The following is a 72,089-nucleotide window of genomic DNA, read 5'->3' on the forward strand; positions in this document are numbered from 1 at the left end:
AAATACAATATGTAAATTCTGCTGCATCACGAGAGTAAAATTTCATGTAAGATGTTACAAAAAGTCAAACTCTACAGTGAAACTTTGAGAAAGCGTATGTATCTAAATTATGAAGTACCCTCCAATTTTTCGTTTTCGAGTTATAGAAATTTATTCTTAGAAAAGTTGGTTGTTTTCGCACAATAACTAAAAGACTCTTTCACCAATTAACATGAAACTTTGGGATAGTTTTTTTTTCAATTATCCGTTTTTGAGTTACGGAAATTTATTCATAACATAGGGTTAAAAATTTTGGCAAAGTAACCCCAAAACGCACTAATTAGAATGAAACTTTGGGAAAGCGCATATATCTAAAGTGGAAAACTAATTTTCGTTAATTTAATTTTTCAGTTGAAAACACTTGAAGCAACGTAATTGTGTGATACTTCAGAATTTTAGCGATGGTACCTGATCAAATCAGCAAGGTAAAACTAATTTTTCAGACTTACTATTAATCTTCTTTAAGATATTTTCATCTGTAAGTGTTCTTCTTTATACATATGTTTATGGATGATTAATAGAAAGTCTTAGTTGCCCGTCTTAGTTGCCCATTGAAAGGTTGTTTATCTGTTGTGTTAATGTGCTGCCAAAGTGTCAAAAACAGATAATTCTTGTGCGGGGGCTTCCTCGATGTCTTCCTGACACCAAGATATATCTACGGTAGTCCTTCTTTGGATAACTAATTGTGTACGAGGGCATCACCTTATCTAGTTTATTTATAGTTCAATTCAACTGTAAGACGAGCACGGAGGTTGTGATAATTTGTTGTTATATCACCCTATATAATCCTACTGTTCAATAAACTTCTTTGCACTGAATAAACCTGCTGCTATTCTTTTTCTTATTTTACATTGTATCTAAGCAGAACAATGCGTCCATATCAAATAGTGTCTAAATATTAAACAAAAAATCATTATTGAAACAGATAAATGTTGACTTTCGCACTATCGACAAGAGGAATTTTTGTAAACAAATTTAATATTCTTGTGCAGTTTTCGTCATTTGAATTTACCTTCTAAAAAGTAAAATATATGTAAAAAACGGAAAAAATAATAATAACATAGCCACGCCGAGCTAACGTGGACACCAGGTGAAAGATTCCGAGTACATGGCATAAATGTGAAAGAAGAATAAAGACAACTATGTAAAACTATACAAATTACGGACGAATTAAATACAATTTCAAATAAAACTGAAGATAAAGGAAAACAAGACATATAATTTTCTATTGGACTAACCGCTTTAAATAACAAAAATTGTAACGCATGCAACGCAATTTAATCCCCGAATTTAATTTAAAAACTTTGTCCAATGAAAGACAAATATAAAACATGGATAACGTGTGTTTGGTTGCTTTGATAACTCATTGTATCGAAAATACCAAATTAATTACGGGCAGAAATTTCTATTAATATTGGTGAATAAAACGAATAAGGTTAGAAACCATAAAAAACTATTTTTTTTTATTAGAAAAATGAATCGAACAGGGCTTGGCAAAAAAGGGTGTTGGTGACAGTTTATATCTTATCTAATTTAAATAAAATTGGGCAGATCTTTGAGTTTTTTAACCCTTAGGATCACGACTTTGTCGTTGACCTATGGGTAAAATCAATGTATACAAAGCAAGGTAGGGAACTCCGAAAAGGACTGGATTTCTATTTACGCCACATGTATAAAGTTAGGAGGGGTAGATTAATTATATTCATCAAAAGAATAGTGTACTGGATAAAGACCACTGTATCTTCAATCTTCTTTGCAGCTTTTCGATCTTTATTTATGCCAATCATTAGTTTGTTCACGAATTAATTCAAAGAGGTTGAAAAAAAAACAGTGCAAAACAAAAACACCGATATATTTAAGAGCTGCGAGGAAAAAGTTTTGTTAATAGAATCGGTAATTTAAAAATGTTACTTAAAATAAAGAGGAGATAAAAACAAGACGAATGAACAAGAAACAGCAATTCAAGTCTGTTTGCAATTATATGTAAAACTCTTCAACTGTATGTTAGATACCGTGATATTCCCAGTATATCCGTCGGTATTGGTAACCCAAAATGATAAAAAAAAAAAAATATCCGTCGGTATTGGTAACCCAAAATGATAAAAAAAATATCCGTCGGTATTGGTAACCCAAAATGATCCAAAAAATTCCGACTCATACAGAGAATTACTCTGATATCCTGTCTAGGCAAAATATACACAGCTAACTAGAACGAGGGACTACACACTTCTGCTATTACAATAGAACTTATATCGAAATAGGAAACAGGTTTCCAAAAAAAGATATTCAGATTTACTATTTCCATGTAATCAATTTATACTGTTATCATACCTGTGAATATATTCAATGTCAGTCGTAAATAGTTTTGTACATTTGTTGATACCCAGGGGCGGATCAAGAATTTGAGTTTAGGGGGTGGGGGGCGTTAATTGAATTAAACGCCATGCAAAACAAGGCGAAAAATATTATGGGGTGAAACTTTAGGCGATTTTTTTTCTTACCAATTTAGGGGGAGGTGTATGCCCGGCACGCCAGTCATTGGATCCGCGCCTGATTCTCGTAAAGATTTGATACTATCTGGCGTGTAGACTCATGGCAAAAAATTATAAAATTATTTGTTTATTGAACCACGTTTTTTTGTTGGGCCATAAACTTCAAATTGAATAGGAGCCTTCCTTTAGTAGCTATAATATAAATTAAAAAAAAATCATAACAGTTGTTCAACCATAACTAAAGTCATCGCACGAAAAGCAAGTGAATATGAAAGACGACGACACGGACACCGCTGTCAGCACCATACTAATATACAGGTAAGATCGCAATTTTTTTTTATGGTAACACTATTATATTGAATATAAACATATATATATAGTCAGATGCGAGGTTTGAACATGCTCCGTTTTCAATTCTGTATACTAGTCCTTGTTTTGCAGCTGTATAAAATATATCCAGAGACACTGCCAGTATTATTTGGTTTCAAAACCAACATAATCTGTATTTACATTCACCACTTCACAACACTGTCACTAACTTTTCTTCAGAATGTACATGTACAAACTTTTCTTTATTGGCACGAAGTCATAAACAGAAAATGGTTAAATTAAAAATTATATAAAGAGTTGTCAGTACATGCAGTCTGACATATACATATATAGCAAAACTAAAAATCGTTGGAGCTCCTTGGGAATGTACTTACATATACACTGTTCTTTTTCGAGTACATAACCTCTGTATGTATAATGTAGGGTCCCCGAAACTTCACGTTACAGTAATGGTCAGATAATTGGACTACCCCAACTTACCAGATTCCTCAATGCCATGTGTTTCGCAACAAAACGTAAAAAAGTTCATATGTATGATATACGCTTACGTGGATGGAACATAAAAGATACGTAAAAGGAGGGTCCTATTCAACCTTGGTCCCCAAGTTTTTCCTCCAGCAAAATGTGAAGAAATATGAACCATATTCAACTTGTGTTCTTAATAAAAATGAAATTTGAAAAATCTACCTACCTCCTGGACTGCTTTCTGATTTTAAAAATAAAATAATAAGTCTGCTGACTGTCTTTCAGAAAAAAAGAAGAAAATAAAGCCTAAGATGGTTTTTTTTTCTATCCTAGATGGAAAAACAAAGAGTTAGAAATACTAATTGTTTATAATTATAATCGATTAATAACATGCCGGAAGTGTGCTCTTGGCCGTGGATAATTCCTTTTTAAAATTCGGCGCTTGAGATATTTTTTTGCTTTGACCAACACCGTCAAAACACAAAAAAAATCTCCAGCGCCGAATCCCAAAAGGGATTAGGCCGTGGACTAAGTCTATTACATGTTTTGTCTTTGCAGATTTGGTTTTCATTGTATTCTGATTTGGTGTCACTATGACTTATTTCATTTCAAAATTTAAATAAAAATAAAAATAAATCCCTACCTTCCGACTCTACAAATATTAGAACTGTGATCGGAAACACATTAACATTATTTTTTGCAATGGAAAGTGTTGAATTTATCCCAAAAAGTATTTTGCTGGGTCAAAGATTCAGCAAATGCTGTCGGCTGTACAGCGTGCAGATCACAAATTATTGGATCGCTAGGTCACGGATCGACATTAAATCATGTGTGATGCTTTTATTGAATTTAATAAATGAACGTGGTCACATGCCAACTAATATCCCCAATACACCATGACCCACATTCACGGGTGTGACTACCCCGGGGACTGTGTAAACGCTTTGATGCTTTACGTGGTCCGTGAGGGACCCTAAATGATAGCCAAGGCCTTTGAGAAACACCTCAGTCCGTTATGTATTACAAATACCACATATAAGTGCAAACCGGGTCTAACAGTATTGAGTATAGGGTTTGTAAGTCTCGTTCTAGTTTCAGTTTTCCTTCCAGAATTTTAGATGTAGAACGTATTGAAATCCGAAGACCAGCCTGCATTTTATTGTTCACTTCCGAGAAATTAAAACGCTGTATCATTATACAAAATCTTCTATTTTTATGCTTTTCTTAACATTTCTATCCAGGAAAATTAGATATTTGTCATTTTTTATCGGTATTTTTTTCGCAAAAAGATATTTTGCTTTCAACATTGAACTCAATGCTATGTTAATGACGAATCTCTATGCACTTAAAATGGGAGATGAGGACCCATTATCATAAAATCACGGAGTCACGTGACGAGACTTATATACCCTATACATTGTATATGTTAGCACGAAAACGACAATTAAACCAAGTATAGGAACAGTCAGCTGATTATCAACGTCACTCATATCGTGCGATTGATTAGCTAACACTATGTTACGAAAGATTTTGGGGGATTTTAGTGGTTTATATCTATAAAAAGACATATACAATAGAGGTACATTGTCGAAAATTATTGAAGATATGTGATGAGGCGACGGAACGGGTAGGAAATGCGAGGCTTCGCAGAGCTATTTCCCCCGTTCCAAGCCGAATACACTTCAAAAGGGACGCTTACCCTACCGGTTCACCTGGTCCATGCTCCCAGTTTTTAGTGGAGTCCGAGTTGCTCATTTACTTTTGTTACTTTGTATGTATGCTTTTAGTTACTTTATGTTCTTTGTTGCGTATGTCTGTTTTCCATCTCTGGTCTTTGTCCCGGGATTACATTCTTTTGATTACCGCTATAACCTTGGTTCCCTTGATTACTCTTTCAATACTTTTCGACAATGTACCTATATTGTTTTTATCCTGTTATATTAATAGTTTTGTGCGTGTGTACATTTTTAAAATAAAATTTTAAAATGCATATCCCCTGAGGAGCCCCGATCGTTAAACTGGAAAAAAAAAATAATACGCACGGCGCATGACTCATTAAACATTGAAATTCAATCCGCACCATATAATCCGCCAAAGCTGTTTGAAGAAAATAAGCAATGTATCAAAATTTATTTAATTCCAAGAGACAAATGAGTAAAATGAACAATAAATACAAATATTTGGAATGTTGTAAAGTCGATTTTAAGAACATTAAAGTTTTGAATTTCGCGAGGAAGGTGAAACTGGAAGCTGACTTGTTTCTGTTTGGTATATGGCAGTAGATTTCAGGGGTGAAATTTGTGCACTAGTTTCTTTGGGATTTGAAATATTTGTTTGAGATTTTTGAAGAAGAGGAGGCAGTTATATGGGCAGATCTATAATGTACTGTTCTTCTGAATCATTATCTTGGGGTATAGGCAGTAATAAATCTAAGACCATAACAGTTTCCTGTTCATTTGTCTCTTCAAGAGTTTTATCATATTGTAATGCTTCAATTTCTTTAAGTGGGGACCAGTTTATGTTAAATTGTGACGGACACTCTGGCTCCGAGTCAGACATGACTGAAATGGCAGGGGAAGTCGTCTGCAAACTGATAATGAACCAAATCTGAACGAGATATGGGATTTGCCATATATATGATGGTGAAAAAAATACAAACAAAATCATTATTTGGTTTACATAAAATCTTTTATTTCATTCAGCTAAAAAAGTGAAAACGAAACAAAACAGCGAAAAAAGATTAACCGGATACGCAATCGCAATTTGTTTATATTGTATCTATGGTGTCGGCCATGATTAATTCATGCATACCAGAAAAAAGTAGTTCCGCCGATCACGTGAGTGGGAGAAGCCAGAAAGTCGATAACCTGCTAATGTACGGATACAGCAAAAAAATAACCGTATACCTTTATTCGTTTAATAAACTCATTGCAGGATAAAGTCAAATTATCTGCATGAAGCCACGATATCCTAGCTTTATAATGCACGAAATGAAGGGTGTAACGGATATACGGAAAGTGCTATCGTTTTCAACTTTATTGTTAATGTGTTATTTAATCATATGTTTGTATTATTATTGTGCTCATCATGAGCCCTTGATTTGGATCTAATAAAACTTTGGACTTTATAAACTCTATATGTAGAATAACTCGTAAAAAAATATTTCAATTTTCAAGATGTCTTCTGTAAGACAATATCCATGTTTCGAAAAAAAAAAAACAATGATTATGCATAATGGCATACAAGTAGTATTTAAATCTATTTTATTACTATATGATGATATTATCCTGTTTACGGCATGCAAAGTATGTGTCAACAGTAACAAATTGGATTACTACTGCGTCATGTGGAAACTTGATAATTTTTACGATTGAAAAAAAAATCCTGGTAAAAATAAATATACCTACCTGATACCCGCATGGATTTATTGAAAGGGACCACCTTCCCCGTGATTTATTTTTGTTTAAACCTATAAATGCGTATGGTTTATTATTGCATAGCTAAGTAACAAATAGGACTCGGTATGTAAAATTGAATAAAAGCGTTACATAAATAGGGTTCCATACTTTAGCCTTTTCTGTTTAATAATTTCATCATTGATATTGTTTTCTTGTTTAATGTGTATACTGTTTAATTCTACTGTAAATAATACACTATCAAAGTCCCGTAAATCTACAGAAAAGATAGTTTCGGCATTAGAGGAAGCACCAACTCTTTAATAAAGGTAACAACAAAATTACCGAACACTAATCCGATCCATGATCAAGTAAAGTCAAAAATAAATCTGACAAAATAGATATTACATCACCGGAGTAGGTGGTACCGCACTGGTTCTGACTTGGTACGGGTATTTAAAACGAAATGGTGGGTTAAATCTAAGTGTTATAGCGCGCCAAACCCCTCTCTTCCATTGCCGTGAATAAACCGATGGTGATTCAATAGCATTTGCATACTATAGTGTCATCGATAAATCAGTAAAGAATAATTTACAAAAGTCATCATTACTTATTGTTTTAGAAGAAACCGTGTGTTTTTCAACCAAGGACTGATATCTGAAGAAGAATTTGGTAAGAGACCTTTTGAGACGCATTTCATCAAATCCGCGATTCAGGGGTCTGTTATGTCGATATTTATGGCGTTCAAGGAAATCAGAATAGTTAGTACTTGCTCTAGCGTTGTGAAATATAGACACTATATGCAGGAGGTGAAGGTATATTAATGCATAGGTAAAAACAATTTATAATTTTAAAACTAAGTCGTCTCTTTTACTATAAAGGTTACAGACCACCAATTCAACCAATGAGCATTTGGAACGTACGCAAAAATAGTCCTACGCAGAAATTACCCCTGTTCCTCATAGTGCTGTGAAAAAAGTTCTCATCTCATTTAAAAAATTTAAACAGTTTCTGAAAGTAAAAACATTTCTGTACATTTTATAGGTGCATTTTGCTTCTTGTGATGTGAAGCCTAATCTCCATAATGGTTTCTAAATATACCCCTATCTTGTGAAAACACTGGGATTTCCCATGCTATTTATAGACACTTCACTTCCGGTGACCAGTACTGCACTGCAAGTCTGCTAACCCCACATGCCATTCTGAGGATTGTGAGCTGACATATGTAGAATCATGCTGATATATAGTCCTCTGCAGGTTAAAGTTAAGGTAAATTTCAGAGAAGCCATTGAATATTGTGAAATTAGCATAGAAGCCTATGGGAAGTGGAATTAGTGGTTTTTAGCCTAAATCTTATAAGTGAGATGACCAGTGTTGTCGAATTCGAAATGTAGGTCCAAAATTTATGCTGAACAAGCTGTTTCTGTTTTCTCCCTTATCTCAAGCTCTTGTGGATATAAAGGTAACCATTTACCAAAGGAAGAATTGTTTACGGTCAATACATCACCAATATATCTGTATGTGAAATTAAAGGGTTTTGCATCTTTTTTTCTTTACGAGATTCTGATGAAACTGTCTCGTATAAATACAAAACCAAGTCGGCTAGCAGATCACAATTAGTACCCATTAGAATGCCAACTTGTTGCTGAAAAATAACTCCTCCAAATGTGACAAATATGTTATCAATGAGAAAATCAAGCATGCTACAAACCTGCCGTTCTGTGTAGCACACTTGACCATTCTTATATTTTAAAAAATATGTGTATTTGTAACCTAGAACAATATTATTTCTCGAATCAGCAACAGATTTACGTATAAGCCTTTTTGAACGAGATTTCAATTTCTCTCGTTGCAGCGTTGTGTGAAGTGTTACACAACAAAATGTAGTTTTCGATTTTTATGGTATTCCTAGTTCATGTGAAGTTCAATTTAAGCTTTTATGTTTTGCCAATGACTTCAAATTGAATTTTATTATAATGCATCTATCAAATATTTTCAGAAGGCTGCCTAGACAACTTTAAGTTTAAAAAAGAGTTAGAAATCATTTTAATAAAAGAGACCTGATACAAATCTATATATTTGTTATGCCAAATTTTAATTACTGCCAGTTTATTTAGTCAACATTTGGCAATGATTGTCAGGAACAAAGTAAAAAAAGGAATAGATATGGTGAAATGCAACAAATGCACCATCATATACCCACTTCATCAAAAATAGTAAATGTACAATGTGTAATCTAGATCTCCAATCAAAAAGTGAACTAAAATTGTGGTACATTGTACTGGTCAAAAATTCAAAGAAATATCACTACTATTCTATGTTTCAAAATTAGCCTAGAAAACCAAAGCTGTGCATGAAATATACATTGTAAAAGGTTTAGAACGCTTATTTTTCAGTCAATTTTGGAAACTGATCCTATTCAAATATGTTGAAAGATGATTTAACAGATTTTACCTATAGATTAACATTTTCAGGTTATTGGGATCCAAAGTGGGACCACATCACAAAAATCTTTTTTTTTTCTTGAACTTGAAGTCCCCTTGCTTAAAAAAACAAACATGGTATCCACACTTGCCAAAAGTACAGAGTTTAAAATATTGTAGATGTTATTATGCTCCACATAATTGACCTCCACATACATGTATATATGGGCACTACGAACAAACCTTAATTTGCCCCATCTGTTTAGTGTTTAACCTCTATGGGCATGTCCAACAGCCATGGAGTATATTATTTTTTTGTATATTGAAATGCTTAATTTGAGCAGATCCAGATGTTTGCACAAGGAAAGAAATCCTTACCCAAATTTTTCGTCAACATATATTTTTAAAAGTTAGAAATCCATAAGAGGGATGGGCCACCTGGGGTCTACATGAATCAAAAATTCTGATATAAGAACTGGTCTCTACGATATACATGTTTGTGATATTTGATATGTATAAATATGTGTACATGTATTTTTAACCAAACAACTAAATGCCAAGTAATGAGATTTAAAACTATTCAATATAGTAGTATAGGATTCAAACATGGATTTTTATAGAACTCCTTGTTTTAAATCGTAGAAAATGTGCATGTTGAGTAAATCTATTTTATAAAACATATAAAGCCCTTGTTCATTCTGTTTCAGGTAAAGAAGCTTTTAAAATACATTTAGCGGAGTGAATCATTGTTGTGTTATTAGCAAGTGACTGCGCTACAGATCCTGTCATGGACTATTAGTGATGCACTACAATTATTACATAAATTCTGCAGAAGTACATCGAAACCACTGATCTTGTTAAGCACCAAGTGGACAACCATTCCAGATTTTTTTTAAAACATTAATATGTACATGTACATATAGTAATAAAGTTAAAGTAAAATGACTATATGGTATTTGAAAGAAATTGATGCTGCCTTTTAAAATGTTTTACAGTAAAAAAAAACATTTAAAAAAAACTTGCAAGAGTTTACCTCATGGTGAAAGTTTAAGGTCATTAATCATTAGATTATCTACTCACATGCCTAATATCAAAGGCTACATACATTTGTACATGTTGAAAGATAAAAGAATTATCATATCTATAGCCGGGGCACAATTTGTTACATTATAAACAGCCACATTGAACACAAATTTTTTCCTTCAGGTCAAAGTTCAAGGTCAGTTGTCACCAATCATGGTATCCAACACATCACCTTGAGGTCATATCTACCCACATGCCAAATATCAAAAGTCTACATTGAAAGAAAAACAAGTTAAAGAGAAAAAGCGTAGACATGATTTAAAATAGGCAGATGGATGCAGAGACAGATTGATGGTTGTAGGGCATCCTTCATATTTTGATACTACTTATGATTTTTGTAGGTTTATATAATCATGTTTTACATACTCCAATAATTTTCTTTGCCCTTTAAGCTAAAAAAAACAAAAAAGAAACAAGCAGAAACACAGGAGGTAAAAACCGCTGTTTTCTCATTGCCACACATCCAGCAAATCTTGGTTACTTCCTTCTACTGTCATATCTGAAATGCCCAGCAAACTGCTGTGTAGTTACTATATAAGGGCTAATCTAATTTAATATAAACAAGTGAGCTTGTTAAAAGTGTTATGTAAGGAAACACATGGCATTGAAATGTACAAAAATAACCATTTTCTAAATATTGGCATTTGGCCAAAATTCAAGGACAAATATTTTTTTCAAAGTCATTATTAAAACTTACATATTTGCCATGTTTGATAGAGTTCAATTCACTCAGCTGAAAGATAATGGTTTAGATAAGGGCAATTATAGGCTTTAATACATCTTTAGCATGTCTGAGTCATAAAACATTTCCATTTTCAAGGGAAATTCCTTAAAAAAAATGCCCATTTCTCCACTATCATTAATTTTTTGAAAAAAAAAAATTGCAATTATAAGAAGCGTTTTCTTTAAATACAACAGCAACAAACAATATTTTATTAAAATGTCACCATCCTGTACATTACATAGTACACATTATAAGTTATTGTAAGAGATGCCAGCCGATAACGGCTTATGAAAAACTACAAATAAAACAAACCCAGAAAGCAAGATAGAAAATATTACCCGTATATACTATAACACTTAAAGCATTGCACTAAACGAATGCATGTTTTCGTCTATAAAACATTGTATGTATACAACTGGCTAAAATTTGAACCATTTCTATACTTAACATTAAAAATTCAAGTTTGTTATTGACATCTAAAAGGTATAAGTCCTTATTAAAAGCACAGGCATTGGTGAATAAATCGTCTCATAAATCTGAGTAAAAATTACATTCAAACAACAAGTGTTTCTCATCTTCAATACTACTATTGTTACAGTAAATATATAAACGTTCATTTAGAGGTATAGAGGTCTATTATATCTGCCAGTTTCAACTTTGAGTTGTATTGAGCTAGATCTGAACAATGGCAAGTACAAAAAGATGAGTTGTTCAAATTTTTGAAGTAAATATTGATAACAATAGAACGTGTTTTAAGTGTTGTTATTTCTATTTGACACCATTGTCTTGTGAAAGATACTATGTACCACTCAACTATCAGGGAGGATTTTGAAAGTGTATTTCAGCCAAATAGAAAGTACATATACATTTATTGTGCATCTCCTAAGTCCTTGATAATTTGTAGTATGTTCTGAGTAAGTCAGGAAATTACTACATGTAATAGAGTATTTATCTTGGAGTTTATATGCATGTACATTTTTGTTGATTGTTAAAGTAAAATTGCTTTGCAAAACATGTATGTTAATCCAAAAAATTGCCTTAAGTAATTAAAACAAATTCATGTACTTGTATATGAATTAGTACCAAGTACAACAATATTTGTATGGATATATATACTGGGTAAATAAACTAGACTTAGTTATCAACATACCATTCCTAATTGTAAGTTGAGAAACAAAAAAAAATAAAATCACTAAAACTAAAGTTTATTTACATACTACATGATTATTTCAAAATATGTTACTATAAACACAGCCCTGTTCTATCAACAATAATTTGGAAAAACTGGGAACTAAGAAATGCTTATTTATAAAAATAATACATATCTGAGTTTACAGAAAATATTGAACTTCTAAAGTTATCCCCCTTATACCATAAAATCATAAAAAATGAACTTGTGGGGTAGGGGGGAGGAATTACATACAAATATTAGCATATATTTGAATGAAATTGCCAAAAAAAATACAGATACAGTGAACTCCAATGTAAACAAAAATTACATAATCAAAATCTTTGCAGAAACATAGATAACAATATAAAAACCAAGAATTAGAATAAAAAAAACTGCCAAGTAAATACAATGTGTAAGCAAAGACAGCAAAATAAATGCCATGCCTAAGCATGGATAGCAAAAGTTATTGCCATGCCTAAGCATGGATAGCCAAAGTTATTGCCATGCCTAAGCATGGATAGCAAAAGTTATTGCCATGCCTAAGCATGGATAGCAAAAGTTATTGCCATGTGTAAGCATGGATAGCAAATTAAGGCCATGCATAAGCATGGATAGTGAATTACAGCAACAGTAAGCATGAATAGCAAAAGTTCATGTCAATAGGTAAGCATGATAACAAATTAAGAGTCATGCATAAGCTTATTTTGTGCTCTACAGGATACTCTAAAAACAATCATGCTAAGTTTCATCCAAATCCATTCAGTACTTTCAGAGGAGAAGATATTTAAAGAATGGTTAACAACGACAACAGATGTCGACGGACGCAAAGTAATGGCAATAGCGCATATGGCCTATGGCCAAGTGAGCTAAAAAGGGCAGAGAACTTCACTGAAATAATTGAAATTTTCAACTCCAAGGGCCGTAACTTCCGTAAAAATCATTCAACCATAACTATAGTCAAACTTAATCTGTAACCTCATAGTAGGACTACATACAAAATATAAAATAAATTGGTTTAAGTATTACCAAATAAAAAAGCAGAATACTGTAAATTCACTGAAATTTTCAAAGTTCAGGGGCCATAACTTCCGTAAAATCATTTAACTGTAACCAAAGTCAAACTAGATCTGTAACTCTTCATAATAAGGCTACATATCAAAAACAAAACTTATTTGGTAGGACCATTACAAAATATAGAGCTGTGCTTTAAGCGCATGATATGCCTGTTGCCCTTATGCTTTTAATGAATTTATATGATCAAGCAGAAATACGTTGAGCCCTGTTAAATACCCTCCCCCCCAAAAAAAAGGTAAATAAAAAATGCACGAAATATTTGGCACTACCAAGGCTACCTCAAGTTTAACTAAGTAGTTGTCTGGATTTTTCACCCATACACTTCTATCTTGTTTAAAACACACTTTTCTGACAAAGTTACCAAGTATCTTTTATATTTATTAGTCGATCATCATAACAAATGGTCTGTTTTAAACGTTTTTTCAACGAATAAAATTTCCTTAGCCATTTCCGGCTTTTTTTTGAAGAGTGAAACTTCATAACACAAAAAAGTAAAATTTGACATTTATACAAATTGGAAAGGAGCTTACTTCAAAAGATATGAACAATTCACCGAAGTTTCATAAAAGTTAGTGAAAGTGTTCTGAGTAATTGTGCAAAAACTTGAAAATCTTTTTTTTAAAGAGTAAAACTTCATAACACGGAAACAAAAAATCTGAAATTTATTAAAATTGAAAGGGAGCTTATATCAATAAATATGAACAATTAACCAAAGTTTCATAAAAGTTGGTGACAGTGTTTTTGAGTTATAGTCTGAAAACTTGAAAATCCCTCTTTTTTAAGGAAAAAAATTCATAACAAGGAAACGAAAATCTGAAATTTATAAAAATCGAAAGGGAGCTTATGTCAATAGATATGAACAATTCACAAAACTTTCATTAAAGTTGGTGAAAGAGTTTTTGAGTTATTGTCTGAAGTGTGGACGGACGGACAGACATACAATGGTGTACCATAATAAGTCCCATTTTTGACAGGCGTATAAAAAGTGCAAATAACACGGACAGGCAGACAGGCGGACAGACGGACGGACACAGTAGAATGAGCGGAGGGACGCCTGGAATTTCAATGTCCCCTAGCATTCTGACAAATTTCAATCCAATCCAACAACTTTTGATTCTGCAAATTTTATTCAAACACACCCACCATGATCCACTTACTTATGACAGAAAAATGCAAAAATCTGAAAATGATCACTTATTTAAAAACTGCTCTTTTTTGTAAACAAAGATTTTATCAAAAACTAAAAAGGTAATTATTCTTAGATAATTATGTTATCAGAAAAAAAAGCTGTTTATCAAAAATCTTATAAGAAAATACCGTAAGTATGAATTATGTAATTCTTGTTCCCTTGTCATGCTGTGCCTGGACCCTATATGGGATTGGCCCTGGTTCTGCTTTATTGGTCCTGGCAGTGTTAATCTTAGTTTAGAAAAAGTACAATTTGTGTCCATCTGCAAGCATCATGACTCTGCTTTAAAATGAGGCTATCTGATATAGAATGTGTTAAAAAATAATAAATTGAGAGCTGAAAGAAGAGGTGATGAGTTTCTGCTGCCCAAAAAGGTGAGATTTTTTAGGGAGTAGGGTCCATTTTTTCGGCCCCTCACCAGTGCAGAATTTATCTATAGAGCTCTATTTCACATGGAATCTAAATAAGAATGGTGTCTGTCACTACCATTTCTATGTCAACCTCTTGTATTGACTATTTCCATTTTTAGGCAAAACAGAGGCCAAAATTTTTTTAAAATCCTCATTTTTTCACACATGTGACTCTTCAGGGGACTCCCCACAACCCACTTAAGACTGTAACAAACTTTTTTTGGCTTCAGCGGTCTTCACTGGGTACACGCTGTGTGTTGAATGTGCTTTGGTTTCTGTTTTGCTGTTATAACCAAACATGTAGCAAAAAATTTCCAGAAATTGACAAAAATGACCATTTTCGAGTGACAGACCCATTTTACCACGTTGACCCACCCAACATATGACTACCTCCTCACCCCATCCACCCCACCCTATGATCACCCATCTTTAAATTATATATAACAATCAGCATCACTACCATTGCACAACTAACTTTTATAATTTGCATATGTTTGTAAAATATTGAAATCAAGACTTTTAAAAAAAAAAAAAACTCAGCATGACAAGGGTTAATATGGTTAAAATATGAAAACAAAACAAATTACAACAAATAAAAGTAAAATTTAAAGTAAATCTTTGACATGGAAAAAAAATAAAATAAAGATATGAAAAAGAGACCAGAAAAAATCCACAAATTGGTGGCAAAATGATTTGCCCCTGTAAAAATAAATATTTTTCACAACTGCTGATTTGACCAAATACCCAATTACGGCTCAGGATTTAGAAATTTACAACTTGTTGGCTTGCTCTGCAGGATATTTGCATAATTTTACAATTTATTTGGACAAAATTTTTAAAAATTTGATTTTTTCGTTATGTTTCTAGAAAAAAACACAGTTCTATCACATTTTTTTACATTTACACAGAACAATGATGTAAAAAGTGAAAAAAATGCCAAAATTACCAGGGTATTTATATTTTTAAAAATTAAAATTCTATATGGCAAATTAAGAACATGTTTTTAATAAAACCAATAAGAAAATTTCTAAATCAAATATATTTTTTCCATTTCACAGATTTTGCACACCATATTTGATTTCTATTGATGTTTCTTTGATCCCCCCTCCACTCAGAGGGGTTATCCCAGAATCCTATTAGAGTTAATTTATCTGATGAAAGAAATAAAAGACTTCAACCTGAGCCTTTCTAAGACTAAACAAACATAAACAGCATAAAAAAATACCATCTAAATTAGCAAAAGAACTGAAATGTATATAATGTGCCATTTGAAAGGAAAAATCACATCAAAGTTTAGTGCCAAAATTGACTGCAAGAATATTCAAAGATGTTTTCTGCCGATACTTTTCACACACATCAAAGGTAAAACTGGTCTTCAGAGGAGGTCTCACTCTCACTGCATTGAGAATGCAGTTTCACCAGATGAAGATAATTAAAAAAATTTGCATCCAAATGAATTTGCAAGGTCACCAACAAGACGATACACATGTTGAAGCTGATACAGAAGAATCATCATACAAAAATACCATTGGCAACAGCTATTCCCAGTCAGGAAATGATGATGATCCTACTGTTGACAATTCTCAGAAGATGATCTCATGACCATGTCAACTGAAAAGAGACAAAACAACATTCAATTCAAATTCTTGCATCATTGACGAAGAACAGATGTTAGCTCTGTTAGATGGAATTCTATACCATAAAGAAATGAGGTTGTGGTGCTTTGTACAGACTTAAATTCAAGAACTGTCGGTTTGTGTTTAATGAAATAATTTAGCTCTACAATTGAAAACAACAAGCCGGGACTGAATCCTTCATATAACAAATGTTGGATTGGCATCAGTGGGTTTAGACAGTCCAATAGGAAACAGGAAAACACAAGAGATTTAGGCTTGTTTGAATGTTCCACTTCCTAGAAGAAGTGGTATGACAATGCAGAGGAACTCAAATAGAGAAGCAAAGGAGATGATAGACCTGAATAAAGAAGACAGATTTGTCACTAGATGGTCGATATCCTGGTTCAAGTTGTTCAAACTGAAAAAAACCATGGCTTAATGCTTACCATGCACAGATGATGGGGATAAAGCAAAGCACACACAGAAATTACATAACTGTTGTAGTGTCCCAAAACCTATTATGTTGGAAGGAAGCATGGTTACAAAGACTTAGTTTTGAAGTAGTTAGTCCTGGAGGCCATGAAGGATGTACTGCATCTCCAAAAGATTGACATCAATGTCAGAATATGAGATGGGAAAGGATGTAGGGAGCCAACTAGCACTACAGGGTATTTTAATTTAGTATGCACCTACTGATGGAGATGCCAGGGTGGCACAAGGAGTTGAAGATGCTATACAAGCCTTGGTACCTTGCACCTGAGTTAACACCAGTTTTGCTCAAGATTACGTACCAAGTTCAATGAGACAATGCTCCACAGTATAACTAAGATGGATAATAAAGAATTGAAACAGAAATTCAGGCTTGATTTGAGATGTCGATGTTCCAAGATTTTAAAGCACTTGATGAATATCATGATAGAAATAATTGGTTAAATCTTACCTGCTATTGTAACTGCTACTCTAACTGCTGCTCATCCTGCTTCCAAGATTCTGTGGTGTGTAGTGAAACAGAAACGAGTAACTGGTGGTAGCGATCTTACTACCTAAGCTGCTGTAACACCACTTTGCTAAAAAGGACAAAACAGACAAAAATTAGTCACTGAACTGATTAAGATGGTACTAAGTGAAGAAATAATAAGTAGTATGAAAATATATTATATGACGAACAATGATGGTTTCTACCGTGCACTGAGTGCAAGCCTAACTTAAAATTTAACCCATGTCAAAAATATGGAGGGGAGGTTACATTCTACAGTTCATAGCAAAAACAACAGACTTGGCATATCTGCCATAAAAAAGAGCGAGAATTTGGGAAAAAAGTTTTCAACTGACTCTAACACTTTCTTTGAAAAGATAGGCAAAGACTTTGTTTATTTTCAGAAATATGAAAAACATCCTGAGATAAAAAAGGAAGACTTCAACAGATAGCTCAAAACATGGCAGATCACAAGGCCTACAAATACCACAACAGTAAGAGAATATATTACAAAAAGAGCCAACTAGATGCTGTGCCAGGACTGCTGCACCATAGAAGTTACTGCAAAAAAAAAGAAGCCCCAATTATGAAAGAAGAAAAGCAAACATAAAGGTCATTTTAAGAACCACCCAATCCTTCCGAAAAGATTCTTAGTTGACGCAAAAAAACAAAAAAAATTAATAAATAAATAAATACTGCCTTTTCCTAGCCTGCCCTCCACTCCCTTAATTTTCTCTGTCATCCTGATGGATACTCTAAACATGGTGGCAATGGGGCAATTTGACCAACACTTCCCCTTTTGACACACATGTCTAACTGTTAAAGCTGTGAGGCTCATAAGCCAAATAGATAGCATTAATGAACCTAGTGTTGTGGCACAAGTGAAAAACATCAACTGCGGGTAAATAAGCAGATTGTTTTATGCTAGCCTGTGTACATTAACTGATTTCCATCCAATGACACCAGGAAATCTCCTATTTATCATCCCATATTTGCCATTAGGTGTTGAAGTTCCTGTCTATATAATACGTTCTCTGCTCTCTCCAAAAGCTGATTTATTTTGTAGATATTTTTTCTATATTTCTGGTAAAATGCCATCATTTTGCTAAAATTAACTTTTTCAGCATGGGTGTGTAGGAATTTTCCCCTAAACTTCAATTCGAAACCACCATTGACAAAAAGTTACTTTCATTTCAAAGCTTACCCATTTATGATGGATTTTATTTCTGTGTAGATCATGCCTTTGGGTATTGAAGTATGTAGGAAGAAGTTTTCTTGAAATTCTGTGAAATTCTAGCTATTTTTGGGAAATTTGATCAGATTTCTAATTTTTTACATATTATTTGTCAAATGGGGTTTCTAATTGAAGTTTTTATTTGCAGAAAAAACATAAAAGAACAGCATTCCAATGTCCCCCACGAATAAAAAGTCCAAGGGCCATAACTTCCGTAAAAGACAATCAACCGTAACCAAAGTCGAACTTAATCTGTAACTCTTCAAAAAAAGCCACATACCAAAACAAATTCTTTGATAAAAGCATAACAACAAGAATGCTACGCGTAGCCATATGGCCCCCGCAACCGTAGAAAGAGTTGAATTACAAATGTTTGACACTTATATAAATAACAGATTCAAAACTTATGTGCTTTCATAAGTCCATGTGGCGATTCACGGTTAATGTATCTAAATGAATCAAATTAAGTTAGGTTAAGAATTCTTCATACAACAAAAAAAAATCCGCAAAAAAAGAACATGAAAAATAAACAAAGTCCCATAACTCCCATAATAATTGTCGAATCAAAATAGCGGTTAAGTATTGTCAACTACATATGGTTACAAACAATCCTACAAAATTTGGTCAAATTCCATTCAGCGGTTTCTGAGGAGTTGCGTCCACAAGGTGTTCCTATTGCGAATAATGTGAAAAATGAACAAAGTCCCATAACTCCCATAAAAATTGTCGAATCAAAATAGCGTATGATCAACTATGTATGGTGACAAACAATCATACAAAATTTGGTAAATTCTCTTCAGCGGTTTCTGAGGAGTTGCATCCACAAGGTGTTCCTATTGCGAATAATGTGAAAAATGAACAAAGTCCCATAACTCCCATAAAAATTGTCGAATCAAAATAGCGTATGATCAACTATGTATGGTGACAAACAATCATACAAAATTTGGTAAATTCTCTTCAGCGGTTTCTGAGGAGTTGCATCCACAAGGTGTTCCTATTGCGAATAATGTGAAAAATGAACAAAGTCCCATAACTCCCATAATAATTGTCGAATCAAAATAGCAGTTAAGTATGGTGAACTACATATGGTGACAAACAATCCTACAAAATTTGGTCAAATTCCGTTCAGCCGTTTCTGAGGGGTTGCGTCCACAAGCTTCGGACGCACGGATGGACACCAGCATTTCTATGTCCCCGCTCTGCATTGCGACAGAGGACAAAACAATTGCGGAAAACGCGGACGGACAAATGGACACCCAATATTTCCATGTTCCCTCACAACGATTTGCAGGGGACAAAAAGTATATGGTAATGCAGAAAAGGTTGACCTAAATTTAAGTTGTTTTGGTTGCTTGAAGATTCAGCTCAAAATACACAGGAAAAAAATAAGGCACCTACATTTCATTTATGAGAAATCATTTCAACTCTACAACAAGTTATTAATTATTACTAAAACAAAATCCATCATCAATGGGTAAAATATGATATAAAAATAAATTTCAGGCCATGTCAAACCAGTCAGGTACCATCTTGTCCTTGTATTCAATACTCAGTACCATAATAGGTAGAATGTAAACAAATAAGTGCTTTATTGTATCCTATAGAAAACATGAAGCAGTTCCAAATCAGTACTCAAGTTCATATTCACATCTTATTATAGGTACAAAAAACAAGCAAGGTGAAAATCTATTAAAGTTGAGATATTATTTCCTTTTCAGGTTGGAGTATGATTTTGCGGCCATAAGAATTTTATATGTTTGGAGGGGGCACCTGTTGTTCATTGTGTAAATAATGCAAAGAACTTTTCACGTCAACTTGTACAGCAAAACAAAAATATAAAATAAACTTGCAACAGAGCACACCAACACTTATCAAAGCTAAATTATCAGAGTCAACATTTCAAATTTATAAAATGTCAGGATTAAAAAAAGGAAATAAATAAACTTTTAAATCTGGGAATTTACCTCACAACAAAGCAAGAACTAAACTTTCTACAGTGAAAAATGACTAAGAAACATGTTCGACTTACAAGGAAAACTCATGAACTGGTTGTTTATGAACCATAAACTGATCCTGAAGAGAAGGCAGAGCGTTCCAGTTGAGCAGCCAAGTTACTGAGACCTAAGTCTGGTCCTGATGCTAGGAAATCCAAGAAAGAAGCTAAAAAAGACAAAAGGTAGGACATGTTATAAAAGATAACATAATTAACTTAAAATTAAACAGTTTATTAACATATATATCAAAATAAATGAAAAAATATATTCCATGTGTGCACAATTTTCACATTGTTTAGGATATTTTTTCTAAAAATTTGCAAATTTATTTCCAAGAACAGAAATTTTTGCACTTTATCTATTAATTAACCTTTACATAAGTTATAAAGTATGAGTAAATCAGCACAATATACATAGATGCCCCATTAAAAAAAAATCTTTAAATTTAAGGGGGAGATAACTCTTAATTGCATTTGATTGTAGAAATAACTATAGTGTTAGTAGGACATTAAATATGGTTTCTTTTCTAATTTTCAGGTTGAATTCTGATTCCCACATAGTGTTGTGTCTTTACAAATCAGAGAGCATGTGGAATGTGCATTTAGAGAGTATAAGATGAAAAGTCCTGATTGATGGTATTCTACTGAATGATTTAGACAAAGAAAAAATGAGGCTTCTAATCAAGATTTCCACTTATTTGCACATCATGTAAATAGTTTTTGAAGATGTATACACAGTATGAGGAACTTGAAACCGAAAGGCCAGGGAAAAAACCTTCAAAACTAACAATTGGTGTACAAGTTGGCCTAAGTCAGACTCCAATCAACAAGCTTGCATAAAATCTTTCTAAGTGGCAATATTTCAACTACAGCACCTCTAGCCTACAAAGAAGGGCAAATAAAGTATATAAAAACATTGTACAAATTGTAAAAAAAGACATGAAATGGAGAAGGGAAGAATTAGTTGAAGTAAACTGCCTATGAGGAAAGAAAAACCCACAGCGTACATTGTATATAAGTGTACAAATGGATGGCATGTACAGCAGCAGACCCTACTCAGGTGTTGGATGCACACTGTTCCAACCAGCTAACAAGGTTTTCTACACTTCAGCTGCAAATGTAACTAAAAAATAATTTGGTTGACAAAAATAAGCTCTGTTCAGAACATTCTACACTAGATGTTGATACTAACTCAGGCCAACTCCACTCTGAATGTACTGATGAATGTAATGTTAATATTCCAATAGTGAAGGGCTTTGGTGATGAATAGGCTATAGAAGACATTGAAGACCTTTTAAAATACAACACAGAGGTAAACTAATTAGTAACCAACCCACACAGTTCAGCTTACAGAGCTGCATTTGATTTGTATGAGGAGGGAAAATCAAAAACTGAGCCTCAGCATTTCATTGACACAAGACAGTTGTCAGAAAATATGTGAAAAAGTGTGAAAGAAGACAAAAGTCTCCTAAAAATCTTGCCAGCACAAACACAAAAGCAACACCAAAAGCTTCTGAATAACTTTTCAATGGACTTGACCAAAAGGAGTAATTCTGAACTTGCTGTAGGTACTAAGCAATTTGGAGAAAATTATGAGAGTTCAATCAAAGATGCCTCATACAGTTGATGCAGTTATCTGGTGCTACATAGGAAAACATGACTATGTAAAAAACATTCTTTTGTATGTGGCAAGTGTGAGTGGCTCAAGAAGAGAAGTTTACTACCAAAGACATTATGGACTTTATTCGTGTTATAGTAAATAACCACCTTGTACCGAAAGCACTTGAGAAGGCCAGGCTTAATATGAACACTAACATTGTTAAAGGTGTGAATGTAGCATAAGACATTCCTTACCTTCCAATATAATGTGTAAAAAAAGAACTATTCTGGAAGGGCCAACTCAGAAATCCATTGTGTAAATCTTGGTCCAGGTGTATCTATGGTTGAGCTGTGCAGTGCCTTGTGATATTCCAATAGGGAGTACAGCATACCTGGCTCTAAAACGAGTGCAGAAATTAGACAAAAGCAGCATAAACAAACAACTGAATACTAGAACTATAGAAGTGAAAAACAAGAAAAACTGTAAAAACTGTAAGAAAAACTGAGTGAAATTATTGCTCATGAGAAAAAACATGCTACTGAAAAGTGAAAAAATAAAAACTTCTCGAAACTAACACACAGACAATTCCTTTGGTATACATAGCAAGAAAAGGAGAACTTCAGTGCGAAAACAGTTTTCATACTAATAAAATTACATATTAAACAGTATGGTTTGTGTGATATGAGCGGAGGCCTTGATTTTTGCAGTGTATTCTCTCATGGTTATATTCATGTTGGTCTATGGTTATGTGATCTGAATTTACAAATAGTTTGCTTTTCATGGCAGAAATGGCTGCACTCATTGTCCCTGGTTATCTATATAGTCAATTGTAACAAGCCCCTGTGTCTATATCGCAAACAGTGTAATCTTTTAAGGTAAACTTCCTGTTTTCATACAAGCAAAAAACACAAGTGTATGATATTTAAGATGTAAAATTTGATCTCCTATGAAGCTATGATGATAAACATAGCACCAATCAGTAGCTTAATGTGACAAGAAATATATAATTATCCAAATCATATGGGAATATATAATACTAAAATTATGAGTGCAAAAAGTCGCTAACAATATTAGTGACTTAAAAACAGAAGTGACTGTCAACAATGTTACAACTCACATATGAGTGATAGTAGTGGGCAAAGATCCTGTAAATGTTACAACTTACACATAAGTGATAGTACTGAGCAGGGATCCTGTAAATATTACAACTTACACATGAGTAATAATACTGAGCTGAGATCATGCAAATGTTACAATTTTCACATGATTAATAGAACTGGGCAGAGATCCTATAAATGTAACAACTTACATATGATTGATAGTAGTGGGCAGAGATCCTATAAATGTAACAACTTACATATGATTGATAGTAGTGGGCAGAGATCCTATAAATGTAACAACTTACATATGATTGATAGTAGTGGGCAGAGATCCTGTAAGTATTACAGCTTACACATAATTGATGGTACTGGGCAGCAGAGATCATGTAAATGGTACAACTTACACATGAATGATAGTACTGGGCAGAGATCCTGTAAGTATTACAGCTTACACATGATTGATGGTACTGGGCAGCAGAGATCATGTAAATGGTACAACTTACACATGATTGATAGTACTGGGCAGAGATCCTGTAAGTATTACAGCTTACACATGATTGATGGTACTGGGCAGCAGAGATCATGTAAATGGTACAACTTACACATGATTGATAGTACTGACAGAGATCCTGTCAATGTTACAACTTACATATGATTCATAATACTAGGCAGAGGCCCTGTAAATGTTACTACTTACACATGATTGATAGTACTGATATGAGATCTTGTAAATGTAACAACTTGTACATGCGTGATAGTAATGGGCAGAGATCCTGTAAATGTTACTACTTACACAAGAGTGATAGTGCCTAGCAGAGATCCTGTAAATATTACACCTTACACATGATTGATAGTACTAGGCAGAGATCATGTAAATATTACACCTTACACATGATTGATAGTACTGGGCAGAGATCATGTAAATATGGCAACTTACACATGAATACAAGCACTGGTCACAGACTGTGTAAATGTAGCAACTTACACATCAGTGATAGTACTGGGCAGTGATCATGTAAATGTTGCATGTTTGTTGTTGGGATTTAACGTCCGAGCAGCAGTATTTCAGCTATATTCAGACGACTGTAAATGTTACAACTTACACGATTGATAGTACAGGGCAGAGATCGTGTAAATGTTACTACTTACACATGAGTGACAGTACTGGGCAGCAGAGATCATGTAAATGTTACAACTTACACATGAGTGATAGTACTAGGCAAAGATCATGTAAATGTTACAACTTGCACATGATTGATAGTACCGAGCAGAGATCCTGTAAATGTTACTACTTGCACATGAGTGATAGTACCTAGCAGAGATCCTGTAAATATTACACCTTACACATGATTGTTAGTACTGGGCAGAGATCATGTAAATGTGATTAATTTCTACACTGTTATACATCAGATTCCCAAGAAAAAAATACAAATTGGTATGGCTAAGTGATTTTATCGTCAAATACTGTAAGTACAACAATTTAATGGCAACTTAATTTTTTTTCCATTTTCCCTCTCTCTAATATTTTTATCTTAGGCAAAAGTAATTATATTTGAAATACCTACCTCCAATACTAATCAAATAGAATTAAGTCAGTTTTGAATGTCTCAATAGAATATTGCATAAGTGGGTATTTTTAAGAGACTGCCTATTTAGAAACCAGGCAGTTCCTGTGATATGGATGACATATGATAAATTTTATCCCACTGAATTTTTTTGTTCCAATGTAATGTTTATACTACATGTATGTCCAATAGTACAAAGATATTTTAAAAATTAACAATTGGCTCAGAAAATGATATTAATGTTCCCCAAGAAAGCAACAAAATTTTGCACTAAATAAAAGAGTTATCTCCTTTTTTCCATGAATTTCAATATTTTCTATTTAATCTTTTTCTATCTAACCATTGTGGTTAATTAAAAACCAACATTCAACTTTAAAAAAGGATGAATTTGTGATATGAAATAGTTGAACACTTTTTGGAAACAAAATTTGTCACAAATAAAATAAAAAAATACACACAAAAACTAAAAAAGTAAACAACCCCCTAACTTACTAATAAAATGGGTGTGTGGACAAGGGTATCCAGTACAGTTAACATCCTCTGTTTTTTTCTTAAAACACATGCCTTGTTGCTCATATGATTTCAAAATCTGGGCAAAAACAAAATCAAAAATGTTCATTGGTATAAGTGTTCAATGGTTTTAAGAAGGCCTAAACTAGACATTGTCCCTAACAGAATTAATTCTCCCGCAGCCTGCTGAACCCTGTACACATAGGGACAAGTGTGGACACACGATTCATGATAGACACAATTTTTATGGTGGATTGACTTAGCACTTTTGACACACAATTTTGCTGCCATTCTAAAACACACAACTACGGTGTATCCATCTGCACCATTAAAACTGATTTATTTAACACATCATAGTTTTCCTTCCCTCTTTCGTTTTCCCCGGACTTGACTTTTCATGGGCAACTTGGCAGGTGTTTCTAGAAAAGTAGAGAGCGCTTACCCTACCTGTGCACCCGGTTCATGCTCCCAGTTTCAAGGGGAGTCCGAGTTGCTCATTTGCTTTTATTATCCAAACATTTGTGCTTATTCCAACTTAATAAATAGTTTTATCTCTATACATCTGAAATCATAAGGGTGAAGTCAATGATACATGTACTCACCTGGACTTCTCAGTTGTTAGTAAGGGACTATATGTAGTTCCATGAGAATATTGTCCATGTAGCCCGAGTTATGAGTTTTTTATGCACCAATATGATCAAATACAAGTAAAAACATAGACAAGGAACATTCGTGAAGCATTCAGAATAAAATTTGTATCTGCGTAATATGACAAAAAATCATGGTACCGTGCTTAACGCACGAATCCATCAGAAATACTGATATTCTCTATAGCTTCCTAGAAGTCTGTAGTATGCTATATTAGAATTAGAATATCTTAAAAATATAATTATTTTCTTCACTTAAATAAGACATTGCTATAGAATTGTCAAAATCATTTAAACACAAATTCTAAGGGAGAGGGGATTTTGGAAAACTTTTTTCTATTTTATTCACCAAATCTGAATTGAATTAGGTTCAAACTATTATAGTGAAAAGTTTAAAACACTATAAAAATTTAATTCTGACTGTGTTTAATGACAGTTCAATTAAATGTAAGTAATGTTTTGTTTTTCAATATATTTTCGTTCCAGTTACTTTATATTAGAAAGCGAAATGTTCAAATGCCTTAGGATAAATCATTAACAATTCAATATTTCTATTTAAATTAACATTAATTAAACATTAACTTTAGATAAGAATTTAAAATAACAGGTGTATAGTTATAGTCAAAGAAAGTAATTCATGTTAATACATCTATGATAAAATAACTGCATTTATTATCCTTTATATTTTAAGAATCAACTTATCATGTGATAAAGCCACATTAAATTGTGGAGGTCTAAGTCAAAGGGAGATAATCATATTGATAACTTCGGTTTTCTTTTATTTTTGTCAACAACCAATATCAGAGCTTCCTTCTGTTCAATTTATTTTCTTATTTTAATGAGAAAAGGTCTTTACCTCAAGGTCAAGGGTTGAATTATAGAAAAATGAAAACAACACTTTTAATTCTTCATCCAAGATGGCCCCGTGCAGGTCGGGGTGTCTAAAGAATAAACCTGCAGCAGCGCTAAGCTTGTTGCAAAATGCGACTAAATAGTGCTCAGAAACTTAGTAGTGGGCTAGGTGCTCTGCCCACAGAGCAACTGGTTTGTGTGCCCCCAGTGGTGGAATTGGGTACCCCTGGCGTGTTACATGCTGGGATTGTCAGGCCATGATATGGAAAACCTGACTGCAAACCATAGTGGTGCATTGTGTTGGGAAAGATGCCACGTTCCTCGCACGTTAAAGACCCCTGCTGTGGTATTCAATAGGAGTACGAACCTTGGCGCTCCGCCAGAGGAGGCTAAATGGCCCAAACCTGCCCATCCCTCCTTTTTGTCTTGTGGCAATCAAAATTTGTCGACCCTATTATCCTTGTGTCCCATCCATTTTTTCATTTCATCATCATCATTTCATGTTCATTTTATTATCCCTTTCATGTTCATCACCTGAATATAGCTGAAATATTGCTGCTCGGGCGTTAAACCCCAATAATCAATCAATCAATCATCCAAGATGTAAAATGCCTACATAAGTAACTAAACTGAGTCATTTGGTACAGTTGTGCGAGTTATCATATGTGACCATCTTTTGTGAGTTTATGATTTTTGACTGTGAGTGTATATGTGTGTTTGTAAGTTATATGTTCGTTTTTTTTTTTTTTTTTTTGTTTACAAATAATAGTGTAGAAAATGCTTTTGCAAATGTGTATACATGTACTTTGTTACCTATAATCTTTAAATATGGGTGAAAATATTACAGTTTTATCTATGGATGTTAGGAGTATAATGTCAAACACTAATAAGAGAATAGATATTTTTTAACTGGGTTAAAAGCATAAATACAGCTATAGCTTGTTTACAAGAGACACATAGAACTAGTGAAGTTGAAAAATTAAGGGGAGATAATTGTTATTTTAGTCACTGTAATAGTAGATATACTGGTGTTTGTATCTTATTTAAAAGAAGGTCTTGACGTTAAAGTACATAAATCTGTAATTGATAGTAATGGTCGGTTTTTATTACTTGATATTTGTTTATATGACCAACATATAACACTTGTTTGTTTATATGGTTGTAACATAGATAAGCCTGACTTTTTTGCTGAAATTCATCCAAAAAAATTGTCAAAAAAAATACTTCAATCATTGTATGCAGTAATTGGAATACTGTCAAAGATTATCGCTTAGATACTTATAATGTACTTCATAACAGAAATCCTAATTCAAAGGAAAAGATAAAAGAGATGTCTGAATCTCTTGAATTGATTGACCAATGGAGAACTTGTTATCCTGATGAAAAAGTTTACTTGGCAGCAAAAAAATCCTATAAAGCAAAGTAGACATGATTATTTTTTAATAAGTGAGGATATTTTTGCTTTGATGTAAAATACAAAAATAATACCAGGTTATCGAACAGATCGTTCTGCCATTTGTTTCACCTTCTCTGCAAGTCTTTCAAAATGAGGTAGAGGGTATTGGAAATTTAATCAATTACTGAGAGACATAGAATATGTTCAATTAGTAAAGTCTTGTATAACTGACACGGTATCAGAATATTATGAGTCTGGAGATATTGATGACTAACTTACTGTGAAGCATAATTTTTTGAAGTTTTAAAAATAAAGATAAGGAGTTCTTTAATATCGTACAGCATATCAAAATCAAAAAAAGAAAAATTGGAGTACAAACAAATTGAGAGAGATATTTTTAATTTAGAAAATATTATGAATTTTAACCCCTCAGAGCAAACTAACACATTATCGAACAATAAAAACGATGAACTTGAAAGAAAAACGCAAAAGATGGTAGATGGATTATTACTTAGATCAAGAGCCACTTGGCATGAGCATGAAGAGAAATGTTCACAATACTTCTGTAAATTAGAAAAGAAAAATTTTGTTAAAAAAAAACATTTCAAAGATTATCAACGATAATGGAGAGCATATAACTTATCAGAATGAAATTTTGAAACAGCAGCAAAACTTTTATAAAACTTTGTATCAAAAGAAAAATATAAATGCTAAGGAGGAAACATTTTTTAATCACAAAGTTAAACTCACTGATGATCAACCAGATTCATGTGAGGGAAACGTAACTTATGATGAGTGTGCTGAAGCTTTAAAAAAACATGACCAATGGCATTACTCCAGGGTCGAATGGATATACAGTTGATTTTTATAAATTTTTTGAGTAAAATATTGGGCCTTTTGTATATAGATCATTACATTCTGGCAATGAAAATGGAAATCTTTCACAATTCCAGTATCAAAGTATCATTACATGTATTCCAAAAGATTGTAAAGATGTAAGATTTATAGCTAATTGGAGACCAGTAAGTCTCTTTAATATAGATACAAAAATGGCATCAGCAGCAAATGCAAATAGAAAAAAAATAAGATGGAGGTAAATAATCAACTTACCATGCAAATTTGTTGTATTTGAATATAGTCCCTAATGTCAGTGGACCTTTATAGTCCCTAATGTCAATGGACCTTTTCCTTCAATAGTTCTAGACAAACAGTATTTGAATATAGTCCCTAATGTCAATGGACCTTTTCCTTCAATAGTTCTAGACAAACAGTATTTGAATATAGTCCCTAATGTCAATGGACCTTTTCCTTCAATAGTTCTAAACAAACAGTATTTGAATATAGTCCCTAATGTCAGTGGACCTTTTCCTTCAATAGTTCTAGACAAACAGTATTTGAATATAGTCCCTAATGTCAGTGGACCTTTTCCTTCAATAGTTCTAAACAAACACAGTTATTTAGCATCCTTGAATGTAAAAACCTGCAATAACACAAAAGAATGTTGTTCTTATAGCTAGAAGTAGTTGCTTTTGGAAACACCATATGTCACATAGGATGAATGGTGGAAGTCTTATGTTTCCACACATTACAGTTTTTAAAATAAAAAAATTAACGGAAACTGATTTCTGTTAAAGTTAGATAACTCATACAAAGAATAGTTTGATCACTTTGACCGACGGGGCATTTTTTATTGGCCAATACAATACAAACATTATGCACTTTTCAGACTGTCTCTATCTATATAGGTTTTTCATATAGATGCAAGAATGACAAATCAATGTTAGGGGACATACTTGTGGCGTGTTAACTTGTCATTTCCCCGCAAGTCTGTAACGGATAGTCCTAGTGATTTAGATCCATAGTTTTCGTTACAATGTGTCGCATACTTTTCATGCCAAATCAGTTTTAAGAATTTACAGGAGAATCCCCCTAATGGAAAAGACCTTAATTATCAACATTGTATCAGCAGGATTATCTCCCATTGAAAATGTTAACCTTTACAGAATCTCTAATGACATTTCATAGAAACTTTTCTGACAGCTTTGAAAATGAAGCTATTATAAGGAATAAGTTACAGTTTCATCCCTATTTCTTCTTCAAATAAGTAGATGGCAGACTATGTTGAACATTAATTTAAGGAGATAGAACTAGGGTAAGGGATATAACTCTTGAAATCAGTAAAATGATTTTATCATATTCAATTTTTATCATATTCAATTTTACCAAATCCTATCAAGCTTTCATTTTGAAAGTTACTTTGATGCTTACATGAGATTGATGTAAAATGCTGCATACAAACATTCCAATGATTTTAAGAGCTATGTCCCTTACCCTAGGTCTGCCTACTTAAAAAAATCAGATCATATACAAAATGTCAAAACAAAAAATTGTTCAACCTGCTTTGTATAAACTTACAAGTTGGTAAGACTGGTCAGGTTTACAAAAGTATTTTCCAGTATGTTAAAGGCAGAGCAGAATTTGATGGATCTGAAGTGGAAGAAGTTTTTCATTACTATATAACATCCTAGACAGTCAATAAAGGCATATTAGATGTAAGACTAAAAGCTACAAGAAATCTTTTTTATATACCATAATTATTTGAATTCTTTTCAATTTTTCACAAGAAATTAAAACATATGTCATAAGGAATCCTTAAGTATTACAAGATGTACTTTCCATCAAATAAAAGGTTAAGACCTAAAAAAAGAATGAAACACTTAACACAACTTTTTTCTTTACCTATCAACCCTTTTATTTATGGACTTTATGAAAAAAGTTCTTATAATGCTAAGCTACATATCACTCTACTCTTACAATACCTACATTTCTGTTGTTTCAACATTTTCAAAAAAAATCTCTGGAAATGTGTCACATACCTTCAAAGAACCAGATCTATAATGTGTATTGACCAGTTATGGTTAGAGCATTCATTTGGATATATAATAAGGTATTCTGGGAATTATCAAAATATCTGAGTTTCCCCATCTGCTAAACAAAACAATTGTGAACAAATAACTTTCCTTCCCAGAAAACATTCACTTAAATTATTTATGAACAAAGGTACATTTGTACCTCTCAATTGTTTGGATCAATCTTAAATATAGCAACTTACAATGAGAATGTTCTATAAATATTCTGTGAAGGCTACATTAAATTGAATTCAGTTTTTAGGAAGGATTTCATTTTTGTACAAGAAAAACCCGACAATCAAGTATCTGTGAATCTTATCCATATATATAACTGAGGTTTAACCAAGAAATCAAAATCATTTAAAAGAAATTGTCTAGGAACCAAAACACTATATAGTAGCTAATTCATTCCATTAATTTTAGAACAATGTCACTGATCATTATACTTTGATTACGTTCATTTGCCCCCCCCCCCCCCCCCCCAGCCCCCTCTTTTACAAAAAAACCAATATAATCAAAATTACCAAGACAAGACAAGCTTTATTGAAATCCACAGAGACAGTACTCAGTGATTAAATGGAACAACTGTTTGGTCAAATTCACCCCATTATTAATACCTCCCTCTTCACGAAAACCCTCTTCAGAATCTAGATATGCATGATGACTATACTCGGCGTCACATAAATAACATACTGTTAAAATTTGAATAAAAATATTTTCTACGACTTTATTGACACCAACCGTCGTTTAAATTGTCTTAAATGACTTGCTCATTCGTTTAGCCAAACAGCTTCTCAAAAACAAGTCGCTTATTAGCTTAAATCATGCGTAACAAATCCTTACGGGAAAATCCCATACTAATATCCGCCATGTTGGTTTTTACGGGACGATTTGTTTACAAACGAAGTGCGTAAGTTCCCGTCGAACTCCGGTGACAATCGTCTGCTTGATCAACTTCTCGGTATTATACGTTGTTCGCGTAAAATAAATCCGAGATATCCGAAATAACGCCGAATTGCATTCTGGGTTCTTCGGTTTTTGGACAAACCATTTAAACGTAAACAACATCTCCTAGCAACCCGATCACTGTAAACATGGCCGACTTTTTACAATGTAAATATTGCCACCTAGAATTAAAATCTGACCGGAATTTAACGATTCAATGTTTAGGGAGAAGCCGTTTGGCTAAACGAATGAGCAAGTCATTTAAGACAATTTAAACGACGGTAGGTGTCAATAAAGTCGTAGAAAATATTTTTATTCAAATTTTAACAGTATGTTATTTATGTGACGCCGACTATAGAGGGTATTTTACATTAACAAAAACTTAGAACTAGGGAAATTTGGTTTCTAAAATAAGAAAAAAAATCAAGGACATGGGATTTTCTGCCGGATGAAAAATACTGACGGAATCAACGGTAAATCTGACACAGCCACAATTGTACTGCAAGAAAATGTGATGGGATAAGTAAGTATTGAAATAGCAGATATGAATGTACATCTGTATATGATGTGATGGAAAATATTGATTCTCTGTTATAGGTTAAATGCTGATGGAACTGGAATGCAAGAATTTTGCGGGAAATTATAAATATAATCGGAGACGGTTTACAGTTTCCGCAACCTCATCCAAGCTGGCATAACAACATTAATGATGACTTCAATCTTCTAGCAACATAACCCTGCTCAAGAAGCCTATTTGTTAGAATTCTAGCGCGATACAAAAAGCCTGCGTAGTCTCGGCAAGCTCTGGCATAACGTAGGAGTTGTGATATGAACACTCCATACGCAGGTGCTGAAGGGATGTTGCCACATATGAAAGGAAAGTTGACAATTTTGAATGAAAAGTCATCACGGTTGTCGTAAAGTTTGGTCAATAGTTTTCTTTTACCATCGATTTCTAAGTGTAGGTCAAGATATGAGGCTGACTTCACAGTGTCTGTAGTATCCTTTATCTCAAATTCTTTGGGATAGATGCGATGTATCAAATCCACAAAATTAGGATTGTTTAATGATAATACATCTATATAGCGGAAACTGAGATTAAAGGTTTAGCTAAACGGTATTCTTTCTTTCGGATCAGTTCAGCTATAAAGTCAACCTCATAAGAGTGAAGGAATAGGTCAGAAGTCGAGGAGTACAATTTGTTCCCATATGAATGCCGACCGTTTGTTGAAAAACGCGTCCACCACACTTGACAAATATGTTGTCGATTAAAAATTCCAGCATATTGTAACCATCTTCTGTATATTTGGAAGATGATCTGGAATTATTTCTTACAAAGTATGAGCAATCTCTACCAAGAACTATGTATCTGTATTTAGGTGTACCATCTTTTTTTTGGGGAAAAAAAACAACGATGTATACGTTTTTAAGTCGGGATTTTAACTGAGTATGTGGAATAGAAGTATACAGTGTTGAAAAAGCATAGGTTTTAATGTTTTATATTCTGATAATGGTCTTGAACTGATTGTCTCTAAAAGATCTTTCGAATTTTTCAGAATCCACATTGAATTAATACCACTACGGGAGTAACAAGTGTTGTGGTAGGACTGCAACCCCCCTTGACAGCTGTGAGTATAGAAGTCAAAAGTTTTGAAAGAGGTTTTGTGGTACATTTTGCAGATCCAGCTGTGTAACGTTGTTTGTATGGATTCTTGTGGAGTTTATGACCGTAGGTGATCCTTGACTGGTTTTAACATACATAGAACTGCTTGTACGACAGTGGGCATGGTCTTTATTCGATAAGCCGTTTTTCTACGATGATATTTTTTTTTTGTTCCCGATGATTCTTATTTCATGAAGGGATATGATATTTCTCAAATGTACGTGTTTTCGATGAGCATGACATAATTTTTTTGTTTTGAAAATACTCCCCAGAATCATCTAAAAGTTACTCTGATAGTGTATAATATAAAAACACTAGTATTAATGTACATTTTCGGGTGAATTGCTTTGAGAAATTCTTACAACGACATATTCCGATTTTGAAAAGAAATTAAAACAGAGACATTTCGATTTTTTTCATAGTTTATTGTTATATCCTGTCCTCAGTGAACTAATACAAACAAGAACTAAACGTTGCTCTTCATCAGAGAAAACCAAAAACAAATGCTTACTTGCTCAATGGTGCATAAATTCGAAAATGTTTCTTTAGTTTACTCAGCCAAGTAATTTCGAATTGTAAAACCAAATTTAATTATTTGGAAGATAGCATGATAGTTATATATGACATGAAATGCATAACATCACCGACGAAAATGAAGAATCATAGGGCAAAAACAGAACAAATGGCTTATCGAAGAACCATACCCACTAGCATTGTGTGTACGTCACTCTAGAATCTTATCGCTGTTGGCTTACACTGCATTGTCTGTACACGTGACCTCCGGGTATCCCTGGTTTTAATTTCGCAGTTTTGACTTACCAGAACTGTCTGTAAATGTGACCCCAAATCTCACTTACGGGGCGCGAGTGGGAGTCTTGTGGTTTTGTACACAAAATTCAATGTGACACAGTGGGTTATACGGTTACGATATCCGATATTTCTTTCACTTATGTGCTTTACTGTAACCGTGCACATTCGTACCTTATCCCCTGTATTGCAATACACGTGTTCATGATGCTGCTCACTTTGAATCAATTCGCATAACCGAAGGATTCTGTAAAATTGACTTTTGTAACACAAAATTGATTTTGATTATTACGCCATTAGGCGACCCGCATATTTTTATATAGCCTAGCTGGCCGAGTGGTCTAGGGCGCTGGACTTAGTGCAGGCGGTGTTGACATATATGTCACAGCGGTACGAGTTCGAGTCCCGCGGAGGGAACGACCAAAAACTTGCTTGGCAAATTTGACAGTTCTAACATCGTTGGGAATTTTTCAGACCTTTCTATATATATATATCATGCCGACTCTAAATAAAAACTTATTTATTTATTTATTAATAGACGTAGCGTATGTGTTGCATGTAATGTTGGTCATGTGTGTCACTATCACTATTTTTTACCATGGTTGTGTTCTAAAGAGCTTTGAAGCACGTCATGTATACATATATTAGAATCATTGGACAACAATGCCTCAGACAAATCAGGTGATCCCTGTACTGGTTCTGTGTTGAACCTCGATTTGGAGTAACGGAAACGTCCGACTATAGTATAGAACCAGTGTTTCGCGCCGCTCGAGGTTGACCCAGTGAGAGCTCACTGTCACAGCTAATGTCTTCGATAAGGTATGATATGTAACTGCTTAAGGTGCACTAACTTACGCACGCAAATGCAACACATTTTTAGCCTTTTAGCTTGTTTTTTTTCGAGGAAGGTGAAAATTTTTAAGTCAATGGTGTGTGTTTCAAATTAATTGGAAGCTTTTTTCCTTGAATTGATATGAAATAGTTGGACAGAGGTAAAGGTGATCTAGTTATTCAGCAGGGGCAGATAAAAAAATACGAGACAAGGCAAAACATGTTGGCAGTAGAATTTGTGAAAAGTCCAGATTTAATGTAAAAATCATTAATTTTTTTCGCAATTTTAAGGGGTGTACAGTAAGCCAGCCAGTGCCTATTTTTGAGCCCATTAGGTGAGGTTGTGTAAATAGAATTAAATGCAATCGAAAAAACAAACTGAGTTACAAATGTACATGCACCGAAAACGAGAACTTCTTTATTAAGTTTATATTAAAGAAACTGGTCACTCTTAACAAAGTTTGTAGTATAAAAATAAAGAGAGCTTTTCTAGTCATTTTATTTGTTAGCTTACTCAACATTTGATTGTTGCATACCATTTGGAAGAGAAAATATTAAGGGATGTATGTATGTAAGTTATTAAATTAACAAATTAATAAGGCCAGGAAAAAAATGTCAGTTTAACACTAAGGTTTCCTTACCTACCCTTGATTTTACCTACCTACATGCTTACCCTATTTTCTCATCCAATGTAACATATTCATTGATTAACAGTTAACTGTCCACAGTATAGATTTTGGACAAAAGTGCAATCATAAATGATAAGTTTTCATGGTTATTACACTAATATTGATCATTATTACAGTCTTTCCGAAGGTTCATAGGGCCGTCGGATATCACCGGTAAAAATGTGTCAGGACTGGTAAAAAAAGCCAGAATGTCTGGGTTTTCCGATATTAGTCATTCTTGATTGAGGTCAAACATGGTTCAGTCCTGAAAATAGTATGTCATCACAGGTCCTGAAAAAAAGCTGAACCTTTGGAAAGACTGTTATTAAAAAATAGTCATTCAGCAGGTCTTTGTTTCATTTGGGTATGTTTATAAGTCATTTCTGCATTTTTCATGATCATTTCATGTCAGATTTTGGATACATTTTGTATCTCTCATGGTATTTGAGTTATAACGGGCTCATGAAGGGGCAATGCCAAAAAAATCGACTTCTTTATGTTTGGTCTTATTTAGAATTTTTTTATACATGTACTGTACATGTATATTCCTAATAAAAATCCCAGGCTGCCTGTGTATTTCTATCAGATTTCAGATACACATGTATCTCTTACAGATATCAAGCTATATTGAAGTTTTTCACACCTACCATTTTAGAAATGGGACAATAAAGGGTTAAAATAGATGTTTAATTAAAACCCACTTAGAATTTGTTGGACTGTTTTCGAGTTGCAAGGAGTTAAAGGGGATACTCCTTAAAAATTGACTTTTTAATTTTTGGTCTGATTTCAAAATTTTTTATTGGATTCCTTATGAAAATCCCTGCCTGCATTTTCAATCAGATTTCAGATATAGTTACAGCTTTCAAGTTATAAGGGATCAGAGGGGCTATACCCAAAAAATGTTTAAATTTACTTTTTTTTGGTCAATTAAAAAAAATTAATTGAATTTCAAATTTTGTGCAATATAGTGTCCAAATCAGTTGTTTTATGCATAATGAATTGAAAGATTCTATGCTTAAATGTGTCAAAAACTAACATTGTGTCCACAATTGCCTCAACTGTTCAGGCTTTGGTCACTGCTAACTTGTCATAATGTGCTCTGCAAAGTTTTTTTAATTTAAAATTTGTTTTCATTATGGTAGTCTCAGTCTGAATTTTTCAATCAGATTTCAGTTACCTCTTGTTTACTTCCAGGGATTAAAGTTAAAGTTTTATGATAAGCATCTGTAAAGCAGAACTTTTTTACCTTCAGTTGAATTTAAAATATTGTGCTACATGTATATTGTGTCCTAACCAAATGAATAGTTAGTTCCTACCTGTATGTTTAAATGTGTCAGTACTAATATTGTATCCACACATGCCCCCAGTAAACAGTTCATCTACAGCCCTTTCAAAATTCTCAATGACTAGTCCTGGTAATAGAAGACGGTATACAGTACAGCTTGCAGCATTTAAGTCTGATATGCAGGTATGCCAGGTATTTATTGCTTATTAGTCTTTAATTAACATGACCCCATCCCCCAGCAATATACAGAGCTACAGTTAATTATCACACACAGGTGGCTTATCTCAGTATTTTAGAATTAGTATAAAAGTAGAATAAATGAAAAATAAGTTATTGTTTTCATAATTTAGAGTTTGAAATTTTAAGTATTTTTAATTTAAATTTCAAATAAAACTAGTAAGTTCTCAGGTAATTTGTAGATGAATTAGTGTATTTACCAGTGTTTTCGTTAAACATACAGGCATTTTATTAAGAGGTGGTAGCAGGTACTTTCATCCTTCTAGGCTAAAAACCACTAATTCCACTTCCCATAGGCTTCTCTGGACTTTACCTTAATTTTAACCTGCAGAGGACTATAACTTTTTAACAGCACTATGAGGAACGGGGTAATTTCTGTGTAGGACTATTTTTGCGTACGTTCCAAATGCTCATTGGTTGAATTGGTTGTCTGTAACCTAAATAAGCTACTGAAAGGTACCTCCAGAATTTTAAGAATTTTATTTTTCATATAGTTAATAAAACAAAATGATCAAAAGTGCCTTCTACAAAAGAAACAGCATTAAATCCAAAAAAAAATTTAATGAAACATACTTTTAATAAAGCATACATGTCTATGTAGAACTTGTTTTGTCTTTGATAAGTTCTGGCATTTTGATGTAAAACTGAATGATATTACTACATGTATGTGACAATTTATATATTTAAAATTTATCATTTTGAAATATTTGAAGAACTAGTTAGCAATTTAATTATTTTGAAAGTCATAGGAAACTATATTTCGTTTTTTTTTTTCAGTTGTATGAACACACATTTTTCTGTTTTATGGTTTAATAGAGTATATTTTAGATGTAGTTAAATTTGTCTAATTACAGGGATATTTGTTTGCAAATTAAAGTAACAACAACAAAAAATTAGAAATTGATTTATTACTGTGGAAATCTTCATAACAGTACAAAAAGATTCCCATATTAAAAGCTACCAAATTTTTTAGAGATACATTTAACATTGAATATACCATTTATGATGAAACACATGTTCAACTAGCCCGAAACCAGAAAAGTATACAGTATTTCATTGACCTAAGTCAATTTTTCCTAGCCCTGGGCTTCAAACTAGTGAAACGTCCTCCACATCCACTTTCAAATTGAACAACTTCCAACTATGTGCAACAGGGGAGACATATCTGTGGTAATTTTTTTATATTTATTTCTAACTGATTTAAAAGTCACTTTTGTTTTAATTACAAAAAGCTGCAACATTTGTACAAAATTCAGTAGGAAAAAAGTGAAATTATCACTTTTAGGGAACTTCTCTTAATCTACAAGATTTATTACAATTAATGATTCATTTGCTAATTAGAATGTCTTTTAATGAGGTGATGCTTATATGAAAAGAAATAACAGTTTTATGAATGAATACTTTATTGCAAAAAAGCATAATTATGCTATAGCAACATAAACATATATTACAATGTGACATAATGACAAATTGCAGAGAACAATACACAATTAAGTATAATTATGAAACAATATGTGACCTAGTTGACCAAGCAGATTTGATAAAATTACATAAGTTCCTTATGACAGTAGCAGATGTTGAATTCAACAGTGTTTTAAGCTTTGTTGTATTTGGCCAGGAACAATAATATTTTGGTAAGTTATGAGTACGAAAAATTCTATAAGCAGGACAAACCAGTAAAAAATAGTACTCATTTTCAACACAATTCATGGTACAACATTTACAGATACGCATGTGCCTATCAGTATCAGTATATCGCCCAGTTTCAATGTTCAACTTCAGTGTACCACTTCTCAATCTTGTCAAAAAATGTGAGTTAAAACTAACATCTAAATAATCCTCAAAACCAAATTCTAGCTTTAAGTCCTTGTATATAATAAGCTTTTCACAATTCTCTATAGATGCATACCAGTTTTGTATAAAGTTATCCCTAATTCTAGCAATAATAGTGTCTATAGGTATATCAAAATTTACATCAAATTGTTGATACCAGATATAATTTAAGCCCAAATTAGACAACAAATCACGAACTCTTGAAACCCAGTTTACCTTGCCATTGTTGGCATCTTCTAACAATACATTATAAATGTCAAATACAATAGGTTGTTTCTTTTTTAGAATGTTAGACCAATACTTCATAACTCTAAATTGTCTAATTATATACATTGGAAGGTGACCTAGTTCCCTGTAAAGAAAACAGTTTGGTGTGGTTCTACCTACTTTTAAGATACGACGGCAAAACTTATTATGTAATATTTCAATATCATTTCCACGATGGAAACCCCATATCTCCGAAGCGTAACACAAAACAGATGACACCATAATATCAAATAGTTCTACTTGTTTCTTTTTAGTCAAATATAAATCTTTGATTGAATTAAACATTGCGGATAACGCTCCCGATCCTTGTTGACACAGTCATTTTTGTGTATGTTGAAACTTCCCATTTTTATGTAACAACATTCCTAGATATACATAAGAATCCACAATTTCAATTTCGTTATCATTGTAGAAAAAACTATTGTCAATCGGTTGCCATCCTTTCCGAAACACTACTATTTTCGTTTTATCAGTATTAACTTCGATACTCCATTTATTACAGTAAATCAGTAGTTTATCTAAAAGTTCCTGCAAAATTTCTGGTGATTTTCCAAAAAGTACTGTGTCATCCGCAAACAGAATCAAATACATCAAAAAGCTGTTGATATTTACGACATCAGTTTGATTGTTTAAGTTAATATCCTCGATCAGGTCATTTATAAAGAACAGGAAAAGAAGAGGGGATAAAGGTTCACCCTGTTTAACTCCCATCAGATTATTAAATGAATCGGATAAAGTATCACCAGATCTCAATCGCATTTTGATTGATGAGTACACGGACTTCACAGTTGATATAAATTTTGAACTAATTCCATCTTTTAAGAGTTTATATATCAAAATTCATCTATCCAGCTTGTCAAACGCCTTGCGGAAATCAACGAAAGCGCTATAAAGTTTTCCCTTGTTTTGAAGCGTATGACATATAATCCCATAAAGCACAAATATAGCATCGGTTGTAGATCGCCCGGGTCTAAAGCCGAACTGATTGTCAATTAATTTTTCCTCTTCTTCAGCCCATAATAATAAACGATTTGTCAATATAGAAGTGAAAAGTTTAGATAGCACGCTGACCAATACTATCGGACGGTAATTGTTTGGATTTGACAAGTCACTGGACTTAGGAACTGCGATTACAAGACACTCTGTCCAATGATTTGGATATATCCCGGATGTAAAAATAAAGTTAAATAGTTTTTTCAACACTGGTGTTAATAAATTTTGACACGAAGTTAGCATTTCACTAATTATACCGTCATTACCAGCACTTTTACCCAACTTGAGTTTTTTTATTGTTCGTAAAATTTCTTCTTCAATGATTTCAGTGTCTTAGTCATTTATATTAATGTCATCGAAATTGGTATTGTTTATTAAATCTAAAACTTCTTCACACAAATTCGGCGAGTTGTCCCCTAATATTGACTCAAAATGATTGAACATTGCTTCATTGTCAACTTTAGAACTTGTACTTTTCTTGTAGTGTCGAACGGCTGACCAAAATTTTTTCGGTTCGGTTTTCGCTAAATTACACAGTTCTTTTCCCTTCCGTCGTTTGAAGTTTATTTTTGCTTTTCGTTTCGTCCTGTTGTAATTATTCCGTTCTTTTATGTACGGTTGTCTGTTTATATCGGATGGATGGCGAAAATAGAAATTGCGCACAGGGTTAAATTTTTGACGAGCTGTCTTACACGCAGCATCAAACCAGTCATTGTCCGGTCTATCTGTAACACAATTATCACGAATCAGAATTGATCGACCAAAGACTTTGAATGCATTATCATACAATATTTCAGTAATTTCCTTCACAGCATTATTCATTTCGTCTATGTTTGAAATATTATCTACTAATTCATACAAAGAATCTATTTGCGTCTGAATTCTCTCAACAAACACATGAGTTTTATTGACATCCCATTTCAAATGTTTACGTACAGTTGGTGTCACATTTCTAGGCTGTACATTATCAAAATCAAACTCAAAACTTAAAGGTGCGTGATCAGATAGTTCTGAAAAATCTAAAACATCGAAGTACGAAATAAGATGGTAGTTTTCTGGTGATAATAACAGATAGTCATTTACGCTTCTACCTCGGTTTGAACAAAGTGTAAACCTTTCGGTCATGTCATTTCCTAGTCTACCATTAGCTATCGTAAGCCCAGTATTATAACACAATACAATACAATGGAACAAATCTGTCTAGATTGTCATTCGCTAATATATCACTAACATTTCCAACTCGACTATTCAGGTCACCACAAACAAAAACTGAGTTAATATCACTATACTCTAAAACAATTTTTTCGATAGTATCGTGAAAGTCTATATTGGAGATTTCATAATAATTTTAGCGCTCATGGGGAATGTATGAAAAACATATAATAATATCTTTATCTAAATGGAAAAAGTCACGACAAAATCTAACAACAACAATACCACACTTCATTTGTTTTTCAACCTTAATACCCTCTACTAAAAAATCCCTACAAAATATGGCAATGCCACCCTCGTTTCTAGTACCAATATTAAAATCTCTATTTAAAATTACAAGTTTTTCAAAACCTTCAATTTTTATATCAACATCACCATCAACCTCATTATCAGTTTCATTGGTATTTTTCAACCATGTTTCACTCAAAAATAAGATATCAAAGTTGTTTACTAAATTCAAAAAATTATTGTCTTCATAAATAGATAGCAGTCCATGTGTATTCCATGATAAACATTTCAAGTTAATAGATTGGTCCCTGCACACACCCTATTCTGTATACTCTTTACCTCCGACATAAATTTTGTCCCTCACAAAGTAAGCTTTTATTTCCCTGTCTCTCAGTTGCTTGAGCAAAGGTAGCTTTTCACGTCTGCACTTTTGTATTTCAATGGGAAGCTTTTCAGAGATACCAAAGTTTGTTCCCTTCAGTTCTTTGGCATTCTTTTTCACTAAATCGCGGATGTCAGGAGAATGAAATTTTACTAAAATAGGTCTAATATTGTCACCAGCTTTACCAAGGCGATATGATTCGGATATTTTAATTGTTGTTTCTGGTTCTTCAATTTTTAACATTTCGCCACAGAACGCAGTTACTACATTTTCACAGTTTTCATCTTGTGTTTCAGGTAGGTTATAAAAGAGTAAGTTATTTCTCATTGAATTCATGTTGACATTAATGAGTTCTTCTTTAAGTTTGTCATTATCCCTTTTTAATTCATTTACCGTTTCCTTCATTTTCCCCTCAAATTCAGAATCCATACCTTTAAACTGTTTTGTGAGCTTTTCAATATTGCGTTTAAAATCGGCAATTGAATTTTTCTGGGCTTCAAACTCGTCGCTCATTAATTGTGTACTACGCTCAATCTGGTCTAATTTTTCCGTGTTTTTTTCAAGTCTTGAAACCTTTTCATTTAATTTTGTGACTATTGCGTCGATTTGATTAATCTTATTCAATTTCGTTTCAAAAGTGTCCATTCTCAGAAAAAGTTCATCTACCCAAGGGGGTTTGCTTTGAAAGTTTGATTGAGGGGGCTGAACTGGCGGTGATACATGTTGCATAGGCATAGGCATGGACATTGTGGGGGTCATCATTCCGTTATTTGGAGTGAAACAAAATTGCTGGCTTTGCATCGGGAACATATTGTTAGGAAATGGACTGTATTGTGATAAATTGTATGTGTCCAGTTGACTATTATTGTTTATAGATGTAAAGTTCAAATAATCGGTACACTGTTCATATTGAGTAGTGTCAGTGGGTTTGTTTACGTTTTTATTTACACCTGTATGATCACCTGTCGATACACACTTTTTCTTCTTTTTTGACTTCTTCCGTGAATTATTTTGATCTTGAGAGTCATTTGATACACTATTGTCACTGATATTTTGTTGTTTTGTCCTTTTTATGCCTTTCTTGGGCATTTCACACACATAAATTCACATTTTTGACAGGAATGCAAATTTCCTCTGCCATTCACCATTATAGTCACGTGTGATTAATGTCATGTAAGACTTTAGTATTACTTATATTGGCTTTCATGTTAAGATTTTTATATGAAGTTTCCTAATTAGGTCAGTTTGTTATAAAGTTTCCTAATTAGGTCAGTTTGATATAAAGTTTCCTAATTAGGTCAGTTTGATATGAAACTCTTACACTTGGTCAATCATATTTGGTATGCAGTTGAACTAGCATCACTGTATCCACTTCATACATCTGCTCTGCAGTCACAGTCTATTGACTCTGAAATTAGGAATATCAAGTTTTGAACAAGAGAGGTCTATGTGCAACAGATGAGACATGTCTCTGGGATAAGTTTATTTTATGATAAGGTACATCTGTTTTGTTACTAAACGTATTAGTGATAAAGCACCGTTTGGCAGCAACAGGTTTATATGGATATCTCCTAATTGTTCATTTTCTGTACAGAGTCCTTCTGTTGCCTTATTTATTAGTTTGTTTACTTTCTTAGTTTTATTCATGTCATTGGTCAATTTAATTAGAATTAATGTTCTATTGGTTCTAGATTATCTTTTTCTTTATTTTGTTGAAGGCACAATACAATGTATCTAGATCATTACTTGCTGAAGGCTATGTTTATTACTGATTTAAACCTTGTGATATTTACTTCTTTTGTTTGATAATGAACATACATTGTACCATTTCATTTAGCAAAGATTGAACAGTTTTTTCTGACTTGTCTTGCAAAGGTGAAATTTTAATGTGATCTGTGTTCAAGGTATATGATGGGTACATTTGATCTTCATTGTTTATTAAAAAGATCCAGATGAAAAACAGTGTGGAAGGTATAATCCAGATTCTTTTTTTTATGATTTGGATTTATACCATATATTGCAGTCACCTTGTCTGTAATAGAAATTTTTATAACAGATTTCTCAGCTTCTGTTCGAGAGAATGCTTAGTCTAGTAGATACTTGGTAGATGGATGTTACTTAAGCATGATGACATGTACCCTGCCACCCCTTTTCAGGTTTGTTGCTTACATATATCTACATCCTATATACCATGTGATTTGTAATTGTGAAGGTGATGTGTAATGGAATTATTTGTAACAGATTTCTTATCTTCTACAAGAGGGAATGCTTCAATATTTGGTTTGTTGCTTTTTCTTGATAACTTGTACTGTGCATCTTCTTTCCAGATTTGTTGACATGGCTTGCACCATTTTGTAATTGTGAAGTAAAATGTAGAAATCCAAACGGAAACTATGTACAAAAAGGCCAAATATTTGCAAAGTAGTTTGTTCAGGTCACTATTCTGTCTCAGCAGTGGAGAACATGCTGTTGGGGTTGATTGGTAAAAAATACATATACTAGTATTAATTGTTATTTTTAATTACAGGAATAGTAAAGGTGCAAGACAGATAAATGAAGCATGGATAAACTGATGTACTTTTAAGCATCCACATGCAGTTCTGATGATGTTCTTTTACAACTTTAAATGACCCTGTACCATGAAGTAAGTTCAAAGTACATATAACTTCTGCACATCAAACAAAGAGCTAGTTAGTGGGGCTTGGAGGATTGTGATTGAATTATAGGTGTTAGGTGTGTATACAGCAAGTAAACTACACTGTTGAATGATAAATTAAGGAAGATAAACCAAATTTTTCCATCAACACAGTGTTCTAGGATTCCCATTACCCGTTGCCTGTGGTAAGTGAGTTTTCAGGTTGTGAAAGTCCGTTGGGAGCCTTTGGTTACCTGTGGGGAAGTCGGTTTTCAAGTTTGGGTATGTTGAAAACGTGGCCTATTTCAATTAATTTCTGAATTTATTTCAGCAGAATTTAAGTTTTATTTTTTAGCAAACGTGATTGTTTTATTTTGCTTTTTTATTAATCATGATCCTATTGGCACTTGTAATTAGATCTATTTATTTCCATTGAAGTCAAGCACAATCGAGATGGGCAAACATTTCGATCTGAAAACGGTAAAATAAGAAAATCCAGATTTCAAAGTTCACAATTTTGAACAGATGGATAGTTTCTTTCATCATTATATATTTTTTTGCAAATAAATATCAAATGTATTGAGGGGAGAGGGGTACCTGAGTCTTAGAAAGGTGACTAAAGGGTAAAAAGCCATAAAAATGTAAAAGTTCCAATAAAAGTTTTTATCATAGTTATGCCCAGTAATGTTTCTATAAATACAATACTAAATGTTTGAGTGGTGGGAAATTCAAAATAAATATGGATCTCCATAGTTGTAGATTTACATCCTCGAAAGAGGTAGAGCCCCACCCCCCTCTAAGAAAACAAAACTTGATGAAAAAGAAAGGAATAAAATAATTTATGTTGAAGAAAAGAGAACTAATACATTTGTCTTTGAAATGTTACTTTCAATGTGGGTAAGTTCATTAAAAGTCTTGGTTAGTCATTTTTTGACTTATTACTTACCTGTGGTAAGTCAAGTTGACCAAAAAATTCTAGAACACTGTCTACAGCCCAAGTCCAAAGGTCATATAGTTCACTTGGAGCAGCTTGTATCATTTTATGAGTTTTCTCACTGTTTTGGATGTGGATGTGCATTATCAATTACATTTCCAAGTAAAGAAAGATGGTAGTTTAGTGATGGGGTTGTATGGAGGATTATGAAATTGATATTTGTGTCAATATGTAATTGAATTTTAAAATTCCAATTTCATATGTTTTAAGGCAATATGAAGATGTCTTGTGTTAAATTTTTTTGAATATTTTTGTTTGGTGAAATATCATTTTTCCTCATCACAGAGATCATATGAAATGTGTGCTGTGTACAGAAGTAATATTGCTTACAAAGGGGTATAATCCAATTTCATGTTTACCATCCTTTAGCCTTGAAATCCTCCTGAAGTTGCTGGCAAAGGAAGATCATCCAATTTACAGAATTCAAAATGCTTGAGTTCAATTGGCACTGAGGTTGATATCATTTTGTGAGATTTCTTACAGTATTTCGTAAGTATTAACTGATTAGCTGTTAACTCCTGATTTTGAACCTTTGCACCACAAATAAAAAACAATTGTTGAAATATTTTGATTCTGTGTATTCTTTTATTTCGTTCTGATGTTCTTTTTCAAATTGGGATGACACCCTTGCCATGAAGTAAGTTCAAAATTACATCTATGGAATGTTGTTTAATTTGAAGCAACATTATTTTGTGGTTGCGTGATCTCCTACGTTTTTCTTTTTCATAAGACTAAATGTTTGTGTGTTGCAGTATAGATGCACTTATTAATTGGTGGCATCCGTTTGTTTAGGCAGAATTTTATAGAGAAATTATCTCTTGACAGTACATGGACAACACCTTACTTCATCTCTTTGGCCCTCCCCACCCCACGTGGGACCCCCGGGGTATATAAATAGGACCCAGTATCTCTGACTGTGTGGTACAACCTTCATCTTACAGGAGTGTCGTATGAACAAGACAAAATGAGGATCTGTGTGCATAAAATGCCATGTGTGTGCACATGAAACATGCCAAATGCAGATTCCAATAGACACCAGACACTTAAGATGTACTGATTTGTTCACGTGGGCATGAACAGGGGCACCCTTTTTTCTCAAAGTCAAATGTAAATGTAAGAAAATGGATGACTATACCAAATGTCAAATAAAGGGTAATCTGAGGACAGAAAACACATTATGAAATGACATTAAATGGACAAAATGGAGAGTATTTTATTTTAAAGTTGTGATTTTATAGAAATCGAGTATCATGTATGTATAATTTTTATTGCTTAAATAATTCTTGTATTGGCTCACTCTTTTGGAGAAACCTGAGATCACAAGAGGGTTTAAGTGGGGTTCAGTGTTACTCAAATACAATCATTTTTCCCACATCTGTGATTTCTGGATGTGTTTTTGTTTTGTTTTCATAGAGTACACAGCATTTGGCACTGGTGTATGACTCTATTTCCTGAAGAAGAAGAAGAAAACCAGAGTTCAAAAGGCGGTGAACTGCAGACTTTGATGAGAACTTGAAACTTTCTTTTGAAATGGATATCTATGTCCATATTTAGCTAAAATGGATTTGGAAATTTTTCCTTTCAAATATTTAAAGGCCATATGAGGATGCCTAGGGTTGAAATTTTGGAAAATAGTATTTTTTGTTTGAGGTAATTTAGAAATCTAAATCATATCAAGTGTATTTTGTGTACAGAACTGATCTTCAGTTCAAGCTTATAAACCCGAAAGACAGAGTGATGTACATGTTTACATGTATTCCAGGGCTTTACAAACCAGTATGACATGTAAAGTACCGAAATATTGTCAAATGAAGTGAAGTAGGGCAGTGTTTTCAGTACATGAGCTGCCATGGTGCAATATCTGTACTTCCCCATAATTACTTCCATTTTGTTAATTTGGTAATTTAATGGGTTGAGATGTAAGATGTTCCAATATGTTTGGCTGTTTTCTAATTTGTCATGTCTCACAATTAAACAAATTACTTTATTCTAAAACATTTCCTATTTACTGTTTGGAGAAAAATTTCATTTTTATAAAACTTGTGAAATTTCATGCCTCTTTAAGTTTTTGACCTAAAATTTCATTCAAACTGTAACGACTAAATTATCTTTTTCGTCTCAAGAATTTCGAGCGAGTTTTGCATCGTGTGTCAATATTTCGTGTTAGCGCCTAAATAATCTCCTCTTTTAGTACATTGAAAGCAAAATTTGAAGACTGCATGCCCACTTTGTTTTCGTTAATTACTCACCACCAGGAGATGGCAGTCAATGCGTTGCTCAAATTAAAGTTCATTTTCAAAATCATTTCAATCTGTGCGAGTCGGAAAAGTATCGCGAGAGGTAGAATACGCGAATGAGCAACGCGGATCAAGGAGAAGTAGTTTCAATCTACTTTTTTATTACTCGTGATCGGTAACTAAATAATGGCGTGAATTGTGTGTCCTATTTGAAATGCTTTAACTTTCAGGTTTTTTAACAGCTTTTTTAAATGTGTTTTAAAATGTGGGAGAAGACAAGCAAAAGTTGATTGCATTATTACCACACAGATGGCTGAAGCCTGAACTATGCATGTCTATGAACATCTGGATAAACAAGCATCCACATGCAGTTCTGATGGTGTTCTTTTTCAACCTGGGATGACACCCTTACCATGAAGTAAGTTCAAAATTACTTCTATGGAATGTTGTTTAATTTGAAGCAACATTATTTTGTGGTTGCGTGATCTCCTACATTTATAGTGAAAGTTTAATGAAACTTGACACATTTATTTAGTTCAAGAAGATGTGCGAAAAACATTTTAAGAAATAATTTCTATGTTTTTCTTTTTCATAAGACTAAATGTTTGTGTGTTGCAGTATAGATGCACTTATCAATTGGTGGCATCCGTTTGTTTAGGCAGAATTTTATAGAGAAATTATCTCTTGACAGTACATGGACAACACCTTACTTCATCTCTTAGGCCCTCCCCACCCCCCGTGGGACCCCCGGGGTATATAAATAGGACCCAGTATCTCCGACTGTGTGGTACAACCTTTATCTTACAGGAGTGTCGTATGAACAAGACAAAATGAGGATCTGTGTGCATAAAACGCCCTGTGTTTGCACATGAAATATGCCAAATGCAGATTCCAATAGATGCCAGACACTTAAGATGTACTGATTTGTACACGTGGGCATGAAGAGGGGCACCCTTTTTTCTCCAAGTCAAATGTAAATGTAAGGAAATGGATGACTATACCAAATGTCAAATAAAGGGTAATCTGAGGACAGAAAACACATTATGAAATGACAGTAAATAGACAAAATGGAGAGTATTTTATTTTAAAGTTGTGATTTTATAGAAATCGAGTATAAATAGCCAATTGATGCAAAATGATTTTACTTCCATGGTACGATAACAAAAAATAAAAAAAAAATAAAAAAAAAAAAAAAAAAAAAGATAACAAAAGATTAAAAAAAAAAAAAAAAAAAAAAATCCATGGGAGCACAATTATTTGTTGCAGGTTGTGCTACATCAGTTAACATACATGTATGTATAATTTTTATTGCTTAAATAATTCTTGTATTGGCTCACTCTTTTGGAGAAACCTGAGATCACAAGAGGGTTTAAGTGGGGTTCAGTGTTACTCAAATACAATCATTTTTCCCACATCTGTGATTTCTGGATGTGTTTTTGTTTTGTTTTCATAGAGTACACAGCATTTGGCACTGGTGTATGACTCTATTTCCTGAAGAAGAAGAAAACCAGAGTTCAAAAGGCGGTGAACTGCAGACTTTGATGAGAACTTGAAACTTTCTTTTGAAATGGATATCTATGTCCATATTTAGCTAAAATGGATTTGGAAATTTTTCCTTTCAAATATTTAAAGGCCATATGAGGATGCCTAGGGTTGAAATTTTGGAAAATAGTATTTTTTGTTTGAGGTAATTTAGAAATCTAAATCATATCAAGTGTATTTTGTGTACAGAACTGATCTTCAGTTCAAGCTTATAAACCCGAAAGACAGAGTGATGTACATGTTTACATGTATTCCAGGGCTTTACAAACCAGTATGACATGTAAAGTACCGAAATATTGTCAAATGAAGTGAAGTAGGGCAGTGTTTTCAGTACATGAGCTGCCATGGTGCAATATCTGTACTTCCCCATAATTACTTCCATTTTGTTAATTTGGTAATTTAATGGGTTGAGATGTAAGATGTTCCAATATGTTTGGCTGTTTTCTAATTTGTCATGTCTCACAATTAAACAAATTACTTTATTCTAAAACATTTCCTATTTACTGTTTGGAGAAAAATTTCATTTTTATAAAACTTGTGAAATTTCATGCCTCTTTAAGTTTTTGACCTAAAATTTCATTCAAACTGTAACGACTAAATTATCTTTTTCGTCTCAAGAATTTCGAGCGAGTTTTGCATCGTGTGTCAATATTTCGTGTTAGCGCCTAAATAATCTCCTCTTTTAGTACATTGAAAGCAAAATTTGAAGACTGCATGCCCACTTTGTTTTCGTTAATTACTCACCACCAGGAGATGGCAGTCAATGCGTTGCTCAAATTAAAGTTCATTTTCAAAATCATTTCAATCTGTGCGAGTCGGAAAAGTATCGCGAGAGGTAGAATACGCGAATGAGCAACGCGGATCAAGGAGAAGTAGTTTCAATCTACTTTTTTATTACTCGTGATCGGTAACTAAATAATGGCGTGAATTGTGTGTCCTATTTGAAATGCTTTAACTTTCAGGTTTTTTAACAGCTTTTTTAAATGTGTTTTAAAATGTGGGAGAAGACAAGCAAAAGTTGATTGCATTATTACCACACAGATGGCTGAAGCCTGAACTATGCATGTCTATGAACATCTGGATAAACAAGCATCCACATGCAGTTCTGATGGTGTTCTTTTTCAACCTGGGATGACACCCTTACCATGAAGTAAGTTCAAAATTACTTCTATGGAATGTTGTTTAATTTGAAGCAACATTATTTTGTGGTTGCGTGATCTCCTACATTTATAGTGAAAGTTTAATGAAACTTGACACATTTATTTAGTTCAAGAAGAAGATGTGCGAAAAACATTTTAAGAAATAATTTCTATGTTTTTCTTTTTCATAAGACTAAATGTTTGTGTGTTGCAGTATAGATGCACTTATCAATTGGTGGCATCCGTTTGTTTAGGCAGAATTTTATAGAGAAATTATCTCTTGACAGTACATGGACAACACCTTACTTCATCTCTTAGGCCCTCCCCACCCCCCGTGGGACCCCCGGGGTATATAAATAGGACCCAGTATCTCCGACTGTGTGGTACAACCTTTATCTTACAGGAGTGTCGTATGAACAAGACAAAATGAGGATCTGTGTGCATAAAACGCCCTGTGTTTGCACATGAAATATGCCAAATGCAGATTCCAATAGATGCCAGACACTTAAGATGTACTGATTTGTACACGTGGGCATGAAGAGGGGCACCCTTTTTTCTCCAAGTCAAATGTAAATGTAAGGAAATGGATGACTATACCAAATGTCAAATAAAGGGTAATCTGAGGACAGAAAACACATTATGAAATGACAGTAAATAGACAAAATGGAGAGCATTTTATTTTAAAGTTGTGATTTTATAGAAATCGAGTATAAATAGCCAATTGATGCAAAATGATTTTACTTCCATGGTACGATAACAAAAAATAAAAAAAAAATAAAAAAAAAAAAAAAAGATAACAAAAGATAAAAAAAAAAAAAAAAAAAAAAATCCATGGGAGCACAATTATTTGTTGCAGGTTGTGCTACATCAGTTAACATACATGTATGTATAATTTTTATTGCTTAAATAATTCTTGTATTGGCTCACTCTTTTGGAGAAACCTGAGATCACAAGAGGGTTTAAGTGGGGTTCAGTGTTACTCAAATACAATCATTTTTCCCACATCTGTGATTTCTGGATGTGTTTTTGTTTTGTTTTCATAGAGTACACAGCATTTGGCACTGGTGTATGACTCTATTTCCTGAAGAAGAAGAAGAAAACCAGAGTTCAAAAGGCGGTGAACTGCAGACTTTGATGAGAACTTGAAACTTTCTTTTGAAATGGATATCTATGTCCATATTTAGCTAAAATGGATTTGGAAATTTTTCCTTTCAAATATTTAAAGGCCATATGAGGATGCCTAGGGTTGAAATTTTGGAAAATAGTATTTTTTGTTTGAGGTAATTTAGAAATCTAAATCATATCAAGTGTATTTTGTGTACAGAACTGATCTTCAGTTCAAGCTTATAAACCCGAAAGACAGAGTGATGTACATGTTTACATGTATTCCAGGGCTTTACAAACCAGTATGACATGTAAAGTACCGAAATATTGTCAAATGAAGTGAAGTAGGGCAGTGTTTTCAGTACATGAGCTGCCATGGTGCAATATCTGTACTTCCCCATAATTACTTCCATTTTGTTAATTTGGTAATTTAATGGGTTGAGATGTAAGATGTTCCAATATGTTTGGCTGTTTTCTAATTTGTCATGTCTCACAATTAAACAAATTACTTTATTCTAAAACATTTCCTATTTACTGTTTGGAGAAAAATTTCATTTTTATAAAACTTGTGAAATTTCATGCCTCTTTAAGTTTTTGACCTAAAATTTCATTCAAACTGTAACGACTAAATTATCTTTTTCGTCTCAAGAATTTCGAGCGAGTTTTGCATCGTGTGTCAATATTTCGTGTTAGCGCCTAAATAATCTCCTCTTTTAGTACATTGAAAGCAAAATTTGAAGACTGCATGCCCACTTTGTTTTCGTTAATTACTCACCACCAGGAGATGGCAGTCAATGCGTTGCTCAAATTAAAGTTCATTTTCAAAATCATTTCAATCTGTGCGAGTCGGAAAAGTATCGCGAGAGGTAGAATACGCGAATGAGCAACGCGGATCAAGGAGAAGTAGTTTCAATCTACTTTTTTATTACTCGTGATCGGTAACTAAATAATGGCGTGAATTGTGTGTCCTATTTGAAATGCTTTAACTTTCAGGTTTTTTAACAGCTTTTTTAAATGTGTTTTAAAATGTGGGAGAAGACAAGCAAAAGTTGATTGCATTATTACCACACAGATGGCTGAAGCCTGAACTATGCATGTCTATGAACATCTGGATAAACAAGCATCCACATGCAGTTCTGATGGTGTTCTTTTTCAACCTGGGATGACACCCTTACCATGAAGTAAGTTCAAAATTACTTCTATGGAATGTTGTTTAATTTGAAGCAACATTATTTTGTGGTTGCGTGATCTCCTACATTTATAGTGAAAGTTTAATGAAACTTGACACATTTATTTAGTTCAAGAAGAAGATGTGCGAAAAACATTTTAAGAAATAATTTCTATGTTTTTCTTTTTCATAAGACTAAATGTTTGTGTGTTGCAGTATAGATGCACTTATCAATTGGTGGCATCCGTTTGTTTAGGCAGAATTTTATAGAGAAATTATCTCTTGACAGTACATGGACAACACCTTACTTCATCTCTTAGGCCCTCCCCACCCCCCGTGGGACCCCCGGGGTATATAAATAGGACCCAGTATCTCCGACTGTGTGGTACAACCTTTATCTTACAGGAGTGTCGTATGAACAAGACAAAATGAGGATCTGTGTGCATAAAACGCCCTGTGTTTGCACATGAAATATGCCAAATGCAGATTCCAATAGATGCCAGACACTTAAGATGTACTGATTTGTACACGTGGGCATGAAGAGGGGCACCCTTTTTTCTCCAAGTCAAATGTAAATGTAAGGAAATGGATGACTATACCAAATGTCAAATAAAGGGTAATCTGAGGACAGAAAACACATTATGAAATGACAGTAAATAGACAAAATGGAGAGCATTTTATTTTAAAGTTGTGATTTTATAGAAATCGAGTATAAATAGCCAATTGATGCAAAATGATTTTACTTCCATGGTACGATAACAAAAAAAAAAAAAAAAAAAAAAAAAAAAAAAAAGATAACAAAAGATAAAAAAAAAAAAAAAAAAATCCATGGGAGCACAATTATTTGTTGCAGGTTGTGCTACATCAGTTAACATACATGTATGTATAATTTTTATTGCTTAAATAATTCTTGTATTGGCTCACTCCTTTGGAGAAACCTGAGATCACAAGAGGGTTTAAGTGGGGTTCAGTGTTACTCAAATACAATCATTTTTCCCACATCTGTGATTTCTGGATGTGTTTTTGTTTTGTTTTCATAGAGTACACAGCATTTGGCACTGGTGTATGACTCTATTTCCTGAAGAAGAAGAAGAAAACCAGAGTTCAAAAGGCGGTGAACTGCAGACTTTGATGAGAACTTGAAACTTTCTTTTGAAATGGATATCTATGTCCATATTTAGCTAAAATGGATTTGGAAATTTTTCCTTTCAAATATTTAAAGGCCATATGAGGATGCCTAGGGTTGAAATTTTGGAAAATAGTATTTTTTGTTTGAGGTAATTTAGAAATCTAAATCATATCAAGTGTATTTTGTGTACAGAACTGATCTTCAGTTCAAGCTTATAAACCCGAAAGACAGAGTGATGTACATGTTTACATGTATTCCAGGGCTTTACAAACCAGTATGACATGTAAAGTACCGAAATATTGTCAAATGAAGTGAAGTAGGGCAGTGTTTTCAGTACATGAGCTGCCATGGTGCAATATCTGTACTTCCCCATAATTACTTCCATTTTGTTAATTTGGTAATTTAATGGGTTGAGATGTAAGATGTTCCAATATGTTTGGCTGTTTTCTAATTTGTCATGTCTCACAATTAAACAAATTACTTTATTCTAAAACATTTCCTATTTACTGTTTGGAGAAAAATTTCATTTTTATAAAACTTGTGAAATTTCATGCCTCTTTAAGTTTTTGACCTAAAATTTCATTCAAACTGTAACGACTAAATTATCTTTTTCGTCTCAAGAATTTCGAGCGAGTTTTGCATCGTGTGTCAATATTTCGTGTTAGCGCCTAAATAATCTCCTCTTTTAGTACATTGAAAGCAAAATTTGAAGACTGCATGCCCACTTTGTTTTCGTTAATTACTCACCACCAGGAGATGGCAGTCAATGCGTTGCTCAAATTAAAGTTCATTTTCAAAATCATTTCAATCTGTGCGAGTCGGAAAAGTATCGCGAGAGGTAGAATACGCGAATGAGCAACGCGGATCAAGGAGAAGTAGTTTCAATCTACTTTTTTATTACTCGTGATCGGTAACTAAATAATGGCGTGAATTGTGTGTCCTATTTGAAATGCTTTAACTTTCAGGTTTTTTAACAGCTTTTTTAAATGTGTTTTAAAATGTGGGAGAAGACAAGCAAAAGTTGATTGCATTATTACCACACAGATGGCTGAAGCCTGAACTATGCATGTCTATGAACATCTGGATAAACAAGCATCCACATGCAGTTCTGATGGTGTTCTTTTTCAACCTGGGATGACACCCTTACCATGAAGTAAGTTCAAAATTACTTCTATGGAATGTTGTTTAATTTGAAGCAACATTATTTTGTGGTTGCGTGATCTCCTACATTTATAGTGAAAGTTTAATGAAACTTGACACATTTATTTAGTTCAAGAAGAAGATGTGCGAAAAACATTTTAAGAAATAATTTCTATGTTTTTCTTTTTCATAAGACTAAATGTTTGTGTGTTGCAGTATAGATGCACTTATCAATTGGTGGCATCCGTTTGTTTAGGCAGAATTTTATAGAGAAATTATCTCTTGACAGTACATGGACAACACCTTACTTCATCTCTTAGGCCCTCCCCACCCCCGTGGGACCCCCGGGGTATATAAATAGGACCCAGTATCTCCGACTGTGTGGTACAACCTTTATCTTACAGGAGTGTCGTATGAACAAGACAAAATGAGGATCTGTGTGCATAAAACGCCCTGTGTTTGCACATGAAATATGCCAATTGCAGATTCCAATAGATGCCAGACACTTAAGATGTACTGATTTGTACACGTGGGCATGAAGAGGGGCACCCTTTTTTCTCCAAGTCAAATGTAAATGTAAGGAAATGGATGACTATACCAAATGTCAAATAAAGGGTAATCTGAGGACAGAAAACACATTATGAAATGACAGTAAATAGACAAAATGGAGAGCATTTTATTTTAAAGTTGTGATTTTATAGAAATCGAGTATAAATAGCCAATTGATGCAAAATGATTTTACTTCCATGGTACGATAACAAAAAATAAAAAAAAAAAAAAAAAAAAAAAAAAAGATAACAAAAGATAAAAAAAAAAAAAAAAAAAAAATCCATGGGAGCACAATTATTTGTTGCAGGTTGTGCTACATCAGTTAACATACATGTATGTATAATTTTTATTGCTTAAATAATTCTTGTATTGGCTCACTCTTTTGGAGAAACCTGAGATCACAAGAGGGTTTAAGTGGGGTTCAGTGTTACTCAAATACAATCATTTTTCCCACATCTGTGATTTCTGGATGTGTTTTTGTTTTGTTTTCATAGAGTACACAGCATTTGGCACTGGTGTATGACTCTATTTCCTGAAGAAGAAGAAGAAAACCAGAGTTCAAAAGGCGGTGAACTGCAGACTTTGATGAGAACTTGAAACTTTCTTTTGAAATGGATATCTATGTCCATATTTAGCTAAAATGGATTTGGAAATTTTTCCTTTCAAATATTTAAAGGCCATATGAGGATGCCTAGGGTTGAAATTTTGGAAAATAGTATTTTTTGTTTGAGGTAATTTAGAAATCTAAATCATATCAAGTGTATTTTGTGTACAGAACTGATCTTCAGTTCAAGCTTATAAACCCGAAAGACAGAGTGATGTACATGTTTACATGTATTCCAGGGCTTTACAAACCAGTATGACATGTAAAGTACCGAAATATTGTCAAATGAAGTGAAGTAGGGCAGTGTTTTCAGTACATGAGCTGCCATGGTGCAATATCTGTACTTACCCATAATTACTTCCATTTTGTTAATTTGGTAATTTAATGGGTTGAGATGTAAGATGTTCCAATATGTTTGGCTGTTTTCTAATTTGTCATGTCTCACAATTAAACAAATTACTTTATTCTAAAACATTTCCTATTTACTGTTTGGAGAAAAATTTCATTTTTATAAAACTTGTGAAATTTCATGCCTCTTTAAGTTTTTGACCTAAAATTTCATTCAAACTGTAACGACTAAATTATCTTTTTCGTCTCAAGAATTTCGAGCGAGTTTTGCATCGTGTGTCAATATTTCGTGTTAGCGCCTAAATAATCTCCTCTTTTAGTACATTGAAAGCAAAATTTGAAGACTGCATGCCCACTTTGTTTTCGTTAATTACTCACCACCAGGAGATGGCAGTCAATGCGTTGCTCAAATTAAAGTTCATTTTCAAAATCATTTCAATCTGTGCGAGTCAGAAAAGTATCGCGAGAGGTAGAATACGCGAATGAGCAACGCGGATCAAGGAGAAGTAGTTTCAATCTACTTTTTTATTACTCGTGATCGGTAACTAAATAATGGCGTGAATTGTGTGTCCTATTTGAAATGCTTTAACTTTCAGGTTTTTTAACAGCTTTTTTAAATGTGTTTTAAAATGTGGGAGAAGACAAGCAAAAGTTGATTGCATTATTACCACACAGATGGCTGAAGCCTGAACTATGCATGTCTATGAACATCTGGATAAACAAGCATCCACATGCAGTTCTGATGGTGTTCTTTTTCAACCTGGGATGACACCCTTACCATGAAGTAAGTTCAAAATTACTTCTATGGAATGTTGTTTAATTTGAAGCAACATTATTTTGTGGTTGCGTGATCTCCTACATTTATAGTGAAAGTTTAATGAAACTTGACACATTTATTTAGTTCAAGAAGAAGATGTGCGAAAAACATTTTAAGAAATAATTTCTATGTTTTTCTTTTTCATAAGACTAAATGTTTGTGTGTTGCAGTATAGATGCACTTATCAATTGGTGGCATCCGTTTGTTTAGGCAGAATTTCATAGAGAAATTATCTCTTGACAGTACATGGACAACACCTTACTTCATCTCTTAGGCCCTCCCCACCCCCCGTGGGACCCCCGGGGTATATAAATAGGACCCAGTATCTCCGACTGTGTGGTACAACCTTTATCTTACAGGAGTGTCGTATGAACAAGACAAAATGAGGATCTGTGTGCATAAAACGCCCTGTGTTTGCACATGAAATATGCCAAATGCAGATTCCAATAGATGCCAGACACTTAAGATGTACTGATTTGTACACGTGGGCATGAAGAGGGGCACCCTTTTTTCTCCAAGTCAAATGTAAATGTAAGGAAATGGATGACTATACCAAATGTCAAATAAAGGGTAATCTGAGGACAGAAAACACATTATGAAATGACAGTAAATAGACAAAATGGAGAGCATTTTATTTTAAAGTTGTGATTTTATAGAAATCGAGTATAAATAGCCAATTGATGCAAAATGATTTTACTTCCATGGTACGATAACAAAAAATAAAAAAAAAAAAAAAAAAAAAAAAAAAAAAAAAAAATATAAAAAAAAAAAAAAAAAAAAAAATCCATGGGAGCACAATTATTTGTTGCAGGTTGTGCTACATCAGTTAACATACATGTATGTATAATTTTTATTGCTTAAATAATTCTTGTATTGGCTCACTCTTTTGGAGAAACCTGAGATCACAAGAGGGTTTAAGTGGGGTTCAGTGTTACTCAAATACAATCATTTTTCCCACATCTGTGATTTCTGGATGTGTTTTTGTTTTGTTTTCATAGAGTACACAGCATTTGGCACTGGTGTATGACTCTATTTCCTGAAGAAGAAGAAGAAAACCAGAGTTCAAAAGGCGGTGAACTGCAGACTTTGATGAGAACTTGAAACTTTCTTTTGAAATGGATATCTATGTCCATATTTAGCTAAAATGGATTTGGAAATTTTTCCTTTCAAATATTTAAAGGCCATATGAGGATGCCTAGGGTTGAAATTTTGGAAAATAGTATTTTTTGTTTGAGGTAATTTAGAAATCTAAATCATATCAAGTGTATTTTGTGTACAGAACTGATCTTCAGTTCAAGCTTATAAACCCGAAAGACAGAGTGATGTACATGTTTACATGTATTCCAGGGCTTTACAAACCAGTATGACATGTAAAGTACCGAAATATTGTCAAATGAAGTGAAGTAGGGCAGTGTTTTCAGTACATGAGCTGCCATGGTGCAATATCTGTACTTACCCATAATTACTTCCATTTTGTTAATTTGGTAATTTAATGGGTTGAGATGTAAGATGTTCCAATATGTTTGGCTGTTTTCTAATTTGTCATGTCTCACAATTAAACAAATTACTTTATTCTAAAACATTTCCTATTTACTGTTTGGAGAAAAATTTCATTTTTATAAAACTTGTGAAATTTCATGCCTCTTTAAGTTTTTGACCTAAAATTTCATTCAAACTGTAACGACTAAATTATCTTTTTCGTCTCAAGAATTTCGAGCGAGTTTTGCATCGTGTGTCAATATTTCGTGTTAGCGCCTAAATAATCTCCTCTTTTAGTACATTGAAAGCAAAATTTGAAGACTGCATGCCCACTTTGTTTTCGTTAATTACTCACCACCAGGAGATGGCAGTCAATGCGTTGCTCAAATTAAAGTTCATTTTCAAAATCATTTCAATCTGTGCGAGTCGGAAAAGTATCGCGAGAGGTAGAATACGCGAATGAGCAACGCGGATCAAGGAGAAGTAGTTTCAATCTACTTTTTTATTACTCGTGATCGGTAACTAAATAATGGCGTGAATTGTGTGTCCTATTTGAAATGCTTTAACTTTCAGGTTTTTTAACAGCTTTTTTAAATGTGTTTTAAAATGTGGGAGAAGACAAGCAAAAGTTGATTGCATTATTACCACACAGATGGCTGAAGCCTGAACTATGCATGTCTATGAACATCTGGATAAACAAGCATCCACATGCAGTTCTGATGGTGTTCTTTTTCAACCTGGGATGACACCCTTACCATGAAGTAAGTTCAAAATTACTTCTATGGAATGTTGTTTAATTTGAAGCAACATTATTTTGTGGTTGCGTGATCTCCTACATTTATAGTGAAAGTTTAATGAAACTTGACACATTTATTTAGTTCAAGAAGAAGATGTGCGAAAAACATTTTAAGAAATAATTTCTATGTTTTTCTTTTTCATAAGACTAAATGTTTGTGTGTTGCAGTATAGATGCACTTATCAATTGGTGGCATCCGTTTGTTTAGGCAGAATTTCATAGAGAAATTATCTCTTGACAGTACATGGACAACACCTTACTTCATCTCTTAGGCCCTCCCCACCCCCCGTGGGACCCCCGGGGTATATAAATAGGACCCAGTATCTCCGACTGTGTGGTACAACCTTTATCTTACAGGAGTGTCGTATGAACAAGACAAAATGAGGATCTGTGTGCATAAAACGCCCTGTGTTTGCACATGAAATATGCCAAATGCAGATTCCAATAGATGCCAGACACTTAAGATGTACTGATTTGTACACGTGGGCATGAAGAGGGGCACCCTTTTTTCTCCAAGTCAAATGTAAATGTAAGGAAATGGATGACTATACCAAATATCAAATAAAGGGTAATCTGAGGACAGAAAACACATTATGAAATGACAGTAAATAGACAAAATGGAGAGCATTTTATTTTAAAGTTGTGATTTTATAGAAATCGAGTATAAATAGCCAATTGATGCAAAATGATTTTACTTCCATGGTACGATAACAAAAAATAAAAAAAAAAAAAAAAAAAAAAAAAAGATAACAAAAGATAAAAAAAAAAAAAAAAAAAAAAATCCATGGGAGCACAATTATTTGTTGCAGGTTGTGCTACATCAGTTAACATACATGTATGTATAATTTTTATTGCTTAAATAATTCTTGTATTGGCTCACTCTTTTGGAGAAACCTGAGATCACAAGAGGGTTTAAGTGGGGTTCAGTGTTACTCAAATACAATCATTTTTCCCACATCTGTGATTTCTGGATGTGTTTTTGTTTTGTTTTCATAGAGTACACAGCATTTGGCACTGGTGTATGACTCTATTTCCTGAAGAAGAAGAAGAAAACCAGAGTTCAAAAGGCGGTGAACTGCAGACTTTGATGAGAACTTGAAACTTTCTTTTGAAATGGATATCTATGTCCATATTTAGCTAAAATGGATTTGGAAATTTTTCCTTTCAAATATTTAAAGGCCATATGAGGATGCCTAGGGTTGAAATTTTGGAAAATAGTATTTTTTGTTTGAGGTAATTTAGAAATCTAAATCATATCAAGTGTATTTTGTGTACAGAACTGATCTTCAGTTCAAGCTTATAAACCCGAAAGACAGAGTGATGTACATGTTTACATGTATTCCAGGGCTTTACAAACCAGTATGACATGTAAAGTACCGAAATATTGTCAAATGAAGTGAAGTAGGGCAGTGTTTTCAGTACATGAGCTGCCATGGTGCAATATCTGTACTTCCCCATAATTACTTCCATTTTGTTAATTTGGTAATTTAATGGGTTGAGATGTAAGATGTTCCAATATGTTTGGCTGTTTTCTAATTTGTCATGTCTCACAATTAAACAAATTACTTTATTCTAAAACATTTCCTATTTACTGTTTGGAGAAAAATTTCATTTTTATAAAACTTGTGAAATTTCATGCCTCTTTAAGTTTTTGACCTAAAATTTCATTCAAACTGTAACGACTAAATTATCTTTTTCGTCTCAAGAATTTCGAGCGAGTTTTGCATCGTGTGTCAATATTTCGTGTTAGCGCCTAAATAATCTCCTCTTTTAGTACATTGAAAGCAAAATTTGAAGACTGCATGCCCACTTTGTTTTCGTTAATTACTCACCACCAGGAGATGGCAGTCAATGCGTTGCTCAAATTAAAGTTCATTTTCAAAATCATTTCAATCTGTGCGAGTCAGAAAAGTATCGCGAGAGGTAGAATACGCGAATGAGCAACGCGGATCAAGGAGAAGTAGTTTCAATCTACTTTTTTATTACTCGTGATCGGTAACTAAATAATGGCGTGAATTGTGTGTCCTATTTGAAATGCTTTAACTTTCAGGTTTTTTAACAGCTTTTTTAAATGTGTTTTAAAATGTGGGAGAAGACAAGCAAAAGTTGATTGCATTATTACCACACAGATGGCTGAAGCCTGAACTATGCATGTCTATGAACATCTGGATAAACAAGCATCCACATGCAGTTCTGATGGTGTTCTTTTTCAACCTGGGATGACACCCTTACCATGAAGTAAGTTCAAAATTACTTCTATGGAATGTTGTTTAATTTGAAGCAACATTATTTTGTGGTTGCGTGATCTCCTACATTTATAGTGAAAGTTTAATGAAACTTGACACATTTATTTAGTTCAAGAAGAAGATGTGCGAAAAACATTTTAAGAAATAATTTCTATGTTTTTCTTTTTCATAAGACTAAATGTTTGTGTGTTGCAGTATAGATGCACTTATCAATTGGTGGCATCCGTTTGTTTAGGCAGAATTTCATAGAGAAATTATCTCTTGACAGTACATGGACAACACCTTACTTCATCTCTTAGGCCCTCCCCACCCCCCGTGGGACCCCCGGGGTATATAAATAGGACCCAGTATCTCCGACTGTGTGGTACAACCTTTATCTTACAGGAGTGTCGTATGAACAAGACAAAATGAGGATCTGTGTGCATAAAACGCCCTGTGTTTGCACATGAAATATGCCAAATGCAGATTCCAATAGATGCCAGACACTTAAGATGTACTGATTTGTACACGTGGGCATGAAGAGGGGCACCCTTTTTTCTCCAAGTCAAATGTAAATGTAAGGAAATGGATGACTATACCAAATGTCAAATAAAGGGTAATCTGAGGACAGAAAACACATTATGAAATGACAGTAAATAGACAAAATGGAGAGCATTTTATTTTAAAGTTGTGATTTTATAGAAATCGAGTATAAATAGCCAATTGATGCAAAATGATTTTACTTCCATGGTACGATAACAAAAAATAAAAAAAAAAAAAAAAAAAAAAAAAAGATAACAAAAGATAAAAAAAAAAAAAAAAAAAAAAATCCATGGGAGCACAATTATTTGTTGCAGGTTGTGCTACATCAGTTAACATACATGTATGTATAATTTTTATTGCTTAAATAATTCTTGTATTGGCTCACTCTTTTGGAGAAACCTGAGATCACAAGAGGGTTTAAGTGGGGTTCAGTGTTACTCAAATACAATCATTTTTCCCACATCTGTGATTTCTGGATGTGTTTTTGTTTTGTTTTCATAGAGTACACAGCATTTGGCACTGGTGTATGACTCTATTTCCTGAAGAAGAAGAAGAAAACCAGAGTTCAAAAGGCGGTGAACTGCAGACTTTGATGAGAACTTGAAACTTTCTTTTGAAATGGATATCTATGTCCATATTTAGCTAAAATGGATTTGGAAATTTTTCCTTTCAAATATTTAAAGGCCATATGAGGATGCCTAGGGTTGAAATTTTGGAAAATAGTATTTTTTGTTTGAGGTAATTTAGAAATCTAAATCATATCAAGTGTATTTTGTGTACAGAACTGATCTTCAGTTCAAGCTTATAAACCCGAAAGACAGAGTGATGTACATGTTTACATGTATTCCAGGGCTTTACAAACCAGTATGACATGTAAAGTACCGAAATATTGTCAAATGAAGTGAAGTAGGGCAGTGTTTTCAGTACATGAGCTGCCATGGTGCAATATCTGTACTTACCCATAATTACTTCCATTTTGTTAATTTGGTAATTTAATGGGTTGAGATGTAAGATGTTCCAATATGTTTGGCTGTTTTCTAATTTGTCATGTCTCACAATTAAACAAATTACTTTATTCTAAAACATTTCCTATTTACTGTTTGGAGAAAAATTTCATTTTTATAAAACTTGTGAAATTTCATGCCTCTTTAAGTTTTTGACCTAAAATTTCATTCAAACTGTAACGACTAAATTATCTTTTTCGTCTCAAGAATTTCGAGCGAGTTTTGCATCGTGTGTCAATATTTCGTGTTAGCGCCTAAATAATCTCCTCTTTTAGTACATTGAAAGCAAAATTTGAAGACTGCATGCCCACTTTGTTTTCGTTAATTACTCACCACCAGGAGATGGCAGTCAATGCGTTGCTCAAATTAAAGTTCATTTTCAAAATCATTTCAATCTGTGCGAGTCGGAAAAGTATCGCGAGAGGTAGAATACGCGAATGAGCAACGCGGATCAAGGAGAAGTAGTTTCAATCTACTTTTTTATTACTCGTGATCGGTAACTAAATAATGGCGTGAATTGTGTGTCCTATTTGAAATGCTTTAACTTTCAGGTTTTTTAACAGCTTTTTTAAATGTGTTTTAAAATGTGGGAGAAGACAAGCAAAAGTTGATTGCATTATTACCACACAGATGGCTGAAGCCTGAACTATGCATGTCTATGAACATCTGGATAAACAAGCATCCACATGCAGTTCTGATGGTGTTCTTTTTCAACCTGGGATGACACCCTTACCATGAAGTAAGTTCAAAATTACTTCTATGGAATGTTGTTTAATTTGAAGCAACATTATTTTGTGGTTGCGTGATCTCCTACATTTATAGTGAAAGTTTAATGAAACTTGACACATTTATTTAGTTCAAGAAGAAGATGTGCGAAAAACATTTTAAGAAATAATTTCTATGTTTTTCTTTTTCATAAGACTAAATGTTTGTGTGTTGCAGTATAGATGCACTTATCAATTGGTGGCATCCGTTTGTTTAGGCAGAATTTCATAGAGAAATTATCTCTTGACAGTACATGGACAACACCTTACTTCATCTCTTAGGCCCTCCCCACCCCCCGTGGGACCCCCGGGGTATATAAATAGGACCCAGTATCTCCGACTGTGTGGTACAACCTTTATCTTACAGGAGTGTCGTATGAACAAGACAAAATGAGGATCTGTGTGCATAAAACGCCCTGTGTTTGCACATGAAATATGCCAAATGCAGATTCCAATAGATGCCAGACACTTAAGATGTACTGATTTGTACACGTGGGCATGAAGAGGGGCACCCTTTTTTCTCCAAGTCAAATGTAAATGTAAGGAAATGGATGACTATACCAAATGTCAAATAAAGGGTAATCTGAGGACAGAAAACACATTATGAAATGACAGTAAATAGACAAAATGGAGAGCATTTTATTTTAAAGTTGTAATTTTATAGAAATCGAGTATAAATAGCCAATTGATGCAAAATGATTTTACTTCCATGGTACGATAACAAAAAATAAAAAAAAAAAAAAAAAAAAAAAAAATATAACAAAATATAAAAAAAAAAAAAAAAAAAAAAATCCATGGGAGCACAATTATTTGTTGCAGGTTGTGCTACATCAGTTAACATACATGTATGTATAATTTTTATTGCTTAAATAATTCTTGTATTGGCTCACTCTTTTGGAGAAACCTGAGATCACAAGAGGGTTTAAGTGGGGTTCAGTGTTACTCAAATACAATCATTTTTCCCACATCTGTGATTTCTGGATGTGTTTTTGTTTTGTTTTCATAGAGTACACAGCATTTGGCACTGGTGTATGACTCTATTTCCTGAAGAAGAAGAAGAAAACCAGAGTTCAAAAGGCGGTGAACTGCAGACTTTGATGAGAACTTGAAACTTTCTTTTGAAATGGATATCTATGTCCATATTTAGCTAAAATGGATTTGGAAATTTTTCCTTTCAAATATTTAAAGGCCATATGAGGATGCCTAGGGTTGAAATTTTGGAAAATAGTATTTTTTGTTTGAGGTAATTTAGAAATCTAAATCATATCAAGTGTATTTTGTGTACAGAACTGATCTTCAGTTCAAGCTTATAAACCCGAAAGACAGAGTGATGTACATGTTTACATGTATTCCAGGGCTTTACAAACCAGTATGACATGTAAAGTACCGAAATATTGTCAAATGAAGTGAAGTAGGGCAGTGTTTTCAGTACATGAGCTGCCATGGTGCAATATCTGTACTTACCCATAATTACTTCCATTTTGTTAATTTGGTAATTTAATGGGTTGAGATGTAAGATGTTCCAATATGTTTGGCTGTTTTCTAATTTGTCATGTCTCACAATTAAACAAATTACTTTATTCTAAAACATTTCCTATTTACTGTTTGGAGAAAAATTTCATTTTTATAAAACTTGTGAAATTTCATGCCTCTTTAAGTTTTTGACCTAAAATTTCATTCAAACTGTAACGACTAAATTATCTTTTTCGTCTCAAGAATTTCGAGCGAGTTTTGCATCGTGTGTCAATATTTCGTGTTAGCGCCTAAATAATCTCCTCTTTTAGTACATTGAAAGCAAAATTTGAAGACTGCATGCCCACTTTGTTTTCGTTAATTACTCACCACCAGGAGATGGCAGTCAATGCGTTGCTCAAATTAAAGTTCATTTTCAAAATCATTTCAATCTGTGCGAGTCGGAAAAGTATCGCGAGAGGTAGAATACGCGAATGAGCAACGCGGATCAAGGAGAAGTAGTTTCAATCTACTTTTTTATTACTCGTGATCGGTAACTAAATAATGGCGTGAATTGTGTGTCCTATTTGAAATGCTTTAACTTTCAGGTTTTTTAACAGCTTTTTTAAATGTGTTTTAAAATGTGGGAGAAGACAAGCAAAAGTTGATTGCATTATTACCACACAGATGGCTGAAGCCTGAACTATGCATGTCTATGAACATCTGGATAAACAAGCATCCACATGCAGTTCTGATGGTGTTCTTTTTCAACCTGGGATGACACCCTTACCATGAAGTAAGTTCAAAATTACTTCTATGGAATGTTGTTTAATTTGAAGCAACATTATTTTGTGGTTGCGTGATCTCCTACATTTATAGTGAAAGTTTAATGAAACTTGACACATTTATTTAGTTCAAGAAGAAGATGTGCGAAAAACATTTTAAGAAATAATTTCTATGTTTTTCTTTTTCATAAGACTAAATGTTTGTGTGTTGCAGTATAGATGCACTTATCAATTGGTGGCATCCGTTTGTTTAGGCAGAATTTCATAGAGAAATTATCTCTTGACAGTACATGGACAACACCTTACTTCATCTCTTAGGCCCTCCCCACCCCCCGTGGGACCCCCGGGGTATATAAATAGGACCCAGTATCTCCGACTGTGTGGTACAACCTTTATCTTACAGGAGTGTCGTATGAACAAGACAAAATGAGGATCTGTGTGCATAAAACGCCCTGTGTTTGCACATGAAATATGCCAAATGCAGATTCCAATAGATGCCAGACACTTAAGATGTACTGATTTGTACACGTGGGCATGAAGAGGGGCACCCTTTTTTCTCCAAGTCAAATGTAAATGTAAGGAAATGGATGACTATACCAAATGTCAAATAAAGGGTAATCTGAGGACAGAAAACACATTATGAAATGACAGTAAATAGACAAAATGGAGAGCATTTTATTTTAAAGTTGTAATTTTATAGAAATCGAGTATAAATAGCCAATTGATGCAAAATGATTTTACTTCCATGGTACGATAACAAAAAATAAAAAAAAAAAAAAAAAAAAAAAAAATAAAACAAAACATAAAAAAAAAAAAAAAAAAAAAAATCCATGGGAGCACAATTATTTGTTGCAGGTTGTGCTACATCAGTTAACATACATGTATGTATAATTTTTATTGCTTAAATAATTCTTGTATTGGCTCACTCTTTTGGAGAAACCTGAGATCACAAGAGGGTTTAAGTGGGGTTCAGTGTTACTCAAATACAATCATTTTTCCCACATCTGTGATTTCTGGATGTGTTTTTGTTTTGTTTTCATAGAGTACACAGCATTTGGCACTGGTGTATGACTCTATTTCCTGAAGAAGAAGAAGAAAACCAGAGTTCAAAAGGCGGTGAACTGCAGACTTTGATGAGAACTTGAAACTTTCTTTTGAAATGGATATCTATGTCCATATTTAGCTAAAATGGATTTGGAAATTTTTCCTTTCAAATATTTAAAGGCCATATGAGGATGCCTAGGGTTGAAATTTTGGAAAATAGTATTTTTTGTTTGAGGTAATTTAGAAATCTAAATCATATCAAGTGTATTTTGTGTACAGAACTGATCTTCAGTTCAAGCTTATAAACCCGAAAGACAGAGTGATGTACATGTTTACATGTATTCCAGGGCTTTACAAACCAGTATGACATGTAAAGTACCGAAATATTGTCAAATGAAGTGAAGTAGGGCAGTGTTTTCAGTACATGAGCTGCCATGGTGCAATATCTGTACTTCCCCATAATTACTTCCATTTTGTTAATTTGGTAATTTAATGGGTTGAGATGTAAGATGTTCCAATATGTTTGGCTGTTTTCTAATTTGTCATGTCTCACAATTAAACAAATTACTTTATTCTAAAACATTTCCTATTTACTGTTTGGAGAAAAATTTCATTTTTATAAAACTTGTGAAATTTCATGCCTCTTTAAGTTTTTGACCTAAAATTTCATTCAAACTGTAACGACTAAATTATCTTTTTCGTCTCAAGAATTTCGAGCGAGTTTTGCATCGTGTGTCAATATTTCGTGTTAGCGCCTAAATAATCTCCTCTTTTAGTACATTGAAAGCAAAATTTGAAGACTGCATGCCCACTTTGTTTTCGTTAATTACTCACCACCAGGAGATGGCAGTCAATGCGTTGCTCAAATTAAAGTTCATTTTCAAAATCATTTCAATCTGTGCGAGTCGGAAAAGTATCGCGAGAGGTAGAATACGCGAATGAGCAACGCGGATCAAGGAGAAGTAGTTTCAATCTACTTTTTTATTACTCGTGATCGGTAACTAAATAATGGCGTGAATTGTGTGTCCTATTTGAAATGCTTTAACTTTCAGGTTTTTTAACAGCTTTTTTAAATGTGTTTTAAAATGTGGGAGAAGACAAGCAAAAGTTGATTGCATTATTACCACACAGATGGCTGAAGCCTGAACTATGCATGTCTATGAACATCTGGATAAACAAGCATCCACATGCAGTTCTGATGGTGTTCTTTTTCAACCTGGGATGACACCCTTACCATGAAGTAAGTTCAAAATTACTTCTATGGAATGTTGTTTAATTTGAAGCAACATTATTTTGTGGTTGCGTGATCTCCTACATTTATAGTGAAAGTTTAATGAAACTTGACACATTTATTTAGTTCAAGAAGAAGATGTGCGAAAAACATTTTAAGAAATAATTTCTATGTTTTTCTTTTTCATAAGACTAAATGTTTGTGTGTTGCAGTATAGATGCACTTATCAATTGGTGGCATCCGTTTGTTTAGGCAGAATTTCATAGAGAAATTATCTCTTGACAGTACATGGACAACACCTTACTTCATCTCTTAGGCCCTCCCCACCCCCCGTGGGACCCCCGGGGTATATAAATAGGACCCAGTATCTCCGACTGTGTGGTACAACCTTTATCTTACAGGAGTGTCGTATGAACAAGACAAAATGAGGATCTGTGTGCATAAAACGCCCTGTGTTTGCACATGAAATATGCCAAATGCAGATTCCAATAGATGCCAGACACTTAAGATGTACTGATTTGTACACGTGGGCATGAAGAGGGGCACCCTTTTTTCTCCAAGTCAAATGTAAATGTAAGGAAATGGATGACTATACCAAATGTCAAATAAAGGGTAATCTGAGGACAGAAAACACATTATGAAATGACAGTAAATAGACAAAATGGAGAGCATTTTATTTTAAAGTTGTGATTTTATAGAAATCGAGTATAAATAGCCAATTGATGCAAAATGATTTTACTTCCATGGTACGATAACAAAAAATAAAAAAAAAAAAAAAAAAAAAAAAAAGATAACAAAAGATAAAAAAAAAAAAAAAAAAAAAAATCCATGGGAGCACAATTATTTGTTGCAGGTTGTGCTACATCAGTTAACATACATGTATGTATAATTTTTATTGCTTAAATAATTCTTGTATTGGCTCACTCTTTTGGAGAAACCTGAGATCACAAGAGGGTTTAAGTGGGGTTCAGTGTTACTCAAATACAATCATTTTTCCCACATCTGTGATTTCTGGATGTGTTTTTGTTTTGTTTTCATAGAGTACACAGCATTTGGCACTGGTGTATGACTCTATTTCCTGAAGAAGAAGAAGAAAACCAGAGTTCAAAAGGCGGTGAACTGCAGACTTTGATGAGAACTTGAAACTTTCTTTTGAAATGGATATCTATGTCCATATTTAGCTAAAATGGATTTGGAAATTTTTCCTTTCAAATATTTAAAGGCCATATGAGGATGCCTAGGGTTGAAATTTTGGAAAATAGTATTTTTTGTTTGAGGTAATTTAGAAATCTAAATCATATCAAGTGTATTTTGTGTACAGAACTGATCTTCAGTTCAAGCTTATAAACCCGAAAGACAGAGTGATGTACATGTTTACATGTATTCCAGGGCTTTACAAACCAGTATGACATGTAAAGTACCGAAATATTGTCAAATGAAGTGAAGTAGGGCAGTGTTTTCAGTACATGAGCTGCCATGGTGCAATATCTGTACTTACCCATAATTACTTCCATTTTGTTAATTTGGTAATTTAATGGGTTGAGATGTAAGATGTTCCAATATGTTTGGCTGTTTTCTAATTTGTCATGTCTCACAATTAAACAAATTACTTTATTCTAAAACATTTCCTATTTACTGTTTGGAGAAAAATTTCATTTTTATAAAACTTGTGAAATTTCATGCCTCTTTAAGTTTTTGACCTAAAATTTCATTCAAACTGTAACGACTAAATTATCTTTTTCGTCTCAAGAATTTCGAGCGAGTTTTGCATCGTGTGTCAATATTTCGTGTTAGCGCCTAAATAATCTCCTCTTTTAGTACATTGAAAGCAAAATTTGAAGACTGCATGCCCACTTTGTTTTCGTTAATTACTCACCACCAGGAGATGGCAGTCAATGCGTTGCTCAAATTAAAGTTCATTTTCAAAATCATTTCAATCTGTGCGAGTCGGAAAAGTATCGCGAGAGGTAGAATACGCGAATGAGCAACGCGGATCAAGGAGAAGTAGTTTCAATCTACTTTTTTATTACTCGTGATCGGTAACTAAATAATGGCGTGAATTGTGTGTCCTATTTGAAATGCTTTAACTTTCAGGTTTTTTAACAGCTTTTTTAAATGTGTTTTAAAATGTGGGAGAAGACAAGCAAAAGTTGATTGCATTATTACCACACAGATGGCTGAAGCCTGAACTATGCATGTCTATGAACATCTGGATAAACAAGCATCCACATGCAGTTCTGATGGTGTTCTTTTTCAACCTGGGATGACACCCTTACCATGAAGTAAGTTCAAAATTACTTCTATGGAATGTTGTTTAATTTGAAGCAACATTATTTTGTGGTTGCGTGATCTCCTACATTTATAGTGAAAGTTTAATGAAACTTGACACATTTATTTAGTTCAAGAAGAAGATGTGCGAAAAACATTTTAAGAAATAATTTCTATGTTTTTCTTTTTCATAAGACTAAATGTTTGTGTGTTGCAGTATAGATGCACTTATCAATTGGTGGCATCCGTTTGTTTAGGCAGAATTTCATAGAGAAATTATCTCTTGACAGTACATGGACAACACCTTACTTCATCTCTTAGGCCCTCCCCACCCCCCGTGGGACCCCCGGGGTATATAAATAGGACCCAGTATCTCCGACTGTGTGGTACAACCTTTATCTTACAGGAGTGTCGTATGAACAAGACAAAATGAGGATCTGTGTGCATAAAACGCCCTGTGTTTGCACATGAAATATGCCAAATGCAGATTCCAATAGATGCCAGACACTTAAGATGTACTGATTTGTACACGTGGGCATGAAGAGGGG

At 33.5% G+C, this 72,089-nt stretch overlaps 1 long non-coding RNA gene across 1 annotated transcript; it reads right to left on the reverse strand.

The window, feature by feature from the left end:
• Positions 1–11,144: 11,144 nt before the first annotated feature.
• Positions 11,145–30,790, reverse strand: LOC148599067 (uncharacterized). The gene is made up of 5 exons (XR_015918418.1): positions 30,700–30,790; positions 22,469–22,611; positions 20,651–20,781; positions 17,352–17,478; positions 11,145–16,406 (listed from the first exon to the last, which is right to left on the reverse strand). It is a non-coding gene; the product is annotated as an uncharacterized LOC148599067 (long non-coding RNA).
• Positions 30,791–72,089: the final 41,299 nt, after the last annotated feature.

The sequence above is a fragment of the Perna viridis genome, chromosome 14 (assembly GCF_037379345.1).
Source record: "Perna viridis isolate PV_CMFRI_1.1 ecotype Kerala chromosome 14, ASM3737934v1, whole genome shotgun sequence".
NCBI classification, from domain to species: Eukaryota; Metazoa; Mollusca; class Bivalvia; order Mytilida; family Mytilidae; genus Perna; species Perna viridis.